General features: G+C 38.5%; 8 protein-coding genes across 11 annotated transcripts; 3 read left to right on the top strand and 5 right to left on the bottom strand.

Annotated features, from left to right (window-relative positions):
- Positions 1–15,622: 15,622 nt before the first annotated feature.
- Positions 15,623–19,571, bottom strand: LOC131435238 (uncharacterized protein C05D11.1-like). Of its 3 annotated transcripts, none has more exons than XM_058602910.1 (9): positions 19,303–19,571; positions 19,070–19,241; positions 17,891–19,017; positions 17,734–17,829; positions 17,350–17,682; positions 16,875–17,292; positions 16,567–16,816; positions 16,138–16,471; positions 15,623–16,077 (listed from the first exon to the last, which is right to left on the bottom strand). In XM_058602910.1, exons 2-9 carry the CDS (start codon positions 19,173–19,175, stop codon positions 15,712–15,714), a joined length of 3,030 nt encoding a protein of 1,009 aa, XP_058458893.1. In that variant the 5' UTR covers positions 19,176–19,241; positions 19,303–19,571; the 3' UTR covers positions 15,623–15,711. The 3 variants fall into 3 exon arrangements, with proteins under 3 accessions (XP_058458893.1, XP_058458894.1, XP_058458892.1); XM_058602911.1 differs by having other exon boundaries at positions 19,070–19,220; XM_058602909.1 differs by having other exon boundaries at positions 19,070–19,571.
- A 6,976-nt stretch (positions 19,572–26,547) lies between these two features.
- LOC131433878 (uncharacterized) lies at positions 26,548–31,005 on the top strand. Its single transcript, XM_058600486.1, has 2 exons — positions 26,548–28,419; positions 28,486–31,005. Exons 1-2 carry the CDS (start codon positions 26,548–26,550, stop codon positions 31,003–31,005), a joined length of 4,392 nt encoding a protein of 1,463 aa, XP_058456469.1.
- Positions 31,006–40,441: 9,436 nt separating this feature from the next.
- On the bottom strand, positions 40,442–42,267 carry LOC131438542 (uncharacterized). The gene is made up of 4 exons (XM_058608643.1): positions 42,129–42,267; positions 41,811–42,060; positions 41,042–41,753; positions 40,442–40,983 (listed from the first exon to the last, which is right to left on the bottom strand). Exons 2-4 carry the CDS (start codon positions 41,920–41,922, stop codon positions 40,848–40,850), a joined length of 960 nt encoding a protein of 319 aa, XP_058464626.1. The 5' UTR covers positions 41,923–42,060; positions 42,129–42,267; the 3' UTR covers positions 40,442–40,847.
- A 2,690-nt stretch (positions 42,268–44,957) lies between these two features.
- LOC131436828 (succinate dehydrogenase cytochrome b556 subunit-like) lies at positions 44,958–46,608 on the top strand. Of its 2 annotated transcripts, XM_058605756.1 has the most exons (3): positions 44,971–45,117; positions 45,190–45,742; positions 45,997–46,608. In XM_058605756.1, exons 2-3 carry the CDS (start codon positions 45,594–45,596, stop codon positions 46,490–46,492), a joined length of 645 nt encoding a protein of 214 aa, XP_058461739.1. In that variant the 5' UTR covers positions 44,971–45,117; positions 45,190–45,593; the 3' UTR covers positions 46,493–46,608. The 2 variants fall into 2 exon arrangements, with proteins under 2 accessions (XP_058461741.1, XP_058461739.1); XM_058605758.1 differs by lacking the exon at positions 45,190–45,742 and having other exon boundaries at positions 44,958–45,117.
- A 13-nt stretch (positions 46,609–46,621) lies between these two features.
- LOC131436829 (oligoribonuclease) lies at positions 46,622–47,941 on the bottom strand. The gene is made up of 2 exons (XM_058605759.1): positions 47,817–47,941; positions 46,622–47,507 (listed from the first exon to the last, which is right to left on the bottom strand). The coding sequence occupies exons 1-2, from the start codon at positions 47,863–47,865 to the stop codon at positions 46,918–46,920; spliced, it is 639 nt and encodes a 212-aa protein (XP_058461742.1). The 5' UTR covers positions 47,866–47,941; the 3' UTR covers positions 46,622–46,917.
- A 12,761-nt stretch (positions 47,942–60,702) lies between these two features.
- LOC131437949 (dnaJ homolog subfamily C member 11) lies at positions 60,703–63,268 on the top strand. The gene is made up of 8 exons (XM_058607642.1): positions 60,703–60,865; positions 60,968–61,649; positions 61,703–61,910; positions 61,967–62,083; positions 62,148–62,339; positions 62,543–62,807; positions 62,870–62,999; positions 63,057–63,268. Exons 1-8 carry the CDS (start codon positions 60,797–60,799, stop codon positions 63,074–63,076), a joined length of 1,683 nt encoding a protein of 560 aa, XP_058463625.1. The 5' UTR covers positions 60,703–60,796; the 3' UTR covers positions 63,077–63,268.
- Positions 63,269–66,282: 3,014 nt separating this feature from the next.
- On the bottom strand, positions 66,283–67,891 carry LOC131436777 (GPI mannosyltransferase 1). Its single transcript, XM_058605685.1, has 2 exons — positions 67,752–67,891; positions 66,283–67,685 (listed from the first exon to the last, which is right to left on the bottom strand). Exon 2 carries the CDS (start codon positions 67,659–67,661, stop codon positions 66,324–66,326), a length of 1,338 nt encoding a protein of 445 aa, XP_058461668.1. The 5' UTR covers positions 67,662–67,685; positions 67,752–67,891; the 3' UTR covers positions 66,283–66,323.
- Positions 67,748–68,221, bottom strand: LOC131436779 (uncharacterized). The gene has a single exon (XM_058605686.1). The coding sequence runs from the start codon at positions 68,079–68,081 to the stop codon at positions 67,884–67,886; it is 198 nt and encodes a 65-aa protein (XP_058461669.1). The 5' UTR covers positions 68,082–68,221; the 3' UTR covers positions 67,748–67,883.
- Between the last annotated feature and the right edge of the window lie 2,760 nt (positions 68,222–70,981).

Here is a 70,981-nt window from a genome sequence, read left to right as displayed (position 1 = left end):
AGGTTGTGCAATGCTCCGAAAGGCGCTCATAATTCCGGTCAACCGGGAAATGAAGTTACATTTTTTCTAGACATTTTTTATATTTTTTCGTGGATATATAGTGCACCGTAGTCACGACTGTTTCGAATTTTTTTACTCGTTTCTAAGAAAAATATCCAAATCCGAAAAACCTTATCATAAGTTTAAAGTTTAGTTTTATGAAATCCGAAAAATCATTCAAATTTAGAATTTTAACGAAAAGTAAACAAACACAAAAAATTACCGAGCAATCAGTTAGATCCATTTGGTTTACAGTTTACGGTAGTTATTTGACAATTCAGCAATAACCGAACGATCGGTATTCAATTCAATTACCGAACTGATTACCGAACGTTCAGCTGTTGAAAATTCGGTAAAAAATTACCGAATTCTGCAAAATTTTCTAAGTGTGTAAGAAGCAGAAACAACCAAAACGTAGTCCGAAACAAGAAGCACAGATCAGGCTGAGGGTTCGAAAGCTGTACAATACGATTCTTGCTGGAAATTTGAACTGCATAATCATGGACGACGAAACCTACGTGAAACTCGATTACAAATCCTTGCCGGGACCACAATATTATACGGTGCGAGAAGGGCAAGTGTTAAACCAAACCGAGACATCGATTGTAGTCGAAAAATTTGGTAAGAAAGCATGGTCTGCAAGCAATTTGTAGCTGCGGTAAAATTTCGAAACCCTTCATGACCACTGCTTCAATGAACTACGAAATATACATCAAGGAATGTTTACAAAAACAACTTCTACCCATGATTCGAAGCCACAAGGATCCTGTTGTCTTCTGGCCAGATCTTGTTTCTTGCCACTACTCGAAATCAACGGTAGAATGGTATACTACCAAAAATGTCACTTTCGTCCCAAAAGACATGAATCCACCAAATTGCCCACAGCTTCGACCAATTGAGGAATTTTAAGCATTAACGAAGACACATCTTAGAAAACATGTCTCGGCAGCCGAAACCATTCAACAGTTCGAAAAAGATTGGAAAAAAGTGTCAAAAGTTGTCGCCAAGAAGTCTGTACGGAATTTAATGAGGAACGTTCGCAAGAAGGTGCGCTAGCTAGTCTACAATTGCTAAGTAGCAAATGTTGAGAATAATATTGTTGTTATTGTTGTAGTCTAATATTATCAGTATATCGAAGAAAATTTAAATATCTAACACTTGTGAATTATTTACAGTGAAATCAAAATGAACTGTAATGTGTCATATTTCTGCCTTTCTCATATAGAAAGGCTATGCAATCACTGTAAAAATCGACTTTTTAACCTAGACCCAGATGACCGAGTGTCATATACCATTCGACTCAGCTCGACGAACTGAGCAAATGTCTGTGTGTGTGTGTATGTGTGTATGTATGCACTAACTTTTCTCAGTGGTGGCTGAACCCATTTTCACAAACTAAGATTTAAATGAAAGATCTCATGGTCCCATAGCCTGCTATTGAATTTCATCCCAATCCGACTTCCGGTTCCGGAGATATAGGATTATATGTACCTAAAAAGGGAAAAATATGCACTCACTTTTTTCAGAGATGGCTGAACCGATTTTGACAAACTAAGATTAAAAAAAAAGTATTATGGTTCCAAAGTTTACTATTGAATTTCATTTGGATCCGACTTCCGGTTCCGGAGTTATATGGTAATACGTAAAAATTTGAGAAAAAGTTTGCACTCAATTATCTCTGGAACAACTCAACCGATTTTCGCAAAATAAGATTCAAATGAAAGGCCTTAGTTTTCTAAAAATTTTATCTGGATCCGACTTCCGGTTCCGGAGCTAAAGCGTGATAAGTAAAAAATTACCAATTTTATTAGTATTTTTTCACGAACGATAGTCAAAAACAGGTACAAATCCCATAAAACTGTCCTATAAATTCTTCTAGTTTGCATAGTTTGTTGGTTTATGGCCATACAAACTTAATTCGGGACTACTGGAACCCCTTTTCCAGGAAGAAAAAAAAGAAAACGAACAATGCCTGCTTTGTTCTATTTTGTACACACTATAAAGAAAACGAAACGGTTACGGATGTCTCCTACTAGTGTGTGATATTGGTAAAAGACGATGCTGCGGTTGATAATTTGGTTTCAACTTCGGCTATCCCGATCAACTGAATCCGATTTCGAAAGAATTTGAAATGGTGATTGAAATCTGCAAATCATCAAACATCAAGATGGCCAAATCGATTTTCACAAACTTATATGTTCAAAGGAAAAATCTTACAGTTTCATACGGAATTCCTATATTTGTTGTGAATACTATTTCCGGAACTACAGGGTAAACAGAATTTGTAGAGTTTTTGAGATTAATTCCGAACAAATTTTCCATTTTCTATTCAATGAACAGTTGCCCAAGTAACACACGTTATCACAATTCAATGACAGTAACTTATATGACACAAATTCATGGAACAAGTTGAAGACTTTACAGCGTGCATTATAACTGCTATGTAACCTGAAAAGCGTAAGAGGCAGAGCTTGGGCGACTTACCAAGGGTTGCCAAGCAACTTCTCAGTGAATAATATTTGATTTGATTCAGCGCACACATCAGTCACAATGAAACAGAAAATATAAGTTTTGTCAAGTTATTTGTTGATGTTTTTCCCGATCAACATTTACGACCAAAAAATGGCTTCCGATAATCAGAGCTAAAATATAGAATTCAATCTTCTCTAAACTCACTATATCTACTCAAAATCTAAGGGCATACTCAGTAGTGTTCTAGTTCTAGATGCACAAGTTATGTCAGTTACAAAACTTAAATCTGGTTTTTATAACAAGAAAAACTGGCAGCCCCAGCAGTGTTTTACTCGTGTTTCAAATATAGAAAAAATAGAACGGTATCGTAGACCAGTTTTAAATTTGACAGAAGAACTGGTCGAATAAATAAACTAGAACGACTTGTTGGGGATACGTTTGTTTCAGTTTCTGTTCTATTATAGATCTTCCATATATAACTTCTAGCTGCTGAATTTGCTCTAAGAGATATTCGATATATATGGTGAAGTTTATCATTGTACTTATTGGAAACGTGCGCGCCCTCGATATTTTGGGTTTCAAAACATCGACATACAAAATAATATTCATATATTTATTCCCGTCATATTATATATACAGCTAAAATTTCGAAATGTGTTCAAATAGAATTTTTTGCCATTAATATTAGTTTTTCATATATTAAAACAGTTGACCAATCGCAATGATTAAATATTGCATTTTATTCAAATTTAATGAATATTTTATTCCTTGATCATAATGGTAGCCAATTGCATAAAATTTTCATGCATACACTGCCATGACAAAGTGTAGAAATATTCTCTCTTGTAGTGTGAATGTACTTCCCGAAACGGAACAAGTTTGCTTCGCAGTGCAGATTTAACTATAGCCAATTTTTTTAAATTGAAGCCATTTTCTACTTATTCTACTTATTGATTTAATATTATTGTCCGGGATAATGTACGAAGCTTTCAACCGACACTGTAATTGTATTGCATTACAACGAATACGATAACTGATATGAAATCATAACTTAACTTTGTCTTGTACTGTGTCACTTTTCCATTCTCACATTTTGTTACGGTGACCAGTTTGCGACTAAAAACAGTCAATACGAGCACTTCATGAGTTAGATTACCGAAATGTTACGTTGGAATTTATTGTAACTTAGTATGATGAGATGTCAATTCGTAACATAATACGACTTACTTCATCGTGTCTGTCATGCGACCATTATGCAGCATCTGTTCTATTTTATTTTTTATGAACAAGTTACATGTGCTACTTGGGTTGTTCTTGCGAATTTCACGGTAATATTTATAATGAAATGACTAGGTGTATTAAAACAAGTTTTTTGGCATTAAAAATGCTTACTTTTCGCTATGCGGGGCCGGGTGTCAATAAAACGTTCAAAAAATAGCCGCGTAACCTTTTTCTGTCATAATTTTGAACGTTAATAACCTAGTCATTTGTTTACGGATTGATATAATTTAACAACCAATCGATTCGGAAACTTTTAACTTAAATATGTATGGCAACGTCGGTTCAGTATTTCATTAGCATACTATTGAGAAAATTGTTAGAATCGACCTATGTTTTCATCCACCAATCCCAGTTGTACAAATTGACGTCATTTTCTTGTTCGGTATAGGAGGCTTTGCGTCATGCATAAAAAAAACCGCATCCATCTGCGTAGTATTATGAGGAATCTATAGTCATTTTTCATTGATTCCACTCGCTCGGTGCCAGTTTTTTGCCCTGACAGCCGATCAATGAAACGGTTTTGTAAAGTTTGGTTTGCACGCATGCTACTCAGAAAAGAATGAGGCTGGGTGTTAATTTAACATAACGTAACATTTTTCTGTCATAATTTTGAACGCTTATAACTCAGTCATTTGTTGATGGATTTATATAATTTAACAACCAATCGATTCGAAAACATTTAACTTAAGCTTATGACTGAAGCTAGGCGTATCGGACTGGCCATAAATGCGTCGAAAACCAAATACATGAGAGGAAGAGGCACTATAGAAGAAACACTATGCCTCCCACCACGAATATTGATAGACGATGACGATATCGAGGTGGTTGACGAGCCCGTGTATTTGGGCTCACTGGTGACCGCCGATAATGACACCAGCAGAGAAATTCATAGACGTATTTTTGCAGGGAATCGTGCGTACTTTGAACTCAGAAACACCCTCCGATCGAGAAAAGTACGCCACCGCATGAAATTGACCATCTACAAAACGCTCATCAAACCGGTTGTTCTCTATGGCCACGAGACCTGGACTATGTTGGCAGAGGACCAACGCACCCTCAGTGTTTTCGAAAGAAAGGTACTGAGGACCATCTATGGTGGAGCGCAGATGGAAGACGGAACGTGGAGACGGCGTATGAATCACGAATTGCAACAGCTCCTAGGAGAACCACCTATCGTACGGACAGCTAAAATTGGACGTCTACGGTGGGCTGGGCATGTCATAAGGATTTCGGACGACAGCCCAGTGAAAATGGTTCTTGAATCTAATCCGACTGGTACAAGAAGAAGAGGAGCGCAGCGAGCAAGGTGGATCGATCAAGTGGAGGGTGATCTCAGAAGCATCCGTGCCTTGAGTGGCTGGCGACGAGCAACCATGGACCGAGTTATTTGGAGATGTACACAGATAAAAATATTTTGTGAATTTACTTCTATTTTCATGCACATATTTAGAGCAGGTAATTAAACATAAAGTTACTTTAAAATTCTGTAGGTTTCAATAGAATTTAATTGCAAACTAAGCGTTAATTAGATACAGTTGTTTTCATTGAAAATTCAATGCAATCCAATTTAGTTTAGTTTTCCCTATTGATTTACATGTCGAGTAAATTTCATTATTTCTTTCTGTGTATGCTTGATACAGCAAAGGACACCCCAGGCCTATAGCTGTTAGGTAAGGTAAGGTAAGGTAAGTTATGACATAACTTTAACTTAAGCTTATGGTAACGTCATTTCAATATTTCAATTGCATACCATTGAAAAATTTGTTTTAATTGACCTATGTTTTCACGAGCCAATAACAGTAGCAGCGCGTGAATGATGTCATCCTCTCGTCCGATTTCGAAGCATGAACTATAGTACAAAAGGAAATCCATAAATATATGCCCGAATACATTTCTGCTTTAGTTAACCCCATGCTGTGAGCAAGCATGCCTCTTAGGCCGGTGAAGGTGTTTGAATAGTGAGTGGATAAAAGTCACATCTATTAGTTCGCTAAATAGTCACTTTTGTATGTGTGCGGTGTGTTATATTTTTCGGATATTATTTGCAGCGCTTGTTCCTCGATGATTTGTTGATGGATTTTCCTAGTAATATTGCACGCCTAAAATGTTTTAATTTGTCAACGGATCGGTTGCATACTAAAATCTCCATTCCCATATGAACAAAATACCCTAATTTTTTTACACCGATTAACACCACGACGAAGTAAACTTGCAACATGACAATTCTTACCCACTTTTTGCATAGTCTGTAAAAAAAATACTTAGAAAACCCTCAAATGAGAAGTCTTACCACACCCGCCGTATGGCCCACACATTACAGCTTCCGATTACTATGATTTTAAAGGGCGTTTATTTTTACCCGGTTTTAACCTTGATGGGTCCTTCGCCGAGCGGAATAATTGTGCAATAGATAACGCCTCTGACTGCGATTATAATTGTACTTCAATTTCAATTCTGATGAAGTCAAAGTATTGATGGACTCGTGAATTGCGGTCAAACCGGTCGAATTTTTCAAAAAACGAATGCGTGAATTTCTAGTGATGACAATACTTTGAACATTGAATCTCTGATCAATTCATTACGATACTTACGTTACCCAAAGACATCTATTTAACAAAATATTCAGCTCTCATTTAATAAACAAACAAAGCAATATAATTTTTGCGAACATGGCGCCACGTGTGTATTGTGTAGGGTAGAGAAATGTTAAATTCGTGCACGCTGAAAAAGCAGTAAGGGATGGTAGGGCAAGTGTGCCATGCTAAGAATTTTCGTATTTCTACAATAAATTAATACTTGATATTGATAATTGATACGTCTATGAAGTACTTTCATGAGTACCCTCGATAGCCCTGCCCTTTATGTGCCCTCTATGTGGGGCAGAACCGCCACCCTAACAATAATTACATTTTCTCCGTAATTTAATTAGATTTCCTCTACTGTACAGCTTTCCTTTATACAATCATAAAGATTCACGTTTATTTCAGATATTACATGTTTTAAAATTATCATAATTATTTACTTCTTTAAAGTTTCCCGCGGCATGTCGAATTCTTTAGCCTCGTTTCGAATTGTTGAGCCACTACCGTGCACTGACTGGATTGCAGCAAGCATGCTTGTGTTTGACCACTTGTTACGCGAAGAATCCCTTATGTATGTCCGTACCATCGTTCAGAATCTGCTTTTAGTTGTTTGTTTACCTTGAATGTTTCAACACTGATCGACTTTGAGGTTAGGTTTGTTCATCATCTGTTATGGCACACCTGCCGCATAGCAATATGGCGAACTTGCCCCGTTATGAACCGATTGCAAAAACATGGTACTATGTTACTAATAAATCAATTATCGATATATCGATATATTATAACAAATATTCAACTTAAAGCGTATACCAATGATCTGACATTAAGGGCTGAGACCAAGGTCGCGTATAACCACGTGGCTCGCTCTGCGTATTACGTTTCCCTCAATGCTCTCTCGCAAATGTGCAAAATAACTCTCGATGTGGCCGAGTGGCCAAGAAAGTTTTTATATTTTCGGTTACAAATTTGACTACATCACATAAAATCCAATAAAGCTACCGCTTGTTTGGCAGCCTTGCTGAGCCGATTTTGTTTCTCTCTCATGTTTCGTCATGATACCAGGATACACCTTAAAATGCACTGGCCTTAGCCCTTAAAATGAAATCCTAGCAAATGGAGAATAATTGAAAAACTCTTATTTTGTAAGATTTCGTTCTTATATTTTCTGTGTGCTAATTACAGGGTCCGGCACTCGAAGTGTAACCAATTAAAAAGGCCATAAATTCAGTTTGGAAAATTACTTTTACTTAATTCAAAGTACAAAATGTGTAAAAATAATACAAAATTCAGAATCAATTCACTTTTGCTCGATATGACCACCTTCTACCTTGACTTGATGACTTGAAAGAGCGAAGGAGTTGCTTCGTTTGGCCGAAAGCGGTCAATTTCCGAACATTGTATTTTCTGACGAGAAAATTTTTCCAATTGAGCAATTCGTAAACTCTCAAAACGATAGGGTTTACTTGACCGACCGTTCATACGAGAATTTGAGTCATCGATTGGCCACCAGGAGGTAGCACCCGCAACAGATAATGGTTTGGGCCGCTGTAACCGCAGATGGGCGCTCTCCAATCGTTTTCATCGAGCCTGGCGTCAAGGTAAATGCGAGATATTATGGGGAAAGTATTCTGGAGGTTGCTTTGAAGCCGTGGGCAGACAAACATCTCGGTGGCAGACCGTGGACGTTTCAGCAGGACTCGGCACCGTCTCACAAAGCTCGAGTGAACCAAGAATGGCTGAAAAACAACGTTCCGAACTTCATCACGTCCACACAATGGCTCTCGAATTCACCAGATGCGAATCCAATGGATTATTCTCTTTGGGCCATTTTGGAAAGCAAAGTCCGAACTAAAAGATACACCAGTCTCGAGGCGCTGAAAAAAGTTATTGTCCGCGAGTGGGCCAAAATACCTGCAAGTCACATTCGGCCAAACGAAGCAACTCCTTCGCTCTCTCAAGTCATCAAGTCAAGGCAAAAGGTGGTCATATCGAGCAAAAGTGAATTGATTCTGAATTTTGTATTATTTTTACACATTTTGTACTTTGAATTAAGTAAAAGTAATTTTCCAAACTGAATTTATGGCCTTTTTAATTGGTTACACTTCGAGTGCCGGACCCTGTACAAGATCTGGTTTCTTTGGATTTCACGACCAAATGAATTAATGAGAAAAATAGAAGCAATATGAAATTGTATTGTGGACATGCAATGAACAAACCAAAATGTGTATATTTATGATAAATGCTCATTCTATGTGAAAATGGTAGGCAGTCTTGCCCCACCTTCCCATACTGCGCACCCATACAATTGACATGATGTGTTCAATGTGATTATTTAAAAGATATTTTTATTCAGGCCTATTTGCGTACAAGTCTTACGTGGCCGATTGAGCCGACTTTTTAAATAATTTTTTATTTAGTTGTATCTCGTTGTCACCTTTTTTCTAGGGGGAGAGGAGCTTCCATTTCTCTCGTGCGAGGATTGAGGGGCACTTCGTTCGTGGTTCGTCTCGTCATCCATTGCCGCATCGATGGTATTGTTGTCGATTTCCGTCTTCTTTTCGTTGCTAGTTGCTGTAGATGCACCTTGTTGTACATTGATGGCAGTTGCTGGTTGGTTGGAGGGTAAGTTGTTAACTGCAGCTGGTGTACTTTGTTCTATAGGGGATGATGATGGATTCGTTGAAGGGGATGCTTCATTGTTGTTGGTGGCTGTCACAGGTGTACTGGGGTTGCTTGTGGTTGGTGTGAAGGTAGCACCGTTGTCCTTTGGTGTAGTTGTCTCCTTGTCCAGTTTATCACATGGCTTACCGTAGTGAACAGCTTTTTGGCAATATTGACATGTGGCCATCTGATTGTCATAGGTAACAAGTGATTTGCACGGAATTCTTGTATCTTGACCGAAAATCACATAAGAAGGTATAGCCTTCTTCAAGTGTATGCGTAATTAACGTACGCCATTTAGAATACCGGGAAAAAAATTCTTCCACTTTTCTTTTTCGATAGAGAGAATCTCTCCGTATTGGGACATAGTTTTGCGAATATATGAATCGGTGACGCTTGAGGGAAGATCATGCACACGCACTTCTATAGCACTATCATCCATATATACTGGAATATTGTACTTAATGTTCTCGTGCTCCACATAGTGCACATTGTTATTGTCTTTTGCGAATTGAATTGCATCCAACTCTTTATAAAACTGGATGTAAATAACATTATTTGTCTTATTGCATTGAAGTAATTGCACACGTTTAATGTCAAGATGCATTTGCTCCTTAAGCAAACCTTCAAGTTCTCGTATCTAAGGTTGAATTTTGCACTGCCACAAGTCAACAACAATTGTATTCTTTCGTGTCGGCGGTAGCTTTTGTTCGTTTGGTACACTCATTTCGAGGTCGTTCTATTGTTCACTACACAATACTGTACTTGGTTTCTTCTGTCCCGAACGTAAGCGGTTTTGTTTTATCGACTGACTTGGATGAGATGTGAAAGCGAACTGTGTTCAATGTGATGCCTTGCGATGGCGTAGCTTAACTGCAGACTGATTTCCCTCTAAGTTGGCAGGGTCTGCCTTACCTCACCTAGCAACTATAGTCCTGAGGTGCCCTTTGCTATGTCAAACCTTATGATCAAAGAAGAACCGGAACTTTCATTTTAAAATTCCCGCGCTTGTCCAATCGGTAAACTTTTATTTTCTCAACGTTGGCAACACTTTTATACACATTCTGTCAAATTTTGACGCATATCGTACGATTAGTTTTTGTTCGGCGTCTATACAAAGAAGTTGAAAAATTTTCGTGTGGCGATTTTTATAATGGATGGTTTCGGCTCGCCTTCGAAACGCCATTCGGTCGATTGTTGTGCGGTTATGATGCATTCGATGAATGTGGGGTCACTATCTGCGTTGGAAATCATCTCTTTGGCCACATCAACACGACGCTGTTTTTAAATGAAATTCAGTTTTTTTTTTGGAACCAGCCGAGAAGCGACACGTTTCAAACCCAAAAGATCAGTTAAAATGTGTTCGGCTGATCCATAAGAGATGCCCAACAACACAGCAATCTCTCTAATCGGTACAGAACGATTTTGCAACACAATATGCTTCGTCGATTCAATGTTTTCTTCAGTAACAGATGTTGTTGGGCGGCCAGGGATCTCATCATGATCCAAGCTTGTACGACCACCTTCGATGCGTTTATACCACTCGTATGCCTGTGTTTTTCCTAGACACGATTCACCAAAGGCCTTTTCTAACATTTTCAACGTTTCGGATCACTTAAATCCATTTGGAACACCAAATTTGATGCACGCACGTTGTTCTAAATTTTCATCCATTATAAAAATCGCCACACGAAAAATTTTCAACTTCTTTGTATAGACGCCAAACAAAAACTAATCGTACAATATGCGTCAAAATTTGACAGAATATGTATAAAAGTGTTGCCAACGTTGAGAGAATAAAAGTGAATTTTAAAATGAAAATTCCGGTTCTCCGCTCCTCTTTTTCTTGTCTCAACCGGTTAAAGAATTAGATCAGATTAAAGAACCATTTTCACTGGACTGTTGTCCGGCATCCTAATGACACGCCTTGGATGGTAGTCTGGGTTGGCGGTTCTATGCATATGGCGCAGTTCTTGCAAACCAGTCATCGTATGTTCGAGCCCGACTTGGAAGGTTTCTTGGTGTAGGATCATATAGTACTATAGCCATTCAATGTACGCTAAGAATCGGCTATGATATCCAATGGCTTTTCTGAGTCCAAAGTATGCCGATTTCTTGCAAAAATATTCTGAATATCTGAATATCTCTGCTCGATATCGCCACAGTCTTTAAATATTCGCAATGGGAGGCATACTATTTCTTCTTAAAAGCAGTTGGTTTCGCAGCTAACAAAAGATGGTTTAGAGTGCAGCGAAGATGTCACGGTCATCCCGCTGGTGAAAAGAGATGTCGACGTAAATACTCTGAACTTTGTCTCCTTCAAAGTTGGGATACTGCCCAAATTTCGGGAAGCGGCTCTTAATCCCGACACCTGGCCACAAGGTGTTTTGTTTCGCGAGTTCGAAGACAACAAAAAGCAAAACATCTGGTATCCTCCAATCGATATTTCTCCACCGATTCCCGACGAAAATGGATGCAGCACCGTTATGAATGTAGACGAAGTAACACCCAGCCCGCTCCGTTTGATGAGAACACCGCCCCGGCAAACGTTATGAGAGTACAATGGAACCACACCGGGACGCACTGAAGTTGATATTTTGGAAGCTCTCGAACCCCCCGCCACAGTCGTGCCACAGCAGCCAGCGTTCTCCAGTCGTCCTGGTCCTGTGCGTGGGTGTGGTGAAAGAGTCTTCCAAATGTCTCATCTCGGCAAGTATTTGCATATTCCGTCCTTTCCAAGTGCTGATCTCTCTCGCACTTATAGATGTCCTCCTCTCGCTTTGAATCGGATACCGGGATGCACAGATGTTCGCACCATGGAAGCCCCTGATACGTTCCCCACAGTCGAGCTATTGCAGCCAGCGGTCATCAGTCGTCCCGGCCCTGTGAGTGGGAACGCGGAAGGGGTCTTCCAAACCATCTCAGACGGCAAGTACAATTCAGTCTCAAACGATTCAGGCGTTGATTCACTTCCCGTCGTTTGCAGTTATCCATCGCACGATCAATCTAGTCAACCGCTGCACTTGTACTACCAGAACGTTGGAGGCATGAACATGCACATCACCGACTATTTGCTGGCTTGTTCGGATGATTGCTTCGACATCATCGCTCTTTCGGAGACCTGGCTCAGTGATTGTACGCTCTCCGTTCAAGGTTTTGGATCCAACTACGAAGTCTTCCGTACCGATCGCAGCCCCTTAAATAACTCAAAAACTATTGGAGGCGGGGTGCTTATCGCAGTGCATCGTCGTTTGAAGGCGCAACTGATCGAAACCGCATCTGGTAAATGCGTGGAGCAGGTTTGGGTGCGTTTGAAACTGGTCAATTTTTCCCTCTACCTTTGTGTGATATATCTTCCTCCGGACCGATGCCGCGATCTACCGCTAATCGATGCACACATACAGTCGTTGCAAGAAATTACTTCCACTCATGTACTACCCGTAGATGAAATCTTGATTGTGGGAGACTTCAACTTTTCCAGCATAAAATGGCAAACAAGTTCCGGTGGTTTCTTCTTTCCTGATCCGGCGCTCTCCACTTTCCACATTGGCATTACAACCATGCTCGACGGCTACAACCTCAACCTTCTTCGACAGTCGAATCCTGTCGTTAATGAAAATAACCGGATGTTGGATCTTTGCTTTTCAAGTAGAGAAGATGTTGCACCAAAGATTAGTGCTTCACCGTTCCCTCTGGTCAATTCCGTTCGTCATCATCCTCCACTACATATTGTGCTCGATTCAAATCGCTTACAGAACGCCTGCATTCCAACGGACATCATCTGCTATAATTTTAGTAGAACCGACTACACCAATATGACCGACTTCTTGACGCAAATCGACTGGGATGAAGTTCTCGACAACGATGATGTCAATGCTGCTGTGCAGACGTTTTCTAATGTTATGAGCTACGCAATCGACTACTATGTACCGAAACGATCGAGACGGCAGACCCGGCATCCACCATGGCTGACTGCGGAAGCGAGACATCTGAAAACGACCAAAAGAGCCGCTCTAAAGAGGTATTCTAAACATGGAGGATTTTCCCTGCGTAATCACTACGTGCAGATAAATCAGTTGTACAAGAAAACCGTTAAGCGCTGCCATGCCAACTACTTGAACAACGTACAACGAAAACTGAAATCAAATCCAAGGTATTTCTGGAAACATGTGAATGAGCAAAGGAAAGAATTTGGGTTGCCCTCGTCAATGAGCTTTGGAGATCGTACTGGTTCGTGCACACAGGAAATCTGCCAGATGTTTGCGGAAAAGTTTTCTAGGGTTTTTTCAAATGAAATCCTGACTCAGCAGCAAATTGCTGCCGCAGCACTTAACGTTCCCCTGTCTAATAACTCATTGAACTGCATCAATATTGACGAAGACTCAATACGGACGGCAATTGTAGGAATGAAAGCCTCAAATTCTCCAGGCCCCGATGGAATACCGGCAGTTATTCTTAAAAAGTGCTCGCGTGGAGTAATCGCTCCCCTCTGCAAACTGTTTCGAATGTCTCTCGCTACAGAAGTTTTCCCCAATTTATGGAAAGCTTCCTTTATGTTCCCAGTCCACAAGAAAGGCGATAAAAAGGATATAAACAACTACCGCGGTATCACTTCCCTTAGCGCTATACCAAAGCTGTTCGAAAAGGTTATACTGACACCAATTTTCAATCACTGCAAGCAATATATCGTCGATACTCAACACGGTTTCATGCCTAACCGCTCAACAACCACAAACTTACTATCGTTTTTGTCTTATGTGTTTGATGCAATGTCTAACGGTTTACAAACGGACGTTATCTACACAGATCTTTCCTCCGCTTTCGATATAATCAACCACGACATCACGGTTGCTAAGTTGGACAGACTTGGATTCAGTTCGAACATTCTTCGTTGGTTGCAGTCGTATCTTAGGAATCGTCGTTTAGCAGTTAAAATTGACGATCATACTTCCGGAGAGTTCCTCGCATCATCCGGAATACCACAGGGTAGTCATCTAGGACCGTTAATATTTTTACTGTACTTCAATGATGTCAATTTTGCCTTGGAAGGTCCTCGCTTATCGTTTGCTGATGATGTCAAGATCTATCACATCATCCGCAACTTAGAAGACGTAGCCTTTCTCCAGCGGCAATTGGTAATCTTCGCAGATTGGTGTAAAGTTAACCGTATGATTGTAAATCCAGACAAATGCTCGGCCATTACGTTCACGAGGAGAAAAATGCCATTGCATGTCGAATACTTTCTGGATGGATCCTCGATTGGAAGATCTACTAGCGTTAAGGATCTTGGCGTCCATCTCGATGAGCAACTTACATTCAAGCATCACATCAGTTACATTGTAGCTAAAGCTTCCCGTAGCTTAGGATTCTTAATGAGAATAACTAAGCACTTCACAGACATACACTGTCTAAAATCGCTTTACTGCTCGCTTGTTCGTTCAACTCTCGAATATTGCTCGGCAGTTTGGAACCCATGCTACCTGAACGGTGCTCATAGAATTGAGGGAATACAGCGTAGATTCGTTCGCTTCGCTCTTCGTCTATTGCCGTGGACCGATCCTCATCAACTACCTAGTTATGAAAGTCGCGGGTTATTAATGGGTCTCGACACATTACAAGTGCGACGAGAATTATCACGCGCTTTGATAATAGCAGATATATTCAACGGTAGGATCGACTGTCCCGTTTTGCTCAACGAAATTAATATTAATGTGCGACCCAGAGCTCTCCGCAACAGTGCTTTTCTTCGACTTCCTATACGACGTACCAACTATGGCGCAAACGGTTCTATTATTGGTTTACAGAGATCGTTCAACCGCGTTTCATCTGGGTATGATTTTAATGTGTCACGAAGCAGAATACGTACAAATTTTCTGAATATTATTAGGAATTATCATTAGGACCAAATTGTGTCTGTTGATTGTAAATAAATAAATAAATAAATAAATAAAAGCATCTTCCCCCAATGTATTTTATTTTCAACGTATTTATAGCCATCCCGATATACCTAGCTTCGGCTTTCAGCCCGATGTATATTTCCCTCATCTTCTCAAGGTTACTTGTCACAACATCAAAATCGTCAGCGAAGCCGAAAAACTCTGCAGGCTTTCGAAAGATCGTACCACTTGTGTTGAACCTCGCTCTTCGAATTACAGGCCTGCACCAACCTCCTATCTCGCCGGAGGGCCATCTTGTGTCTCCCTGTTTAGATTTCTATGCTAACACAAAGACGACAATCAGTCATTCCTAACATGGAGAACAAATGCTGTTTTGAGCTGCCCCTAACATGGAGGATACACGCTCGGGTAGGCTCGCTTTAAGAAAAGAGGAGACAATATACGACCAAAATCCCACCGAGGTTGGCTACCCGATCTTTCCCATGATTACTTGTACCCCAGCCGGAACAACTTTTCAGAAAACTTTAATTTTGAGATAATTGTGATTATCTCATACTTTTGATCATTTCATCTTAAATTGCTGAGCATGTTTTCGGGATGTTACAGCGGGAAGTACTACAGAAGATATTCACGATTACCTCTTGTACAGAGTAAATTTTGAGATGGTGCCCCATAGTAAAGTAAGCCGTATTCAAGTCCAAATAAGTTTAATTGTAAATGATGAATCAAGCCATAGCCAGTTCAATTTGCAAGGCCATTTGCCCTAAAATTCAAGTAACTCAAGCTAAAATGCTGTCGTCTAAGCTGCATTCTATTTTAAGGTTGTGACCAAGTTGATTGAAGGCCGCAGCGATATCGGCCGCTTTATCCGGATGGCACACGATCGCCGTTCTTGCTTCCGATGAGAACAGCTGCTTGATGTATTTACTTCCTACTCGCACCAAGTCATCCTCGGTCACTTTTCCAATCTGTTGTACCAAGGCTTGATTATAACCTGCCGATACTTGCTTGAAACTAGACAGGAATGATTGGATCACAACATTACCGATGCTTTTTTCTCTTGCGATGATTTCGAAAATCAACGAACTACGAGCAGATTCCAACAGGGTTGAATCCCACTCGGCGTCGTTATGTAACTGTTTTTCCTGGAAACGTGCAAAAAATTAGTTTGGTTTCAGTTTCGAATGGAATGAAGAAGCACTCACAGTAATGGATTTTGCTTCTTTGTAAGCAGCTATCACATTAGTTGCACGATACAACGTAAAATAGAGTAATCCTTCGTTGGGTCGTGGAACAATGTTGTACCCATAGGAAAATCCTTGGCCACGGATTTGCCGCCACAACGGTCCTTCTAATTGAGTCAGGTATTGCAGAAACAACATTAATGGGGCCAAGTCGGAGTCGTTGAAATCATTGATTGCATTTGAACTTTGATAAAGGAAAGCGCTTTCAACGCTTCCCAGACCAATTACGACACCAGTAAAATCTTTCAACTTATCGTTGGGCTTCATCAGTTCCCAATCAGGAATGGCAGTTAATCTGGTAAGTAAATTTCAGAAAAGAAGTATTGAATGAACGACACGTATATAACCTTGGGTCAAGAGTTGCAGGTCTGAGAAAAAAAAACGGATTACCTGGTTTTGGGCATGCCCTCCGTTGTCGCTAGCCCCATCCATGGTCCTTCCAAATCAATGTTTAGGTTACTCATTTCGTGCCAATTAGCAGCCAAATGTAAACCCAGATTGTCAGGTTGAGTAATAACCCCACGAGCTTTATTCAAATTATCGATAACAGTCTTCGCTCCATCTTCACTTTCTAACTGTTTGATTAATACGTGCAAGAATTTCTGCTGCTTCAACAGCGAACTTAAACGCACATTGCTGTCTGTAGGAAAATGAGAGGTTTGAATGTTTGAGTGTAAAATAAATATCTCATTGCCCACCTTCTCCGTAATACATCGCCTTTAGCATATCTCGAACAATCGAGTTTCCTTCTCTCTTTGCCTGTGCGACATCATTGATCATTTTGGAGGCACACACTTTTACACGATCAACCGTGAACTCCGTCTTGTGCAGCAAGTCAACGATCCAATTGACGCCGATTTCATACTTACTGCGTACAACCTGCATGCAAAGAGTGGCAGTGGTACCGAACGGGCCCAAACTAAAACGACTTTTGGTCTCGATGCCAAGTCGGGCCTCCGTTTCAATTGTGTCCGACTCCAAGGCAGTTACGACAGCTTCGTATGGAATCAATTCATTGCCGCGTCGAATAGGGGACTCAGTCAACAGCTCCATCAGCAACAACAAATACGGGCGCAACTCCGCTTCTACCGGTTCCGTATTCATCGTGACCATTAGCTAATACGAAATCCGATTTTTGATAAGAAATTTGGAGTGAAAATGAAATAAACTTACGTAGCAAAAATTGGTATGCAAATGATAGGCTTCCGCATATACAGGTAATTTCCGCAGGTTCAATCCAGGAGGCTTCTTATTATCGGCAGATTTAAAGATTTGCACTGGGTGAAATTTAATACCATCGGTAGTTGGAACAGGAATCGATGTCAACATTTCGTCAGGTGGAAGGATCTCATTGATAGCCATCGCATCCGTGAGTTGTTTGCCTTTTTTAGCCAAACCTTCTTCTCCCAAATCGGCACGCTGTCGCTGTACTCTATCCTGCTCCTCTTTGGCAGATCTTTTCTGCTCCTCGATGCTAGGAACAGCACTTATCACGACGTTTTTGGACTGAAAAAAAACATGATTACTGATCTTCAAGGCTTAAATGTTATAACTCACATTAACAAGATACTTGTTCAACAAAGATACCCAAAAACTCTCGTTCTTGCTTTTAAGTTCTTGAAGACATCTATTGGCATTTAAACGGTTATCAAACTGAAACAATACGTTTTCAATATGATTAGCAAGTTTGAAAAAAATATATGACTATGCCTACATCTTGCTCTACTTCCCCATACAACACATCGCCGATTACGTGAAACGCGACATCATCATGCGGATTACTTTCCAAGTTACTGAGCGATTCTAAAATGTACCTTTCTAGAACACTTGACATCCGTTTCATATCTATTCTTTCGCCGCCATTACCGAGCTTTTCCAATATCTGCTGTAACATGGGAAAAATCGCATCCACCTTTTCTAAGGGAACATTTTCAAATGAAATGTACAACAGAGATTCCGAGTTTTCAGCAATATTATAACCAACACGACTTGCGTATGGATCCTTTGTTTCCACAAATTCGCGTTGAAGAGGACTTACGGACGTATCGGACAAATATCGCAACAGCACTGAACAGGCAGTAAGTTCTGTATACTCGCTAGTGGCTTTCGGACCCCGCCAGGCTACGTTCACCAAACCGCAGTCCTCTTCGTCAGCTGGGTACAAAATTTTCAGTATCTTCGATTCTGGTAAAGGTTCAACTGGCGTCTGCCATGGTCTGACGAAACTTGTAAGCGTTCCTTTAGATAGTATTTTCTGCTCGACAGGTTCTAATGCTTTAAAAATATCCTCTGGAGCAATTTGACCTGTTATGATAACATGCAAATTGTCCGGACGATAGAATGCTGCGTGATATGATCGAACTTTTGCGTTGTTAGTGCTTGTACGCAAGTTGTTCATGATGCCACCAGTCTCAGAACTATATCCGCAGTTTGGATATATAGCTCGCAACATTTCCAAGTGGATTCGTGACTCGCCAGTATTCTCGCGTCCTTGCATTTCACAGTAAACAACACCACCGTCTTCTCCCTCTTCCGAAACATGATGAACTTCGATCATGAACGCCGAGTCCGTCAAGGTGGGATAAAGAATGTGATCCAGATAAATGGGAAGCAACGAAAGAAACCCCCCACTACCAGCTGTGGTCATAGTATAGCAAGTATGATCAGTGTCTGTCCATGCATTTGTACCAGAAGCCAAGCATCGATTAGCAACTAAATCCAAAATTCCTTTATATGGATACTTTTCTGAGCCAAGAAAAATCAAGTGTTCTAGAGTGTGTGGCAACCCATCATCGTCGTGAGCTTCGGTTGCAAGTGCAAAATATCCGTTCACAAGCGGACCTGGAATGAACATCAGTCAAAAATAACCTGATTAATCTATTCTCTACATTACCTTCAACTTCCCCTACAATCACGGTTAAGCCAGTTCGTTCGGAACGATATTTATGAACCGGAATAACTCCATTAGCCTTGACAGTGCTGATCAGTTTGAATGCCATATTTCTACCAGGAATGCTACAGTCTGGATACACAAACTGAAGCCGCTGTCCGACAAAATAAACGTGCTGTAGAACGTAGATGGAAACTAAGCAAAACAGAGTATAGTGTGCCAAGGCGATGTCGTACCTCACTATTTAAAATGAAAAAATAGTCCACAAGAATATAGCTCTAACAGAAAAACAATGAAAGTTTCAGAGAAAAGCGAGATAAACTCAAACTGCACTGCACAGTCCACAGATTGACAAGCTCCAAGACGAACAGAAAAATTTACAGCTCACTGTTTGCTAAGGTTGGTCATCCAATATTCTGTTCAACTTTGGTCTATTTCTGCGTTAACCAACAGGAAATCTGACCAATGTCAATCCAATCTTTTTTGCCATAGAATTTATTGACATAGGGCACCGGTGTTCAGAGTTACCATATTCACAGATTTTTCTAAAAAACCACAGATTTTTTTGGCTATTTTGCCACACAGATTTTGAACACAGAACACAGATTTTATCAAAATACACAGATTTCCAAGATTTTTATAAATAATTCATAAAAATAGCACATTCTCAAAATGTTTTCCCAAATTTTATAGATCATGATCGAAAATATGCAACACAGATGGTACACAGATATTTCAAGTTGAAACATAGATTTGAAAATGGCAACTCTGCCGGTGTTATATGAATCAGGGTTGCTGTTTTCAAATAAACCATGAGTTTTGAGTTTTGAGGTAAAACCAGTGAAACTAGAGTGACTATAATAGTTATAGGCACTCTAAGTGAAACATACTAAATCCGAGAAAATACTTTTCTTTACAAATTTATTCAAAATATAATAATCAATTCGAACCAATTCTCGATGAACATTGAAAACAAGTCTCAAGTTCAAATGACAGATTCTCTTTGTTTACTCACTCTTTCAATTATTACGGCATATCCCTGTATTTTTCAACAATTTCTTAACCACAGATCGAAAGTCGATGGGTTTAGTCATTATTCTATGCAAAGAATTAGAGAGAGGGTTTATCGATAGAACGGTAATAATCGAAAAAGAAAGTAAACAAAGAGAAACCCTCATTTTCACTTAGGACCTTTTCTCGTGTTTGTTTTCAATCGTTACTCTTTAAAATCATAGTTGCATCGAATAACCTTTTCTTTTTCACCATACGTATACAAGAAAATGGCATCCCTCCACACTGATAAAAATTTTCACGTTGACATTGTGTGGGTGCAAACGAGCTTATAATAACTAATGTATAGTATGCCATGACAAATTGCGGTAGACATCATTGCACCAGGTCAAGCGAGCTGTAACAGAATTGCTTTGCACATTTCACCACGAACAACCTTACAGGTAAGAAGTGTACCGCTCTGGGTGATTCCGTTTTCAATTAATAGTTATAAAATTCACAATGGCGATCCTGCCAGGAGTCATAATTTTAATAGCAGTTTTTCAGAAACATCTCGCATGAAAACGGAATCACCCAAAGCAATTCAAAATATATACAAATATTCGGCTACAATCGTACTATCTGGTACGCAGATTTTCTTGTTCAATTGAGAAAAGAAAATGGCCGAAGAGAAAATGCGTAATGTTGAAAATGAATGAAAAAGCGGATCACTATGGTCGCGCATTATAAGCGGACCAGGAAGGTCGCGCAATTTTAATAAAAATGGCGGATTCTCGAAATCGCGCATCACAGAGCGGACCAGGAAGGTCGCGCAAATATTTAAATGTAAATAAGCGGACCGGAAACGTCGCGCACAAAAGGAAGCAGACAACGTGGCCGTGCAAATAAAAAAAGTGGATTTGAATAATCGTGCATTGCAAAGCGGATTTTGAGATCGCGCACATTTGCTTCGTAAGTAATCTTACGCGCATATTTTTGCGTGCAATTCCAGACCACAAAAAAAGTGTTAAAAGCAAGATATATGGAGAATAACGGAAAATATGTCCGATGGGTCAGCGGTACGAGCAATGCAGAGAATCAGACGACATTTGACGCATCTGTTGATCAGACTGACGAGGTAGAGATGGTCGGGTATAGAAATTCTTATACCCGAACCCGACCCGTACCCGAGTGATCAGCAAAAAAATTTACCCGTACCCGACCCGTACCCGATTAAAAATTGAAAAAATTACCCGTACCCGACCCGTACCCGATCAATAATAAAAAAAAATTACCCGTACCCGACCCGTACCCGAAAAAAAATAAAAAATTTTACCCGTACCCGACCCGTACCCGATTAAAAATTACCCGTACCCGTACCCGACCCGAATGAGTAGTAAAAATTTTACCAAAATTCAGTATGGGAAAAATAAAGTGTTTTAGATATCGAGCCGTATCAGGCTCTAGTTGGTAAGAAAAATACATTATAATGCTTGTTTACTTTTAAACATATAAATACACTGTGAAGCATGAATAATGTAATGTAACTTTTTTTAAACATGCAAAAAAAAAAAAAACAAACGGTTCATCCGAATTCAAAATTTATTTTTTCATATTAAAGTACAATCCTTCCGGGTAAATGTGGAATATAATTTCATTCAAATGGTTGCCTCGGCTGGCCTTGCAGTACGCCATACGGTCGGTCCAGCTTTTTAATACATTTTCGATTGTATGCAGCTTTATTTCAGCTATGGATGTACGAATGTTATCCTTCAAGGCTTGAATTGTCTCTGGCTTGTCCACATAACACTTATCTTTGACAGCCGCTCAAAGATAATAGTCTAACGGTGTCAAATCACAGCTCCGTGGCGGCCAAACGACATCCGAATTTCGACTGATAATTCGATCTTCAAAGACTGTGCACAGATGATCGATCGTAGCGTTGGCTGTGTGGCACGGAGCGCCGTCTTGTTGGAACCAAAAGGTGTCCAAGTCTTCCTCTTCAAGTAACGGGAAGAACCAATCGCTAATGATGACGCGGTACCGCTCGCCATTGACCGTGGTGGCGGCTCCTGCCTCATTTTCTAAGAAAAATGGCCCAATGATGCCGCCAGACAAAAATCCGCAGCAAACCGTCACTCTCTGAGATCGGCTTCTCCATGATGACGTGCGGATTTTCCGTCCCCAGATGCGACAATTTTGCTTATTAACATACCCGCCGAGATGAAAATGTGCCTCTTTCGAGAAGATGATTTTTTTGCACACATTCCGCAACATTACCATGATTTTGAAAGTAAAACTGCACTATTTTCACGCGATCCTCAAGCGTATACACAACCATTTTCGTTCAGCGGAAGGATACAACTAAATTTCTGTCAAATCAGAAGTGACATTGAGGTTACCAATGTCGAAATAACCGCTAGTTCAAAAATAAATGTTAGATGGCGGACCCTGTAGATTTTCAATGTCTTTGGTACTTTATACTTATTTACAAATGTCAACAAAAGGGAGTAATATCAACTCAAATTTTTCTAGAAGCATATTTACCCAAAATGTCGTAATACCCGTTGTATTCAATTTTGGGTAGGTATGGTTTTTACGAAACAGTGCGACTTTTGATCCAATTCTTTAGAACCACAAGTAAGCGTGCTCATTATCTTGACACACAAATAAAAATTCACATTCGAATCACTTGAAAAATCACGTAAAATAGTTCCAAATGTCAAATTGAATATTATACGTGGCGAAAATGAATATTATGCGAACATCCCCTAAAATGAATAGTGTGTTATCAGTTCGTTTAAGTGAATTGACCAAAGAATCAAACAATGTACGTGTATTCCCGGTGTGAAAAATTCAATTTTGAACATGGTGAACAGTGAGTCCTTCAAGTGTAAGTAGTTTGACCATTCGTAGGAAATTTTTTTGGTTACAATTTTTTACTACAAAGCAAATTGATTTTGATTTAAATTAATCTGTCAACTATGCCCGTTTTGTAAGCCTCACAAACCCACACCCACGATGTTATCGGTAGCTGGTGGTTTTTACAGCCATTGAACCGGTGGAACCCTTAACGAGTGAACACGGTGAAAATTTGAGTATTTCGCGAGAAAAGATTTTCATCCTTACTTTTGCGACTCCACGTTGTCACGCATCGAGATTTTCACTTGTAGTTCAGTGAAAAGAAACGAAAATTAACTAGCAATATAGCCCAACTTGCTGCGCCATCAATCGGTGTCATTTCAAGTGAGGTGACACCACCCAGAAGTGCAGAATAAGAAGAACTTCTATGCAGATTTTCTGAAATAAATGTTCATGTTTTTATGGTAAGAATCATAATGATTTTTATGAAACTTTTGAAAATCTCCAACCAATATTTAAAATAACAGTTTTCTGGTATCTGAATGTGATATGAGTACTACACTACATTTTATATACTGCCCATACTTGCATATCAGTCCCATATGGGAAATCGGCATGTTGAGAAAAAGACGATCAAAAGTTTATTTCCGAATTTTTTTATTTATAGTGCTCCCTAATGCTGGTCCCGGGTTGGCGGTTCAAAGCATAGGACGCTGGTCTTACAAGCCAGCTGTCGTATGTTCGAGCCTCGACCTGGAAGGATTCTTAGTGTCAGTAGGATTCATAGTACTAGCCATGCAATGATTCTGTACGCTAAGAATCGGCTGCGAAGTCTGTTGAAACAGAAAGGCCAAATTCCACGAAAGGAATGTAATGCCAAGACTTTGCTTTGCTCTCTAATGCTAAATCTTGGTATTAATACATGAAATATCCGTAATACACCTTTGCTGTTCCAATATTGCAACAAATGAAATTATTGAAATTTTGCACTGAATGGGACTGATATGCGGGTACTTTAGCATATGGGACACAGAAATGAGTTGATATTTTTTTATATTTTACTGAACAAACCCTCAACTTTCATTGCAATTTCTGATAGTATATTGAGGAAAGACTCCATTCCTCAAGCTAACTCAAAATTGGCGAAAATCGATATGAGACTGATATGCGAGTATGGGCAGTATATGAATCAAATAATTTTTACTGGATTGTGCATTAAACAGCTTTAAAATGGTAGTCCATTAAAACCTACGTGAAAAGTAGATTCCGACCGCAACATCATAGAGCTAAGGCAGTGTGTCTTATTAAATATGTTATAAACAAAGTAGGGCGGAAAATATTCACATTACTTTTCACGTAACTATGATCTTTTTTTTAAATGAAGAAAAAAATGTTTTTTTTTCTGGAAAAATATGCCAGTTGACAGGTCTGGTCCTAGGCGCGAATGTCAAAACCCCTTGATTCAAATTGATTATTTTTCGGAAGAACTGTTTTGCAATGAAAAAATCTCGTCAACGTGTAAACATATTTCTGTGAAGTACAAATGGTCGGGTAATCGATCCGAAAAAAAAATTTACCCGTACCCGACCCGTACCCGAGTGAGCGGTAAATTTTTTTACCCGTACCCGACCCGTACCCGAGTGAGCAGTAAAATTTTTTACCCGTACCCGACCCGTACCCGATTGAAAATAAAAATTTTCACCCGTACCCGACCAAAAACCCGTCGGGTACGGGTACGGGTCGGGTTTCGGGTAAAATACCCGATACCCGACCATCTCTAACGAGGAGTCAACGATTTCAGTAACGCCGTGCAATTTGAGTATGTTATACTTCAGGTAGTGAAATCGAACTCGAAAACATGTTGACAATGATTTAGAAAATGTACAAACAAATAATGTAGAAGTTTCGCTTCGCCATCATGATACACACAAAAAAATTGAATTTTACAGGTGTACTCATAAAGACCTGGGAAATTTCATTTTTTTTCCATAAGTACGTTTATTTAATAGGCAATATGCTTACGTTTTTCTTCGCCGTGGCATCCACAATACATAGTACTTTAAACGTAATACATTTCGAATATCATATTAGTATGTTTTTATCAAGCGATTTACTATTACTGGGACATTATATAGTCTACCTTGGGTACGCAAGAAATTTATTAGTTGAGATCTGACATCACGATACTCCACGCATGTCCAAACGACATGATCTATATCGCGATAACCTTCGCCATAAGCACAATGATTAGTCTAGGAAAGTCCAATTCGAAGGAGATGTGTAGTGATTGGACATGAGTCTGGATATCACACGAATGAAGTCCCTACTCACATTCAGTCCCCTGAACCATGCCTTTGTCGATATTTTAGGAATAATTGAGTGCATCCACAGATCCCAGAACTTGCTGGCAAGTGTTCTTTGGCGGGACGCGCTATAGAATTCGTTGAAAGCAATTGGTCTCTCATGAGTTTCACCCTCAAAAGCACCACGTTTGGACAAACTCTTTCATTGCCTAGAATGGAACAATGAACCGGGAGTCAGACTAAAGTGATTTGATAATTATTATTCAATATGTCGTTCAGACACTGTTTTATTTTGCCCAAGAAAAATGATTCATTTTTGCCAGCAGCGTTTGAGCGAATGGCTTCAATTGCACTCAGACTATCTGTGAAAAGAAAATAATGGTTTGGAGATAATGTGACGATTACACTCAAACTATAATGAACTGCTGCTAACTCTGCTATATAAACAGATGCAGGTTAGGTTCTTGAACCCTAAATGAGGCCGAAACATTATTGTTGAACATACCAAACCCTGTCGCTTCTTCAATTCGCGATCCGTCCGTGTAAAACATTTTCTCAGAGTCAATAGGACTGAACTTACTTGAAAATATTTTTGGGATTTCCATCGAGCGTAGGTGTTCCGGAATTCCACGCACTTCGCGCTGCATGGATGTGTCGAAAAAAATTAAGTTGAGTCAGGGACATTTAGGAGGCTGTGTTGCGAAAACGACGCCCGCGACAAATAACACTGGGTAGACGTTAGCTGCGGAGATCCCCTCGGCTAAGTCGTAAGAGAACTGTCAGTCGACAGATGCGAAGAGAACTGTCAGTCAAGAAAATTAGTTAGATTTTATTTCAATTCATACATTGGCAAGTTATATTGGATACAGGAGAGCTTTCGGAGCACACCTTTTTTACGTGGCACAAGATTTGTGTTACTATTCGTTGAAATCCTTGAAGGTTAGTTTAAACTATTGAAATGTATTAAATGAATTATTCTGATTGTTATTTACATATAAAATCTTAGTTGGAATAGTACTTTGTCACAGATAATAGTGACATCGACTCGCTGCTTTCCTCAGGAAACACGTGAGAAGATAGGAGAAACAAAATATGTAAGCATATTGGCATAAAATGAAGAATATATTTCAAATAAACAATTTTTACAGCTTTAAGCTGCCGCTAATGAAAATAGGGCTGCTATAAGGATTGTTTTGTCCGAAAATCCGAACAAAACTTAAAGATATTTTTTCGGATCTAACCTCAAATATGGCTGAGGGAACAGCATCAACCGCAGCAGGATGACGAAATTGTATTAACTGTGACGACATTGATTCTATAGACGATATGGTCCAATGTGACTGCTGCGATTTATGGGTCCATTTCCATTGTGCTGGAGTAACGGAAGCTGTTAAAAATGTTCCCTGGAATTGCTCGAAGTGCAGCAATCAGTTGCAAGTGCCACCTCGATCTGACAAGAAGGCGCCCAGCAAGAAGGGGTCTTCGAAGAAGACGGGCTCAAAGAGCGATGCAGGATCGGAAACTAGCAGAGCTGCTAGTCTGGAGCTATCTATCCAACAATTGGAATTGGATCAGGAAAATTTAGAGAAGGAGCTAGAGGAGCAAAAGCTCGTCCATCAGAAGCGACTCGATATGGAGCGTAAAATTTCGGAAAAACGAAGGGCTCAGCAAAAAGAAATGTTGGCCAAGGAAAAGGAACTAATGCAACAACGATTAAACGACGAGCTCGAATTTTTGGAACAACAAAAGGTGTTACGTGTAAATTTCCAACGATACCATGACAAGCTTTATCGTCAATTCGAAGGCAGTCACGTAAACGACGCCAGCAAACGTGAAAACACCTTTGACAAAGTGAATACGTGGATGAATTCTGTGCAGCAGGATCCTCGAGGGGCCTACCCGAAAGGTTGTGTCTGGTCCAAAGGCACATCGGATACACCTGTGCCCAATCTATTCCATCAGAACTTGTTAAATTCTAAAGCAGGTAATCCTGGAACAGATGCGGTTGCAAGCAAGCAACAGATGCGGTTGCAAGACGAATCGGGGGGGAACCCGGTTGTCCCACCAAGTAAATTCATCCGTGATACGATAAGACCTGCATGGCAGCAGTCGTTGCATGAGAACGACGACGAAATTGAGAAAGAACGGGAGGAAGTGGAAGAAGATTCGGAACAGCTGCCGGATCTGACCGAACAAGAAAAGGAAATTATTCGAAACATTGTAAACCGTCGAAGGTCGCAGAGAACTGAGTTTCAACAACCATTCTCGACCAGAGGACCTACCTCCGAACAGCTTGCCGCACGACATGCGGTATCGAAACATTTGCCTATTTTTAAGGGAGAGCCAGAAGTGTGGCCACTTTTTATAAGCAGTTATGAATACACTACAGATGCATGTGGGTTCACCAACACAGATAATTTAAAGCGACTGCAAGATAGTCTTCAAGGATTGGCAAAGGAAGCCGTTCAAAGTCGATTATTGTTACCGGAATCGGTTCCCGAAGTTATAGAAGACCTTCGCCAACTGTTTGGCAGTCCGGAGAAATTATTGAAATCACTTGTAGCTAAAGTTCGAAAAGCGCCGGGGCCGCGCATTGATAAACTCGAAAGTTTTCTTTATTTCGGAATAACCGTTAAACAACTTTGCGATCATCTCGAAGCTGCTAAGCTACACGACCACTTGAACAATCCGATGCTCGTCCAGGAGCTAGTCAGTAAGCTGCCACCTGAGTATAAGCTGGATTGGGTGCGCTTCAAGCGCGGTAAAGCTGGAACTCCGCTCAGGGTGTTCACCGATTTCACTAACGGGATCGTCTCGGAAGTTTCCGAGGTGGCCGAATTCAGCGGTCTTGAAGTCACTCGCCAGTGGGATGTAAAAGGAGCTAAAAGTAAAAAGAAGGAGTTTGTATACGCTCATGCCGCACATAATAGTCCGTCGAACACGACCAATTTGGCTGGTACCAAGGAAAAAAAGGTTTGCCCGGCGTGTAAGAGAAAGGATCACAAGTTGCGATTCTGCGATGATTTCGAAAAAATGGGACTACAAGATCGTCTAAGGTTGGTAGAGAAGTTCAAGCTTTGCGTACTATGTTTAAGCGAACACGGTCATTCGCGCTGCACGTTCAATGTTCAATGCAAGATAGATCACTGTAAGGGCAAGCATCATCCCTTGCTTCATCGTACTGAAGAACTCGTCCAGGTGGCTGACGTTGAAAGCAACACACACCTTCGCTTAAATCGTTCTGTGCTTTTTCGCATAATACAGGTAACATTGCATTATGGTGAGTCGTCTGTAAATTTGAATGCCTTCATAGATGAAGGCGCATCCGCCACGTTGCTGAATAACACAATTGCGGTTAAATTATCAGCTGATGGGGTATCCGAGCCATTGGTAGTTCATTGGACTTCTAACGTAAAGCGCCACGAGGATCAATCTAAAAGGTTGGACCTTTTTGTATCTGCGAGAGGGTCCGATACCATGCACAAATTAAAGGGTGTTCGTACCGTGAAAGAATTGATGCTGCCTAAACAGGGTATCAATCTTCAGGATCTTACAGATCGTTTTGAGCACCTGCGGGGGTTCCCGGTAAATGAATACGATACAGTGGCACCGCAATTACTAATTGGACTGGATAACCTGCATTTATTCGCGCCATTGGAATCTCGAGTAGGTGGATCTGGAGAGCCAATAGCAGTACGTTCATTGTTAGGTTGGACCATATATGGTCCCGATAAGTCGGCGTCTTCAACGAAAACAGTTATTAATCATCACTCCATTCTGACTGTAACCAATCAACAATTACACGAGATGCTCGGAAAACAATACGCCATCGAAGATTTGTCTACGTCGTCAATCGATTTTCCTGAGTCCGAAGAAGATAAACTGGCTCGCGACATTTTGGAGAAAACGACTATTCGAGTGGGAGGTCGTTTTGAGACGGGACTACTTTGGAAAAATGGTGTTCCCGACTTCCCAGACAGCTACCCAATGGCGGAACGTCGGTTAAAAGCTTTGGAAAAGCGGCTCTCCAAGAATCCGGAGCTTCAGCAAAATGTATTTCAACAAATCGTGGAGTACCAAAGGAAAGGGTATTGTCACAAAGCAACGCAAGCAGAGTTAGACGACACTGAGGATTTCAAAAAATGGTATTTACCACTGAACGTCGTCCAACATCCTAAGAAGCCGGGTAAAGTCCGTTTAGTGTGGGACGCAGCCGCAACCGTAAATGGAGTATCGCTGAACAGTAACTTGCTGAAAGGTCCTGACTTACTCACCGCCTTACCATCAGTGATCTGCAAATTCAGAGAAAAACCGGTGGCCTTCGGTGGTGATGTGCGCGAAATGTATCACCAATTGCGCATCAGAGAAGCAGACAAACAAACTCAACGTTTTTTATTCCGTTTTGATCCCAGAAGCCCGCCCGAAATCTATGTTATGGACGTAGCAACATTTGGGTCTGCAAGTTCACCGTGCTCTGCACAATTTGTGAAAAATTTGAATGCCAAGGAATATGCCACCCAGTTTCCCGAAGCAGCGAAAGCGATCGTCGAACGACATTACGTCGACGACTACTACGACAGTGTCGACTCGGAGGAAGTTGCAGTACGGCGAGCCAAGGAAGTACGCTTCATTCACTTGAAGGCCGGATTTGAAATTAGAAACTGGGCCTCAAATTCTGAAAATGTCTTGCGAGAATTAGGTGAGTCAAAACATGAAACAACAATCCATTTTCAGCAGGACAAGATAACTGAAAAGGAACGCGTATTAGGTCTCATTTGGGATACGAAACTCGATGTGTTTTCGTTCTGTATTCCGACTAAAGAAGACGTATTTGCTTTCGATAATCGTCCTACAAAACGTCAAGTTCTCAGTACCGTAATGTCTCTCTTTGACCCGTTGGGTCTGCTGGCTCCACTCACCGTATTGGGCAAGATGTTAATCCAGGATTTATGGAGAACCGGATGTGATTGGGATGAACTAATTTGCGAGGACACATTCTCTGAATGGAAGCGTTGGATTGAATTACTGCGCGATGTGGAACTGGTCAAAATTCCCAGACCGTACTTTGGTAGCACCCTCTCGACTGAGTATCACGGGGTTCAACTTCACGTCTTCTGCGATGCTGGTGAAAAGGCATTCGGTTGTGCAGGCTATTTTCGAATTGTCGTTGGCGGGCGAGCTATATGTTCTTTAGTTATGGCTCGTACGAAAGTTTCCCCTTTGAAGCAGCTTACAATCCCGCGCTTGGAACTGCAAGCAGCGGTACTAGCGGCCAAACTAGCTAAAGCAATCCGGCAATATCACTCTTTGAAAGTAGAAAAGGTTTTCTTTTGGACCGATTCTCAAACCGTTCTCTCGTGGATCAGATCCGACCAAAGAAAATACAAGCAGTTCGTGGGATTTCGCATCGGTTCCATATTAAGTTTAACGAACGTGACGGATTGGCGTTGGACACCGTCGAAATTGAACGTTGCCGACCACCTAACGAAGTGGGACAACATGCCGAGCATGCTGCCTGATGGTCAGTGGTTTCGAGGACTAGACTTTTTATATGAAGCAGAGCAACAGTGGCCAAAACAGGTACAACCACAACCAAACACGACGACAGAAATGCGGGCGATCTTTCTTCTGCACGACATAGTACTGATTGAACCCTTCATAGATGCCAACCGAATTTCAAAATGGAACGTGCTAGTTCGGACGGTGGCTTGTCTATACCGTTTCATCTCGAATTGCCGACGGAAACATCGTGGCCAACCTATCGAGGCCTTTACGTGTACGTAAAATCAACGGGAACTGATTTGCTCGTTTATACCAGCAATCAAAGTTGGATTGCGGAAAGATGAATACCGGTCTGCCGAAGAAGGGTTGTTTCGAATGGCACAGTGCGAAGCGTTTGGAGACGAAATAAAAATCCTTCGAAGAAATCGACAAGTTCCGCGAGACAAATGGATGTCCTTAGAGAAGTCCAGTCCTCTTTACAAAATGACTCCTTTATTGGACTCGTCGGACGTTCTTCGACTCGAAGGCCGCAGCGCTGGAGCAGAGATGTTACCATTCGATTTGCGTTTTCCTATCGTGTTGCCTAAAGACAATATTATTACCACCAGACTAGTGCAATATTATCACGCTCGGTTCGGCAACACTTTCAGGGAGACCGTCAAATGCGAAATCAAACAGCGTTTTGTTATACTTAATTTAAGTTCCGTAATTGCAAATATAGAAAGACAGTGCGCCTGGTGTAAAGTTAACAAAAACCGTCCGAGCATTCCCCGAATGGCTGCACTACCTGTTCAAAGGTTAACACCGTATCGACGACCATTTACTTTCGTTGGGGTTGACTATTTAGGACCAGTAATTGTAACGATCGGTAGGCGATCGGAAAAAAGATGGATAGTCGTTTTCACCTGTTTGGTAGTCCGTGCCATTCACCTCGAAGTGGCGAATAGTCTTAACGCTCAATCATGTTTGATGGCTATCAGGCGCTTTATCTGTCGCCGGGGACCGGCTGCTGAATACTTTTCGGACAACGGGACTAATTTCCGAGCTGCAAGCAAAGAAATTACACAGCAAATACGTGAGGTCCAGAAAGAGTGCGCAGAGGAAATGACAGATGCTAGGACACAATGGCACTTCAACCCACCTGCCGCTCCCCACATGGGAGGAGTGTGGGAGAGAATGGTCAGAACAGTTAAAGCGACGATGGCCTCTCTGGACGACGGGAGGAAACTAACCGACGAAATTCTTCACACAACGTTATGTGAAGCCGAAGATATGATCAACAGTAGACCGTTACTTTTTGCTTCATTGGAGTCTCCCCTGCCTGTACTTACGCCAAATGATTTTCTGCGTGGATCGTGCCCTAATGAGCCTCAGGAGGTCGTACCACCTACAAATGTAGCGCTAGCGTTGCGTGACTCGTATAAGCGATCTCAGCAGCTATCAGATGAGCTTTGGAAACGGTGGATTAGAGAATATGTTCCCAGCATAAACCTCCGAACGAAATGGTTTTCCGAGACACGATCATTAAGCAAAGGTGATCTGGTCTATGTGGTAGACGGTGATCGACGTAAGGCGTGGATTCGAGGAGTGATTGAAGAACCAATCGTTTCCAGTGACGGAAGGGTCAGACAGGCTGTTGTTCGAACGAACAGTGGTACCTACAAACGCGCGGTTGCAAAACTAGCCGTCTTAGATATTGAAGGTGGTAACGCTGCTCCGATACAAGGAAGCGGATCAGGATTACGGGTCGGGGATTGTTGCGAAAACGACGCCCGCGACAAATAACACTGGGTAGACGTTAGCTGCGGAGATCCCCTCGGCTAAGTCGTAAGAGAACTGTCAGTCGACAGATGCGAAGAGAACTGTCAGTCAAGAAAATTAGTTAGATTTTATTTCAATTCATACATTGGCAAGTTATATTGGATACAGGAGAGCTTTCGGAGCACACCTTTTTTACGTGGCACAAGATTTGTGTTACTATTCGTTGAAATCCTTGAAGGTTAGTTTAAACTATTGAAATGTATTAAATGAATTATTCTGATTGTTATTTACATATAAAATCTTAGTTGGAATAGTACTTTGTCACAGATAATAGTGACATCGACTCGCTGCTTTCCTCAGGAAACACGTGAGAAGATAGGAGAAACAAAATATGTAAGCATATTGGCATAAAATGAAGAATATATTTCAAATAAACAATTTTTACAGCTTTAAGCTGCCGCTAATGAAAATAGGGCTGCTATAAGGATTGTTTTGTCCGAAAATCCGAACAGGCTGTGACGGAGAGGAATATATCTTGAAGAGTCGATTTCCTGTGACATATGGATAAAATATACTGTCATGAATCTTGTTTGAGATTGAAGCTCAACTAGCCTTTCGATGTTATTAATAACCAAGGGATTCAGTACCTCACATGCTATTAGCAGTCGCGATGAAAGCTCCTAAAAACGATCTTTCAATGGAAGAACTCCCGCCAGAACTTCAAGACTCATTGTATGTGTCGAATGCATCCAGTCTAAGGCAATTCGCAAACAACGGTACTGAATTCGCTCAAGTTTGATAATATGAGAGTTTGCAGCGGAACGAACACAAACGCATCCATATTCCATCACTGAAAGTATCGTTGTTTGATACAATTTTATTAGATCTTGCGGATGAGCACCCCACCAAAATCCTGTTTTTGTTCGAAGAAAATTTACTTTTTGTTGGTATTTGGTTATCAGATACCTAATGTGTCCTCCCCACGTGCATTTGGAATCAAACCACACTGAGAGGTATTTGAAAGTCAAAATGTGTTGGATAATTCTTCCCATCATATGAAGCTGAAGCTGCGCAGGATCATGCTTTCTTGAAAAGACGACCAACTCCGTTTTTTCCGCAGAGAATTCGATACCCAGATGAACAGCCCAAACGGACAAGTGATCTAAGGTATCTTGCAATGGTTTTTGCAGTTGTCTTAGTGTACATGGGGTTAGCTGTCAATGTCATTTACGTAACAATTATAAAGGAGCGGACAGAAGCAAAAATCAAATATCCATCTGTTCGAGTATTCCTCACTCTCATGTCCTACGTAACGATTCCTCATTCGACTGGTCGTATTGACAAACCTTCGACAAAATGTCTCCAATAGCTGCATTTCTTGGCTCGAAGTATGTTCTTGTACTTGGTTTCTAAAACAAGAATTTTTCAAAATTCTGAGGAGTTCCTCATCCTTGTTTCAAAAACGTCTTGAAAGCATTTTTTTTCGCGTGTTTAGCCCCTGAGCACTCTTTGTCCCACCAAGGGCTTGGAGGCCTTCTGTTAGACGATGGACCAAGAAATCGTTTGGTTTGGGCTTGTTCTGCGGCCTCCAAATAATGGCTTAATGTTGAATTAGCATGAATTTTACTAGTTTGATTGTAGTGTGCATTCGGCTAGCGGGTTAGACTGTATGAATACAGATGTGTGCTTCTGTTGCTCAGTCGATCAATGGACGTACTTTGTAATCCGATTATTCTCAGTTCAAGTCACAGCGGTCGCAATCATAACCTTCTTTTTATTTCAATGAATTTCATGTCATGGAATTTTAGGTATAATATTGAATGTTCTTGCACGTAAAATTGCTCCATTTATGTGCATTTGATAAAATATAAAATCACAGGATTTTTTCGAAGTGTGCAGTGTTAATTCTACATCGTGGATCCGAGCGATATACCACTAAGGGATATACTCGATACACCCAGGGATGCCAAGGATTAAAAAAAATCTGTGCATTGCGAAAAATCTGAAAACTTGAGTGAAACTGTATGATTACACTGAAACGTTATTCCTTCTCTGACATAAGTTCTCGTATATCGATCTATAAGATTATTTTATTTGTTTTTATTTTGATTTCTTAGAAGTAAAGCTAAGAGAACTAGCATTTCATTTTTTTTTGAGAAGAGGGTGGATGTGTGGGTGCAAACGAGTTTATAATAACTAATGTATAGTATGCCATGACAAATTGCGGTAGACATCATTGCACCAGGTCAAGCGAGCTGTAACAGAATTGCTTTGCACATTTCACCACGAACAACCTTACAGGTAAGAAGTGTACCGCTCTGGGTGATTCCGTTTTCAATTAATAGTTATAAAATTCACAGACATCATGTGCAAACACGCAGAATAGAATATAAACATAAATTTTTGGTAAAATAAATAAATAAATAACGCATTTTTTGTGGATATGGAGATGCTGGTTTTGGCTGGATTTAACCCAATTTTTTAACAACCATACCGTCGATCAGAATCCCCACATTATCAGATCCGAATGAATTCCGAATTGATTCCATGTGCAAATTTATAATGAATTCCGAATAAATTCTAACTCCAGTGCAACGATAAATTTCGAATGAATTTTGTTTCCAGCCGGTTGGTTCGGAAATCTATCGGAATTGAATGAGAAGATGCGGAATGAATTGTCAATTCGTTTTTTCTTATTCTTACGCAATTTTTGTTTTTTCTTATTCTTACCCAATTTTGTTTTCGTGCTGATTTTCAGTTTGTTTTGAAATAAAAACATTATACCTTATTATAAAAAAAAAGAACCGGAATTTTCATTTTAAAATTCCCGCGCTTGTCCAATCGGTAAACTTTTATTCTCTCAACGTTGGCAACACTTTTATACACATTCTGTCAAATTTTGACGCATATCGTACGATTAGTTTTTGTTTAGCCCAGGGATGTCAGGTTCACAGATTAATCAGTGTTTCACAGATTTTGAATTTTCTGCACAGATTTCTGATAATGATCACAGATTTTCACAGATTTTTGAACAAATCACAGATTTTCGAAATCGAGCACAGTTTAGCACCAAAAAGTACGGAGCGGTTGAGGAAAAAGGCACAAAGCGTGTTGGTGGACAGGTTTTAGGTTTGATCAAAGATTTTAGAAAATATGACCTGGCATCCCTGGTTTGGCCTCTGCATTGACATAAAAGTAGTATCTGTATTTGTCAAGATGCATCGTTTATCGTAGAATAAATTTTATATTGAACTCCCCTTTTATTAATGAACTTACTACAGCTCTCCTCCATGATAACCCTTATGACCACCTCTTAGTAGTGTACGAAGTATCTGTGCTCTTCAAAAAGTATCGATTATTTCATTAAAATTTACAATAGCAGTACTACTTAATTCAAATTAACGATAGCAATACTATCTAGCACAATCTTGACATTCTTGCCCCTCTCTTATTTTATAAAAAAATCAAGATGAAAATTGATTTTCAAGATCCCTCTTCTCCTGGTCTGAATCCGCCCCCCTATCTTGTTTGACGACGAATAAGAAAATGTTACAATAAACCTTTGTCATGAATATCTAAGCTCCTCGTGACTCTGTACTCAGCAAGAAGTATCGTTTTATGGAAAATTCTATAAACTTCACATTAAACTTCCTTTGTTAGAGGCACTCAATATAGCAAGAAGTATCTGTGCCAAGTTTGGTGGCAATCCGTTCAATAGTTTCGGAATTGTGCCGTTTCAAACATTACACCCCCCTTTTTAAAGCCACTTGCTACATCAACCTCCCGTAAAGTCATATCTAATGTATGCAAAATGTTTCTATTGTCTTCAAAACGTATCGATTGTCGTCAAGTTATATGATTTCTTTCATGACCCCCTCCTGTTTATTACACTTGCTACGCTCCCTCCCCTATAGAAATGCTCCCTAAACCATCTCTGAAATGCGAGTAGTACCTGTGTCAACTTACATCCATTTATATATATATATATATATATATATATATATATATATATATATATATATATATATATATATATATATATATATATATATATATATATATATATATATATATATATATATATATATATATATATATATATATATATATATATATATATATATATATATAGATTAAATGCACGATTTTACCAATGTAATAAATATGGAGACTATCGAAAACATGACAAAATTGCAAGAAAAATGCAACATATTTTTCGCCGATACTACTGATCGGACTGCTATTTTAAAAGCTTTTTTTTACTTTGCATGAAGTTTAATTTGAAAATTTCATTTACCGATTTACTGACATGAATGAAATTGGTCCTGAGTACGATATTTATTTCTTATGTAGCATTCGTCACTTCCTTGATGCTTGGAATCTTCCTTAAAAAACTACCTGCGCTGCCGATCCTTCTTTCGCAAAGGAATCGCATTCGTACACGTTCGAGTGAAAACAAGAATGGCTTGTTCGCATTCGTTCGAAAGCATGCGTTCGTCGAATAATCGATACGGACGTAAGCAAGCATGTTGATACAAAATCAGTGAAAAAACAAGTCAAATAACAAATGATATCAAAGATTTTCAATTACAACTCAAATCTGTCACAGAACTGATAGTTTAAAGTTGGATGGGCGTTGTTTTTATGCATGTACGATGTTTAAAAAAGTGATTGATTCGAACGTAAACGGGAATACGAATTTGATATACTTTCGAACGAATCGCATACGGCCGTAAACAAGAATGAGGGTGAATACGATTTGTTGTTACAAACCTTCCACAATTTTGCTTTGACCATTGAAAAATATTTTAATATATTGTTATACACTATTCAATTAATTGTGAACATGCTTTTTACAATAGAATGTTTGGGTTGTTGAGTACCGTAACCATTCAAATCATAAAATTTTCTCATACATGTTTTCTTGGAAAACAATCAAATGTACATTTTGCATATTGTTCGAAACACCACGTGTACAATAAATTCAATTGTGAATCGCCCTTACACGAGTAATTAAAAATGTCATTACTAAAAAATATCATTTTAATGAACGTGTATGGTGCAGTAATGACGAGTTTTCTATAGTGGCCCTTACACGAGCATTAAAAGTGTCACTACTAAAAAGTAATGTCATTTTTAATGAACGTGTAAGGGCAATAATGATGAATCCTCCATACAAAATTGCAATGTCATTACTTTAGTAATCATTAAAAATGTCATTACTAAAATATAATATCATTTTAATGAACGTGTAATGATGCAGTAATGACGAGATTTCTATCAAATTTGAAATACATCATTACTTAGTCATCTTTAAAAATGATAAAAAGAATTCTCGTGTAAGGGCCGCTATTGGTTTTTCGATCGAATATGGTTTTTGATGGACCTTACACGATCATTAAAAGTGTCATTACTAAAAAATAATATCATTTTAATGAACGTGTATGGTGCAGTAATGACGAGTTTTCTATGCAAATTTGAAATATCATTACTAGCGGCCCTTACACGAGTCATTAAAAATGTCATTACTAAAAAATAATATCATTTTAATGAACGTGTGATGGTGCAGTAATGACGAAATTTCTTTAAAATTTGAAATACATCATTACTTAGTCATCATTAAAAATGACAAAAATAATGCTCGTGTAAAGGCCGCTAATAAGCCATTGTTCGGACCTTGAGTCGATTTTCCTTCAATATTTTTTTTACAAATATCGGATTGCAATGCGGTCCTTGAAGGGGTTCTTCCTCGTTAAATTTCCGACGAAAATAACACAGGCACTGATTTCTAGAATCTATGTGGTGGTCTCCATCCGATTCTTTTGTAAAAAGTATTTTTTCCTAAACTAAATACCATACAAACTTTAAACCTTGGGCCCGAAAATATAGTTTTACCGATCGAGTTAAAATTTTGCATAGTTTTTTATGAGACCCAAAAGGAACATAAAAAGTTTGGTGGAGCTAAAATCAAAATTTTGTCCAACCCTAATATATGGCCTCTAATAGCAACAAGTGTTAAAAAACTAACGAATTTTCTATACATTTCTCGCTAATCGCGAGCAAATACGGTATAGTAACCAGAGAATGTCGCTCAAGCCCTGGTTCCACCGAATACCTTCGATCAAAAAAAAATTGTATAAACATCGATTCCCTTCTGTCGACAATAACAGTTCCTTTTGTTCCTTCCAATATTGCTCAAAAGTACATTTGACCTCTCATGCCTAGTCCAAGTGCAATAATCAAGTAAATGATTATCATCGGATCATCGTCTGTACTCTTACTTTTTATATTTGTTCCAAAAAATGGTCATAAAAACACTTCCATTCTGTTATACAATCTTCATAACTATCAGCGGCCCTTACACGAGCATTAAAAATGTCATTTTTAAAGATGACTAAGTAATGATGTATTTCAAATTTGTTAGAAATCTCGTCATTAGTGCACCATTACACGTTCATTAAAATGATATTATTTTTTAGTAATGACATTTTTAATGACTCGTGTAAGGGTCGCTATCTATGGCGCAAAATGAGAAAATAAGAGGGAATTCTAATTGGGAAATAATTCAAACGGTCGCATGTTGAAGTTTTGAGCAGTGCTGTAAAACTTCATTCAATTCAATTGAAACTGAATGTGGAACACATTGACGATCTCTCTAATGCAGTAAACTTCACTCTCTGACACACACAATGTTTGCTGACGGCCCGAACGGGCAGCATTCATTCATCACTCGTTTCTCTTCAATCGAAGCTTAGTTCAACCACTGTCAGTTGATCTCTTGAAGTAACGAAATATCTCTTTCAATAGTGTGAGAGCGGCCTTCAAATGAGGTTCATGTAAACATTCGAATTGGTTCAAGATAATAGATGAAAGACTAATCAGATAGCTGAAATATCAATCCCAGAATACACATTAATTAATTGTTTCCTCCTTAAGTTTTCATTTTTAACACTTTACTCCATTTATAATTCTATTCGATCGAAATTGCTTACTACCAAGAGCGAAGACTATGAAGCAGCTAGACTACTTGGCACTTGAAACTGAGCAAGCAAAACTTCGAATGACTAGGTACGATTATTCAACTGACGATGAATGCTGGGAGCTTCACTTGGATTTGGCAGCATAAGTCAAATGAATTAGTAGGGATATGCTGACGGTCAGTGGTCATAAATTTCATTTTCATCTTATATTATTCGATTGAAAATGAAATTTTACCGCACTGGTTTTGAGTACTGACCATCAGAGATTGCATTTCACCAGAGTGATACACGCTGGAGTCAGATTCTTGTCCACACCGAGGATGCAAAAAACGAAGCACCGCACAAAGCGGAAAGCGCACTTCTTCTCAGTGTCGAATAGACAGCATTTGAGTGTGTGCTTGTGGTTAAATCAGCTGGCGCGAGTGAAACGCTCGTCGTCGCTCTCGTCTAAATACACCCAAGTGACCACTGGCGCGTGATGGTGAGCGAACACTTCTGTGAACTTCAATTAATAGAGAGTAGATCTGGCCTTGCTATGAAAAATTTGCAAGGAAAACCGAAAATTTTACGATAAATTGTTTTATTTTGCTGATTTTGCGTGTTCACGCTTCTTCAACGCAAACCATACAGCAGAGTGCTCACCGGCGTATACACCTCTGTGAAAGTATCTGCATCCACCTCAGAGAATTTATTAGCTAATGCTCTAGCACTTTGGTGCGATTCAGTGGAAGAAGTAAAAGGAAATAAACAAACGCACTCATGATGCGTGCACACTTTATAGAACAGTGGTGTATAAATGTGAAAGAGAAGAGCTCTCGTTGAAGTTGTCAGTGCGAGGGGAGAAATTTTGCTTGCTTTTCGTCACACAGAGGAGATAGACATCTCTGCTGACCATATACGTATTTCAGATGTCAGTAGTCTGGAAGTAGAACAAGAAGCAAATGTGCGATCCTTTTTTATTTCGAATTTACTTCCGATTTATCATATTCATGATTTGAATTTTTTATTGATTCGTCAGATTTTACATAATAAAAATCAATTGAATGTATGGCAAATAGACGCTGAGAACACTAAACATATTCTGAAGCTATACTTAGTCTAACTTCAAATCTATCGGCACATTTATTTGGGGAATAAAAACCTGAGAGTGAACGAAACAATTATTAACGGCTATTCACTACAACTAATATGGATCATTTTAATGAATAAAACTACTGAAGGAAGTTTTTTTATGTCGCAGTAAAAATCACTAAGTTGGAGATCAAATTCCTTTTGATCACTTACAGATTAGTAGAGCACGCAGCAAATCTCTCGAACCTTTGAACACTTTTCAACAATCGATATGTACATAATACATGTCGTATGCAGGGACGGCATTTCTCTCTAATGTTGATTGAAAAGGTTACCTTTAGTCGAAGGTGGACCGTTCGAGAACCCTGCACCGATTCGATTATTTTGGACATTAGATGATGAAGCGGAATTGCTTCCACTAGTAGTGGCTGCATTCGGGCTCGTAGGACTGAAAATAGAAGCATGCAACTAATTGTTGGAAGATTTTCGTGATAGTAATTACTTACACTAACTGAACGTGCGCAACATTCTTCAAGTGAGCATTTACTGCTAGTGCCACAGAGTCATTAACTGAGAGTTGCAAATTTTCTTCTATTTTGCGCATCTTTTTATTCAAGTACACCTTCAGCACTTCGTAGTGATACTTGCAACTACCATGACGCTTTCTTTTAGATGTTGCTGATGCTCGTTCCAATTCTTCCACCGCTTTCTGTAGTGCTGATTGATCATCCAACGACGAATTCAACTGCATTTGGGATTTTATCGTTCCGAATTCTTCATTTGTGACAAATGGAATTTCCAAAGATTCCATGAAACTACTCATTTCGTCATAATCTTTTCCCATTTGTACAGTGCCTTTAACCAGACGATTCATTAACTTATTGTGATGTATGTAATTCTCTGATGAACGAGTAATGATTGCTGAGCATTTACTGCATTTCATCGCGAACGTAGAATAACAACCGCTTACGTACTCTTGGTAGGGCTTTAGTAATCCTCCTGGACAATGCTTTGAGTGCATAAACTGAGAATACGCAGCCCACTGAAGGAAATGATCGATTTCGATTATACGATATCCTTTGAATTTGGGGATATCTTCTGCATCCATGCCATTTTGTGTAATTCCATGATGTTGTTGATTGTTCTGCACCATTCCGGGCGCTGCTTCCGATGTTCTTCTTTGATTGATTCGCGTATTTTTCTTCACTTGTGAAGATTCTACAATACCAATAAAAATGATTGATATTCGTTCGAAAAAACTTGCATCAAACTTACTTATACCAGGTGTTTTTCTGTCTTCAGTAGAATTCACTTGCAAAGCGTCTTCTTTTTTCTGATGTTGTTGAATAGCTTGCAAATCGTGCACGGACTTTCTTCTGGTCATCATTTTTCAGCTTCAACTTCTCAGATCATTCGATATATTATCCTTAATTATTTCTACTACTTATGTACGCTTATCCTCTGGCTGACAAGAAAACACAATCTGCACAAATACTGTATGAATATAGGTTCCGGTATTTTATTGCTGTTAAATTTAATACAAAAACAAATAGGTGAATAGAAATAGACAGCAATAAAGTAGTGTTCTCCTACTCTATTCAACGAATAACTTCTGCAGAGAAGCATTTAATTTAATCCCAAGCGTGCAATGCGAACGAGCTGCTCATAGCGATGAAAAAAAACATGAAATGTAAATAAAAATGGATGGCAAGAAAAGAAACGGAATGCAAAGCAAATAAAAAATGACATTTCTTTGAGGGATAGAACACTCAGATTTCTAACCCACTCCATACACAGAAAAAAGAGAAATATTCCACTAAAAATGAATGCGACCGTCCCACGACAAGAGGGCCTAACTGCAAATGACAGTTTCTCTTTGTTTACTTTTTCTTTCACGATTTACCGAACTGATTTTATATTTGACACTTTACTCTTCGCAAAACTTTCAATCTAAAGCTACAAGCTTTCGATTTATATTAGAAACTTTAGAGAATTTGCAATAATGGCTCCGTAACCCACTTGTACGCGGCGGGCAGATTCCCCCCCAGACGGCTGGCTATGCCTGCCAGCCATTTTTGCCGGAATTCTGCCAGAATTCCGGCAAAAGTCTGGCAATAATGCAATAAGCGTTTCCGGCAAAGAATTCCGTCTAGCGGTTATTAACGGTTCTTTTCTGTCGGATTCTTGCCATACAATATTGGCAGAACTGTTTTGAATCGGTTCTACATTTTAAGCGTCTAGGTTATATTTTTTCAATAAAAGATACATATGAAAGGCAATAAGTTATTGCCCATTTATATATACTAATCATGGAAAATGTTATTACCAATAACATTGCTTTCTCACTACCAAACATACCCATATTTCAAACTCATTTACCTCGTCTCAAAATTCGTTTTTTGTGCGTACATGCGGGATTGACGATTGACGAATATCGAATTAAAAAAAAGAAAAAAAGAAAGAGGAGGAAAATAAACAAGACACGTACGGCAAGATAATGATGCAATTTCGCCTGGACAATTTTGGCAGCAGTCGGAATGCAGCCAGCATTCTGACGGTTGCCAGAATTCCTCACAAGCGGGAATAATTAAAAGAGAAAATAAACAAAGAGAGGCTTTCATTTGCAGTTAGGCCCTTTTGTCGTGGACCATCGAATTGTTCGTTGAGCGCCTGTTGAGCTGAACACTAAAGTGGCCCATCCACGATCATGAAAAGTGTCATTACTAAATGTAATGTCATATTCAATTAACGTGTAAGGGCTGTTATAATGAATTGTCCTTGCAAATTTGGAATGCCACTGAATACTAAGTGGTATTCATTAAAAATGACAATAATATTTCTCGTGTAAGGGCCGCTTAAGCAATACTAATCAAACATCAGTTAATTCAGTTTTTTGTTGTTGTTTTTTCAGCAAATACTCGAAGTACAAGAAAATACAAACAAACAAACGACCTCTAGTAACAACAAGTGTTGGACTAACATCCCTTCCCATTCCTTAGACGATCGACGTTCGGGCCTGGCCGGCGCCGGTACCGATCAATGAATTCTGGGGTTACCAGAAGATGCACATTGAAGGATGATTTACCAGTCCCAGGTTGGATCATCTAGAAATTCCCTGTACAATTTCAGCTAATCCCGATCAGTTACGGAGTAGCAACCAGGGGTGGTCACTCAAGCTCAAGCTTATATGCACTTGCATGACAATTCGACTGTAAGCGTCAAGCGAATTGAGTACTAAAAGTCATATAAGGTATGAGGTAGAAAAACCTGATTTAATCACTCCTACGAAGACTTTTGTAGTCATTTTGTTCAAAAATTTTTAATTATATGCTTGACACTTAGTATTGTAGCAATTTTCAGGTAATATAAGGATGAATGACAGGACATATATACATCAATACAGTGAAACTTTAAGCTGATATGATATGACATTAATCTATGTCTGTATGAATTCCATATGCAAAGTATTCGATATCAACATGTCAGCACTTAAGATTAAAATGTGATGATATTCGATTGAGCCATATGACGACACATTTTATTTTTATGCGTTAAAATTTGGAGCACAAATGAAGCGTACTTGAATTATTAGTGAGTCTAAAACTTGAAATGTATTTGAAGAAACACATTTTAAAAAAGTGTCGATTTGTTGCAGTTACAGAACAAATCAAATATGCTATTGAAATATAAATATCTTAAATGAAAAGTTTTAAACTTTCGCTGAGCTCGAGCAATATTTAACGGATACTTAATATTTTACTAGGGATAGTGAGAAAGTTTAGAGAGAATTGTGCGGGATTAATGAGTTTAGGAAGGTTTAGGACAAATTGTGCGGGAATAACGGATTAAAGAATGTTAAGAGGAATCGATGCAAGATCAAGCGAAAATATTTGAGATTAGATCAATTTATTTGTCTCAATTAGTTCTTAGTTTAGGTTGACTAGCCTCTTTCAAATACCTAATAAATAATGATTGAATTGATCCTTAAGAGCGCCTTTGAAAGCCCGTTTCTGAGTGCAGTGAAACAAGATACATATGTTTGCTCCTTTCAACTTGTATTCCCACAAAAACGAATACCATAAACTGACTAATACTTCTAGTGCACGATTACATTTTATCATCTTTGGGTGTACGATTTTTTAGAGGGTCAAAATAAATTTGGTTAGAATTTGTCGGACCTTGTTCAGAAAAAATCTCGTTGACAGAGATGCCATTTTTGCAGTTAAAAGCTGATAATTAAAATTTTGGTTTGTACTTCGAGCAATACATGTGAAATAAATTCTCGTTTAATACAAGTATGTCGCAAAATTCCCAGGTATTTTATTTTGTGATTTTTCTTCTTAGTTCTTTCAACAGGATGTAAAACGTAAATTAATGGAAATGTTTCGAGTTTTGCAACTTGTTTATAAAAATCTAGTTGGCATTTCTGCTTGGTAGTTATGGTAGCTGTTGCTGTCAATTTTTCCAATTGGGAAGGTTCATATTCATACCTCCGAAGTGAAAAACTTTGAAAAATATTTCTTCGCGGCAAACAAATTAAATCAATTTGGAAACTTACTATCGCTATGGCCTTAATGTTGAGGTGAGCGTACGATTAAGTTTGTTTTCTTTTGATATATTTTATCTTCCATTTGAATTATGTAATTTTTAATAGCTTCGGATACTATAAGCGTTCATACTTATTAATAGAAGCAATAATATATCCATGGAAATTTTCAAGTTGAAGTCACCTTTCCGTGCAGTTAGAGGACGCTTTTATATGTCCATTCTAATTTCCGGCTTCACCGGCAAGTAACAGTAACGAATACAAGTAAATATGCCCAAAACCAACTTAGAAGGCGATACTTAACCGGAAACGTGAAAATCGCTCTTGCACAACCCTTGTCATTGTCACGGTTTGGTATTGGACCGAAATTGATGGTGCTTTTTTTACAAACCGGTTATTGCATCTTCGAACCACAGCCAAAAAGGATTGTTAACATCAGGATCATACCACTAATCATGCAATAGTTCTGTATGTTAAGAATCTAATCAGAATCGTCAAATTTCACAAATGGAATGTGCGAATTTGCGACGTGTCATATATCCGGCATCGACATATGTTTTCAAAAAGTTAAATCTCAATCTTTTTCGTATCGAATTCATTGCCGGTATTACGCCGTCTTTGTAGGCCAACATGCATTGAATTTTGGAGCACTTTTTCTCAGGTATTCTGTACAGCACATATGTAACGTGTGAGTATATGCGTATAATTAGTATGAAAGTATATTAGTGCCGAGCTCTTCACCGTATGTTTAAACGATCCTTTGCCCAAAAAACTGCGCTAATGTTCCTGATTCCGGTCATGTAGCAGTGAGATAATCAAATACTGTAGTAATAAATTCACGTTCATTTTCTTAGTGATGAAACGTCCTGTAGTATACCGATTAGATTATCTAACCTTTATATTACAACTTTCCAGAAACGCTTGCCGACGTAATTTTCTGCAGGGCCAAAACACGGCCACACACTGGTTAGCTGTTCGAACCGTTGTTTTAAAGCCAGTGCAGTCCGTTGTTCCAGAAGGTGAATCGCACGATGAACGGAACGCTCGTCTCAAGCGCCCGCAATCGCCACATTTGACAATTTATGCTCCCCAGCTAACCAGTATGCTGTCTATTACGCATCGTATGACCGGTTTAGCATTGGCCGGCTATGCTACGATTCTAGGATTGGGAGCACTTGCCTTGCCTCACGACGCAAATCATTACTTGACCATGCTGGAGGGACTCAACGCACCAACTCTGTTCGCCTTGAAGTTCACATTATCTTATCCTTTAGCGTTCCATGCAACTAATGGAGTTCGCCACCTATTTTGGGATATTGGCAAATTTTTAAGCATCAAAGAAGTCTACAATACAGGATACGTGATGATATTGGTTTCCGGAGCGATTGCGACTGGACTCACCTTCTTGTAAACTGACTAAAGCGCAGTTCACAACATAAATTGACTAAGCGTCACCCAAGAGTATTTGAGAATTCAAAAGCATATTTATTTAAAATTGCGTTCAATAAACCGTTTGATGGATTCTAATTTTACGCTGATATTTATTTAATTTTTATTTCAACAACTCGATGAGAACATTTCACGAACAAATAAGAGTTTCTCTAGTTTATTTTCTCTTCTGTTAAGAACCCATTATTTTCACGGTATAATTATTCGAGTAGAATACTTTTTTTTTAATTTCTTATTAGTAATGAAAAGTAAGGCAAAAACAATCGAAAGAGAAAATAAACGAGAATCTGTCATTGGCCCTTTTGAAATGTTTACGTTGAACCTATTTTTTGTTATTTACAAATGTTTATTTACGTAATCTCAAAAAATCTAACTAGCTAATATTTTCTAAGAATAATTCCCTCGAAACATATGTTGTTTATAGTACTTTAACTCTTCGATACTTTCCTGTATGTCTTCTAGAGCACGATGACTTAACTGTTTCGAAGGAACACGACTAAATATGGCTCCATTCCAACGTTTACACAATTCCTTTATCGAACTAACGTCAACAACGCGATAATGTAAAAACTCGTTCAGGCGGGGCATATACCGATTGAGGAACATTCTGTCCATATACACCGAGTTTCCTGCCAGTGGACATGCCTTTTCTGGACAGTGTTTTCGCACTAATTCTAGAACAGTCTGCTCTGCTTCAGCCAAACTAATTTTAGAGTCTCGCACAGCCTGTGTGAGGCCCGTTTTTCCGTGGTTCTGTTTACACCAATCATTCATCGACTGCAATATTGCTTCGGGTTGGTGGATGACAAAGTTTAGTCCGGGCTCTAAACATTCCAAATTTTTGTTTGTTATTGTGCAAGCAATCTCAAGGATTCGGTCATTCTCTACGTCCAATCCGCTCATTTCCATATCTATCCAGACTAGATTGTGCTGTGATGGAACCTTTGGGAGGTTTACTGAAGTATGCATCCTGAGAACTGGAAGATTATGATAGATATGCCTTTTAAATATTTTATTTTATAAAAATAATACATTTCGTGTAGTAATTTATGGAACTTTGTTCTGCAATAATTTAGTTTGATATTAAAAAATCGAACGATTTTTAACGCGCCTGTAGGATCCGTTTAACCGAAACCGCCTAAAGATGGCCCGTTTCATTTCAACGCGAAAGCTATATAGAAAGCCTTATAGTCGAACAATGCGAAATTATTCCATTTCCACGAAATATAGCGACAAATTGCTACACGTTTACCTGAGATAGATTCATAATATGATGAACTACTTACAGTCTCGGTAGTAAATATGCTGGTAAACTTTCAAACAATATCTTAACATTATGGTTATAGTCACTCTACATTTTAGTAATACAACTCTAAGACAAGACCTGACAACTGGCTTCTTATTCTTCCTTCCGAATCATCCTTCACGTCATTTTCGCCCTGTGGAATAAATACCAACGTATCGGCTACAGTGTAGCCATATTTACAGATGTTTTTAATAACTATGCTAGGAAAATAATATTACATTTAAATTTTTAGACTTTAGGTTTTTGATTTGAAATAAACATAAATCATGTTTTGGTGAATGCATTTCTTTATTATATATTAATGCTTAAAACAATTAATTGAGCTTTGATGACAAAACACGAAATATCTTATGTTGAAAAATTAGAGGGTTGTATTCAAGACACGACCGAGCACAATAACATTAAAAATGGAACGTTTCTAAGGTCTTCATAATATATACAAAAATAAAGAGATGATGATACACTAAACTAAAAACTTTTTCAATTGACTAATTACAAACTTGCTCTAGTTTAAGCGCTTAGATTGTTGGCGAATGATAAAATTGACAATTAGATTTTTTCTTGATAATTAATTATATTCAATTTTGATCCCTTTCCACAATTTTTTACATTGTTAAGATTTTGAATAACGTCCTTTAACTAGAATTCAAAGTTACTTGAAAGCTCAATTTTAGATACAAACAACCTAAAGATTTAATCCTGAACAAATTAAACTGTTTTATTTTATGACAATAATCTTCGAGAAACATACAAACTTATTAATTTTATAAACAGTTAATCGATCCAAGAGAAGATTTTATTTATTTTAACGAAAAATGTTGTACCAGTAAGCTCAGTAATAGTGTAATTTTATTAATCCTTCTTCAAAATCGTCGATAATCTTCGGAAAGTGTCGGTAAATAATATGGCAACAATACGAGGAAGAAAAATGTGAAACAGTCCGCATAAAATATTTAGTTACTTACATTGATTTTCGCTTTGGCATATTAGGAATATACGAAATGGATACGCAACAAAATTCAGAAATTTTGTTCATATTGTAACTTGATGTTATTAACACATGAATGAACATTGTCATAGTTACAACGCGTGTTTTGAAGCAAATAATAATTGAACTGAAACTGGCGGTTAACCAAACTCTACGAGGGTTGCTATTCAAACGATACATGTAAAATCGCAAGTAAACTTACCTTTAGTTTATCTTGGATACTATATGATATTGTATCTAATTGTACTGTATATGTGAGCCTGTGGAACTCATTTATACTACCAAACCGAGGAGGCCGCTTTTAGATAAGTTTCAGAATTTAATTTTGAATCTTTTGAAGCGTTTAATACCTGGTGGGACAACAACTTGTTCAGTCACATATAATGAAGAAGAAGTTTCTATGATTATCATAATAACACAACTTTATACTGAATCCATTTTCGCGCCACCGTTTTGTTCGTATGGGAATGGAGATTTAAGTATGCAAACCGATCCGTTGACAAATTAAAACATTTTTAAGCTTACAATATTGAAGCTTTGGAATCATTTAAATGAGGAAATTCCATTAACAAATCATCGAGGAACAAGCGCTGTAAATTAGATCCGAATTAGATCTATTGCCGATAATACTAAATTAGCCTGATAGTTACCAGAGAACCAAAATAAAATACTCAATTCAAATAAATTTTTCAATGGAATGCAATTGAAATATTCAAATGACGTTTTCTCATAAGTTTAAGTTAAATGTTTCCGAATCGATTGGTTGTTGAATTATATAAATCCATCAACAAATAACTGAGGTATGAGCGTTCAAAATTATGGCAGAAAAATGTTACGCGATTAGTTTTGCATGTTTTAATTTGACACCCAGTCTCGGGAAGCGAAGTGTAAGGCATTTTAATGGCAAAATCGACCAACAATTTGCTAAATACATGGGATGTTTCAAAAGAACCGATAACCATGCTGATTCGGTTCTTCAATAGCTAGATGATATATAAGATATTCAAGCGAACACGAAGCGGTGTTGTGCAGACAGCAGGAAGTTTCACCAACACATAATGCAAAAGCGACAATCCAGCAAGTGAACGCATATACAATCCAGTCATCAGCTCACTGGACGAGCTACTTGTTTCATTCGCAGTCAAACATCAACTAGGCAAAGAAATATTGTGCAGCCTATATTTATAGATTTCTCTTCATACTACGCAGAACGATGTGGTGTTTTTTATGCATGACGCAAAGCCTCCTATGCCGAACAATAAGTTGACGTCATTTTGTAAAGCAGGGATTGGTGGATGAAAACATAGGTCGATTCCAACCATTTTTTCAATAGTATGCTATTGAAATACTGAAACGACGTCGTCATACATGTTTAAGTTAAAAGTTTCCGAATCGATTGGTTGTTAAATTATAACAATCCATCAACAAATGACCGAGTTATTAACGTTCAAAATTATGACACAAAAAGGTTACGCGGCTATTTTTGAAACTTTTAATTGACACCCGGCCCCGTATAGTGAAGAGTAAGGCATTTTTAATGCCAAAAAATTGAATCCATTGTTGACGTATTACCGGATCTTTTGCAAACCGGAAAAAATTAGGTTTGGATAGAAATGCTTAATGCGACCACAGTGTGGAACACAACAGTTCATTCTTCTCGTAAAACTAAACGCACTTTCGAGTTTACACTAATTTAACAAATCTTTTTTGGTTACACTTTAATTCACTAAACAGAAAAACGGCTTGATGTCTATTTTAAATACACAGTCTTGCCACTATAAACATTTATTACCAATGAGATTTAAAAAAAGTGAAACATTTTCCGAAAATTCTCATTTTCATTGGTGAGCTAAAATTATACATTTTAATAAATTTGTTTTCTGATTTTCTTTATACTTGGCATCATTGCTCGCGTACCCTGCAAAAGTTTTTTCTTTTCACAATGAGCAGGTGGCAACATCAAAATCAGCCAATCAGAAACTGGTCCATTTTGGAACGAAAGCAGCCCCCCCAGATGTCAGGTCTTGTCTTAGATACAACTTGGCTCGATGATGATGGGTAAAAACCAAACTATCTAAAAGTTCTCACTTGATGAAAATAAGTGTGTGATCATATTTTTCTATCCGTCATCGGCAGCGTTGCCAGGTCATTTTTCAAACAATCTTTCTCTCACTAAAAAATTTGTCTGGATTTGTCTGGGTGTTAGTCACCCCCCTGCTATGGAAGCTGGTTCCTGAAACCGACGCATTTTGTTTTGGTGGCGTTGTTGTCAACAATATTTAAGCTACGTTCACACCATACAATCAAACCACACTGGTGTCAAAAGTTAATTTCTTCAAACCCAATATAAATATAACTCTTGTCTAGTATTCTCTGCAAAACAAGTAATTTGACCTCTTTTTGAAAAAGAAAAAAAAGTGGTTTGTTATAGTTTGATTATATTCCATCGAAATCATTTCCTTCTGTTGGTGCAACCGCATGAAGAAAGATGTGAACACTGCTTAAACACATCATTTGACAGCGACCTAGAACCAAAAGAACCAAAAATTTCGGCTTCAAGCCAATTGTATGCAGATGACAATCGCACCACCGGGGTGGTGTTAGTACATACAAGGAAATTTTGACCGGGCTTCATTTCCAGTGAGCAAAAAATAAGGTCTATCGTATAGAGGTCAAAAGCGTGAAGATCTGACGAAATCCAATGTTGCTCGAATATCAAAAATACAACGAATGTCAATGATCATCGTTCGCTTCCCTTCGCCTTTGTTCGATAATCGTTCTGGTATTCAGACTTGTCCGTATATTCGGGCGCGAACGAAGCCGACGCTGCTTCGTTACTAGCACGAATATCTGTTCCTTGCAGTTGTTATTCGCATTGGACATACCACCGAATGACTTAACCCGAATATAGAACGAATGATGATTGTTCGTGCTGTCTTTGAAACAAGCAAATTAAGATGTTTCCCCCCCAGTCGGTGTTGAACAGTCGTTCGCACCGCACGCGTATAGCTCTTGGCTCCTGGAATTTTTTTTCTGGCTACCTAGAGTTTCATTGATTCAAGGCTTCAGTCTTTTTCAAGGCTACCTGAATCACTAACTAAGTGACTAAGTGATACAAAGAGTGATATTAGAGTGACTAAGTGATACAAAGAGTGATATTAGAGTGACTAAGAAATTAATCAGCCTTTTTTAAGGCTAGCTAGGAGTCTAATCGAAGACTAATTTAGCCTAGTTAATTTAATTTAAAATTTCATATATTTCAAAAATGCCTGCGTCCAACCGGAAAGGCAACAAGCCTAAGGCTAAAAATAATTCAATACGGAATAAATCACAATCCGTTATTCAACATTTTTCTAATAACATTCATGATCTTATAGAATCTGAATGTAAAAATAAAAGACAACGGACGGATTTCCCTTCCGTTGATCCTATGCCGTCTAACAATATTTACGAGATTCTTCCTGAATCCGATTGTAGCGACATAGAAGAAAATTCTTCAAAAATTCCCAAAATGGACGCTTGTCGTTCTGGGAAGAAACATCAATCTATGCCACCAGTGACGGTGATGATTTCCGACTTCAAAGCATTCCGTACTGAGCTTTCTACTTTTCTCCCGGAAGTAAAAGTCTCATTTCAAATCGGACGAAGAGGAGAATGTCGAGTCTTGGTGGATGGATTGGAAGATTACGAAAGTCTTATTCGATATTTGTCCGAAAAACTTCATAAATTTTATTCATATGATATAAAATCAGACAGACCTTTCAAGGCTGTCTTGAAAGGATTATCAAATGATCAAAGTATTGATGAAATTAAAAATGAACTAAAAGAATTGCTTGGTTTTGCCCCTTCCCAAGTAATACTTATGAAAAAAAGAGCGAATGGTACTTCTAAACCACGCTCTGGAATTTCCCATGAACTTTACCTAATACACTTCAATCGAAGTGATGTAAACAATTTGAAAACTTTAGAAAAAGTACGTTTCATTTCCCACATTAAAATTCATTGGGAACATTATAAACGGCATAATCGTATTGCAAACTTAACGCAATGTCGTCGTTGCCAAGGCTTCGGTCATGGAACCAAAAATTGTCATATGGATATACGGTGTTTGAATTGTGGTAAATCGCATTCGAAAGACGCTTGTCCAATGAATGAAACCACTGATAAATTTTCATGTTCAAATTGCAATGGAAATCATAAATCCAATTATTTGAAATGTCCTGTCAGGGAAAAAATTTTAAACGCTCGTTCGCTTAGACAACAAGTCAAATCAACGACCTTAAATTTACAGAACATACCTGAAAATTCTTCTAAGGCACCTGCCAATTCGTCTTCTAACGAAAACAATTTATTGACAGGTAGATCGACCTCGTCATCATCTTCTTCTAATGTCAGTTATGCTGGTATATTAGGTAGAAATCTATCTCCTATTTCTTCTAATGTAAATAATCAAAACACAGGACCGCCTTGCAGTTCTTCTTCTAACGAAAACAATTTATTAATAGGTAGACCGGCCAAATCATCTTCTTCTAATGGCAGTCTACCTACAAATATTCCTTCAATGCCATTCGCTTCTTTAAATGAAGTCGATTTAGGCGATATAACTGAAAATAAAATGATCTACCTACAAGATCAACTTTTTCAAATGATCATCCAAATGAATTCGACTTCATCACTTTTTGAAGCATTTCAAATCGGATGGAAATTTGCAAATAATATTATAATGAATTTAAAATTTAACAGTGATGTTAAATAATTATTTGAATATTTTAAATTGGAATGCTCGATCTTTGAAATCGAGTGAAGATGAATTTTATAATTTTCTCAAAGTTCACAAAATTCATATTGCCATTGTGACAGAAACTTTTCTTAAACCAAATGTAAAATTGAAAAGTAATCCACATTATGTGGTTCATCGATTTGACAGGTTTACTGGAATTGGTGGTGGAGTTGCCATTTTTGTCCAACGGCAAATTAAACATCGAATTTTACCTTCTTTCAATACTAAAGTTATTGAAAGCTTGGGAATCGAAGTTGAAACCATTCATGGAATTTATTTCATCGCTGGAGCATATTTGCCATTCCAATGCACCGGCGAACAATTAAATTTCTTTAAAGGCGATTTGCAAAAACTTACAAGATATCGATCGAAATTTTTCGTAATAGGGGACTTAAATGCTAAGCATGTCCAGTGGAATTGTAGGCAAAATAACAGTAATGGTAAAATACTTCATAATCAACTCTCAGCTGGTTACTTTACAGTTCTTCATCCCAGTAATCCTACTTGTTTCTCTTCCGTGAAAAACCCGTCTACAATTGATCTGGTTCTAACAGATCAAAGTCACATTTGTAGTGAACCGATTACTCATGCTGATTTTGACTCAGATCATCTTCCTGTAACATTCAGACTTTCCAACGAAGCTATAATTAATCCAATTAGTTCTATTTTCAACTATCATAGAGCAAATTGGTTGGATTACAGATCTCACATTGAAAATCATGTGGATCATGAAACTATTTTAGAAAATTCTGCGGATATCGACACAGCAATTGATAATTTGAATCATTATATTATCGAAGCTAGAAATCTTTCAGTTCCCAAAGCTCAAACTAAATTAAATTCTCCTATCATCGATGACAATCTTCAACTGCTCATTCGGTTGAAAAATGTTCGTCGACGACAATATCAACGTTCTCGTGATCCTGCTATGAAAAACATAGTTAAGGATTTACAAAAAGAAATTAAACATAGATTTACTCTTTTGCGAAATGAAAATTTCGCTAAAGAAGTTGAACAAATTAAACCATATTCTAAACCTTTCTGGAAACTTTCTAAGGTTCTTAAGAAACCTCAGAAACCTATTCCTGCTCTCAAGGAAGGAAATCAAATACTTCTTACAAATGGCGAAAAAGCTCAAAAACTTGCTCAGCAGTTCGAGAGTGTCCACAATTTTAATTTGAACGTTGTGAGTCCTATTGAAAATGAAGTCTCACTGAAATATGATCATATTTCAACCCAAGTGTTATCACACGATGACATTATTGAGACGAATTTTGATGAAATTAAATCAATTATTAGAAAACTTAAAAACATGAAGGCTCCTGGTAATGATGGAATTTTTAATATTCTTATTAAAAATCTTCCCGATGTTGCCTTGAGACTCCTGGTTAAAATTTTCAACAAGTGTTTTTCATTAGCTTACTTCCCAAAAAGATGGAAAAACGCTAAAGTAATTCCTATCCTAAAACCTGATAAAAACCCAGCAGAAACATCAAGTTATCGCCCAATTAGCTTACTTTCTTCTATCAGTAAACTTTTTGAAAAAATTATCTTGTTAAGAATAATGACTCATATAAATGAGAATTCAATTTTTTTACCAGAGCAGTTTGGATTTCGTCATGAACATTCAACTACTCATCAACTTGTCAGAGTAACGAACATGATAAAATCAAATAAATCTTCTGGGTTATCCACTGGAGTTGCTCTTCTAGACATAGAAAAAGCATTCGACAGTGTTTGGCACAAAGGTTTAATAGCAAAAATGTCTGATTTCCAGTTTCCTATTTATTTGATCAAAATGATTCAAAATTATTTAACTGATCGTACTCTTCAGGTTAGCTATCAGAATTGTAAATCTGAATTGCTACCCGTACGAGCCGGTGTTCCGCAGGGTTCGAGTGTAGCTCCAATCTTGTATAATATTTTCACTTCTGATCTTCCAAATCTACCCGTTGGTTGTCAGAAATCGCTATTCTGTGACGACACAAGTCTGTTAGCCACAGGTAGAAATCTAAGAGTGATCTGCAGTCGCCTACAAAGAAGTTTAAATATTTTCAGTGATTATCTGTCAAAATGGAAAATTAAACCAAATGCAGCAAAAACGCAATTAATTATCTTTCCTCACAAGCCAAGAGCTTCTTTTCTTAAACCAAACAATAATCACATTCTCAAATTGAATGGCTTGGAATTGACATGGTCTGATCAAGCTAAATACTTAGGTTTAACGTATGACAAAAAACTCACTTTCAAGGATCACATTGAAGGAATCCAGGCAAAGTGTAATAAATATATTAAATGTTTATATCCTCTTATAAACAGAAATTCTAAGCTCTGTCTAAAAAACAAATTGTTAATTTATAAACAAATTTTCAGACCAGCCATGCTTTATGCGGTACCAATTTGGTCAAGCTGTTGTTCCACCAGGAAGAAAACGCTTCAAAGGATTCAGAATAAAATTCTGAAAATGATTCTGAAGCGTCCTCCCTGGTTTAGTACAAATGAGTTACACAGACTCACAAATATAGAACCATTAGATGTAATGTCACATAATATTATAAGCAAATTCCGACAAAAATCGATGCAATCTTCAATTGAATCGATTCGCTCTCTGTATTAGTTAGTAAGTTAGTATATAAGTTCCTTTTCCCCATTACACAATACAAGTAGGTTTAGAATTTTCCCTACACAAAAATCTCAGAATTGCGGAAGCAAATGATGTCTTCATGGTAATAACCAAATCATATATATATATATATATATATATATATATATATATATATATATATATATATATATATATATATATATATATATATATATATATATATATATATATATATATATATATATATATATATATATATATATATATATATATATATATATATATATATATATATATATATAACAGGGCTGAAAAGTCACCACTTGTGGCTGAACACCCAATTTAAATCTTAATAATTTAATTTTAACTCATATTCCAATAAATAGTTATTTGAAAAAAAAAAAGAAGATGTTTCCCCCCGCACTATTACCATAGTCTTATACCATGTTCACATTAGCTCTGATATCACTTGATATACCGAGATGATATGCATATCATGTCGAAGTATTCACATATGATCGAAATGCTATCGTTTGACAATCAAGTTGTCATATAGAATGTTCCCATTAGAAGTAAGATAAATAAGATTGCTTTTCTCTCCTAAAATTCAATCGATAATTGAAGTCTCGCATTTATCGGTCTCCGAATGCCAATATTCGTTGATAAAATCAAAATTATAATGATTCTTTACTGTCACTCTCAAAGTGACGTTCATAAATGAGTGCGTTCAATGCCATTATCCGTGTTGCTAGTTGCGATTTTTGACCCCTTGATATGATATCGTACATGATATCCCGGATATCATGCTAAAATGGCGATACGCGTTGACATCAAATTGTATGGGATATCAAGTGATATCGCACATGATATCATCGGATATCAAGTATATCCCAATATCACTTGATATCAGCGCTAATGTGAACATACTATTATGTGTATGTGATGAACTAGAGTTCCTTAAACCAGAGTGACGACGGCTGTTTGTTTGGAATGACAGCTTTGTTCCAAACGAGCAAACGACCTGTCAAATACAATACAAAGCTAACGAAGCTGTCAACATTTCGGATTAAACATTTTGAGTTATTGCCAGCATTACGGATGAGATGTCGTCACTCTTGTTATAGGTACTCTATGATGAACCATATTCCAGCACTCTCCCATTGCTGCTACCCAACGAAATATGATGAATTTATTAAATGAAGAATGCTTCGCGAAGAATGGAAACCAACGATCTTCGCCGTGACGCTATTCGAACCAAGAATAAAATAAATGAACGAATGTATAAAACAAACATGCACGATGTATACCAGCAGCGCAGAATGTATTAGTATATTCGGGTTCTCTACGATTATTGCTTATTCATTTTCACCTTTCTCTCTTTCTTGCAGTGAATAGCGGCCCTTACACGAGCATTAAAATGTCATTTTAAATGATGACTAAGTAATGATGTATTTCAAATTTGTTAAAAATCTCGTCATTAGTGCACCATTACACGTTTATTAAAATGATATTATTTTTTAGTAATGACATTTTTAATGACTCGTGTAGAGGCCGCTAATAGTTTAACCGACGACACGACCTGCCACTCGTCTATCAAAACTGTATCGTAAATTTAACTACCCCTCAGTAATGAGTATGAGTTATGTCTTTTATAAAGCCAAGTTCAAAATTCAGGTCTAGGGACATTGGGATGCATAACTCACTGCTGACTTGAAACCGTTGTGTGATAACAGCTCAGCGCAAACCAACGAGGAAGACATGGAAATGACCCACAACGAGCTGAGCGAGGCTTGTGCTCTGCGGTAAAATTATTTCTCTGTGGAATTCCACTAGTAATCCTCGAATAGTGGTCAACAAGGTGAAATACTGTTTCCACTGCTGCGCAATCAATCGACACAAAACAATTTTGACACCGGCATATTACACCGAACCCTACTGCCCAGAAAAGCTAGCAGTTGAAGTGTACGGATGAATCGCTGGAAGCAGATCATTGTCCTCGTTCGTTGGTTTCATCCATAGTTTCGATTAAATTCCGAAAATCGAGTTCATTTAAATGCATTTCTGCCTAATTTGGACAAAGTTTAACACTAATAGAACTATTCCACCGCTTTCAAAACATGTTTATTTGTTTTGGGGTTCCTTGGTAACTAGTCCATAGCAACTTAAACAGTGTTGCTCGAGAAGATTATTTTTATCATTTACAAGGGGTCGCTAGATTTGTGGTAACTGGCGGTGAATCGTTAGCGAACAGCTTTATTGCTGATTTTTCTTCGGAGTGCCTGGTCGTGTCGTCGGTTTAACGTTGTTCGAGACTGGCATATTCGAAGGCAGTATAATCACAGCGAGGATGCGCGAATGAATTAGTTACACGAAGAATATTTGCAACATTGACGAAATCTGGGAAAATTAGTAAAATCTGATGAAATTGGTAAAATCTGGCAAAAGATCTGGTTAGCTAGGCCAAAGGTAGAGTGGACGCGAGAAGCTGTGCCGAGCTGGTGACGCTTTGCGTCGCGTGTCGATTTCTCTCTGGCTTCACCAGCCCGGTGGCAAGTATAGGGTGCTCCAGCAAGTGCTATCGTAGCTAACCGGCCTCCTGTCACGACGCCATCTTGATGCGATCAAAATTGGAACATCAAAATCAGCTGATTGCAACGTAAACAAACAATTAGTTAATTTTGGGTCGACTCTCTCACAAAAACTTATCGGTTTAGCTAAAATACAGCAGACAGTGTTTTGGGACATCAAAAGCAGGTAATTTTCACCATTTGGGAGTCGCGATGAGTATCAACGTAATCGATGTACTTTCAAATGGCTGGTGCTCACATACCGGCGTCAGGTGACTGTAGCTAACATCTGGGACATTTGGTGGGCAATCAGAGCGCTCAGAGTATGATAAACAAACATTCGAGCATTTCAAATTGAGTAAAATCTTAATTTCCTTATCGTAGTGATGATATTCTGATCGATAATTTGCGGGAAAGTGCGGTAAAGGGCACTGAATAAACAATTTGTTTGTAATATCCAATTTTTCGTTAGTCTTTCGTTAGTTAGTCTTGATGTTTTGGTTTTTGCAGAATGATACTGGCTAATGTGAACGGGAGTTATCAGGCCGGGTTCATCAACGGCAGATCAACAAACGACCAAATCTTCACTATACGGCAAATCCTCCAAAAATGCCGTGAATACCGGGTCCCGACGCATCATCTGTTCATCGACTTCAAAGCCGCATACGACACGGTAGACCGTGTAGAGCTATGGAAAATTATGGACGAGAACGGCTTCCCTGGGAAGCTGACAAGACTGACTAAGGCTACGATGGATGGTGTACAGTGTTGTGTCAAGATTGCGGGCGGTTTTTCGGAACCGTTCGAATCACGTAGGGGATTAAGACAAGGTGATGGGTTGTCCTGCCTGCTGTTCAACATCGCACTTGAAGGAGTTATGCGAAGAGCGCGGCTCAACATGCGGGGCACGATTTTCACGAAGTCCGGACAATTCGTGTGCTTCGCTGATGACGTGGATATAATCGGTAGAAACAAGGAGACGGTAGCAGATCTGTATACCCGACTAAAGCGCGAAGCGGCACGAGTAGGACTGAGGATAAATGTGTCTAAGACAAAGTACATGCTGGCTGGCGGAACTGAAAGCGATAGGCAACGTCTGGGCAGCAGTATTACGATCGACGGCGACGAGTTCGAGGTGGTTGACGAGTTCATCTATCTTGGCTCACTGGTGACTGCGGACAACGACACCAGCCGGGAGATCAGGAGGCGCATTATATCCGGAAGTCGTGCCTACTATGGACTCCACAAAACATTGAGATCCAGGAAACTTCACCCCCGCACGAAGTGCACCATGTACAAATCACTGATAAGTAGCCCAGGCTGGAAGGGTACGGTGGGCGGGACATATCGTGAGAATGCCGGACAACAGCCCCACCAAGTTGGTGTTCACCTCTAATCCGGCAGGTACAAGACAAAGAGGAGTGCAGCGTGCACGGTGGCTGGACCAAGTGGAGCGAAACCTGGATAGTATCGGGCGCCGACGTGGTTGGAGGCAAGCAGCCATGGATCGAGTTACATGGAGAAGAATTGTTGATCAGATAAAATCTTAAAAGATGTAATATCAGAAATATATATTCATGACGTCATAGTAGAGAGACTGGGCTTCACCCTTATGTCGTTTTCGCTTGATGCCAAACCTATCCCAGTTTCCACCCTAACTTCTGTCAAACCGTTTGATTGAAGTTAGTTTCGAACCTACTTTCAACGTTGTTGAACTGAAAATCGAGTCAGTTTCGAACCTACTTTTTATATCAGGTTTGCTCAAACCCCAGTTGCTAAGTGCGAACCCAACACAGTTTCGTGTAAAGTGTTTGTTTGATAAAACTATCCTGGGTCAGTTTCAGTTTTCTCAAGCGAAAACGACATTAGAGTGTCTGTCTCAGCGAGAAAAATCTGTCATTTGCCAGATAAATTTGGCAATCTGGCAACTCTGGTCATCGACGAGCGGGTTGTTAGAAAGTAGCCTAAAAGCAATAAGTTGTTTTCGAAATCTTAATTTTACGGGAAAGTAATCCCCGGTATGGACGATAATGACGAATTGGAATATGTAGAGGAGGATTACTATGCATTTCTGAATGTTCCACGTAATGTAAGCGATGTATTTATTGAATTCAGCGCAATAAAACAATTGTCTAAAGTCGTTTCGTAACACAGCCTTTCGATTACATCAATGTAATTTCTGGTGTTTTAGGCCTCTTCTGAGGAAATATGTACTGCCTATAGAAATCTAAGTCGAATTTACCATCCAGACAAACATGTTGACGTACGTAACAAGCAAAAGGCAGAAATGATGTTTAACCGGACCAAAAAAGCGTATGAAGTACTTTCGGATTCACATCAACGTGCTATTTACGACTCATTGGGAAACAAGGGTCTTCAAACGGAAGGATGGGAATTGATTCACCGAACCAGAACACCGGCGGAAATCCGGGAAGAGTACGAACGACTGGCTCGAGAACGAGAAGAGCGCCGGTTGCATCAGAAAACTAATCCTCGAGGGAACATTACAGTTCAAATCAATGCGACTGATATCTTCAGTAAATATGAGGATGATTACGACGATGGAGGATTATTTCCGGTGATCGAGGTATCGGGAATGAGCATGTCACAATCGATCGAGGCTCCACTTTCGAGAACGGACACGGCCACCCTCTCTGGTAATTTGCATTTGCAAAATGGGGTGGGCAGTGGAAATTTTCTACTCTCTGGACGTAGACTTATAAATAAAGGGTGGTTCGAAGTGGATTGTGGAGCGGGAAGTGGTCCGGTATTAGGTGTTAAAGGTTCGAGAAATCTGACAAATCGATTGTTTTTAAACGGAGGCACTACAGTTAATTTTCGACAGAATGCTATCATTCCGGGGATTGCTGGCAGTAAGTATCATGTTGGTTAGAATTTGCGGATAATGTGAAAATTGTCTTTTCAGCATTAGCTATTCAACTGGACAAGCACACGGTTGGATACTTGACTTACAACGCTGGTCTGCAAAGTTCAATGTCTACAACAATCGAGCATAACACCGATAAGTACCATTATAATTTGAGTGCCACTCTTGGCATCCCACATTGTTACCTTACTGCCAGTTATACAAGAAAGTTTGTCGAACAGGAGCTAAAACTAAGAGTTGCCTTAAAGTATTTATCATATTATAGAGAGAGTTTTGAGGTAAACAGCAGTGTTTACATTGCAGGGGAGGAACATTCGGTTTTCTAGCTGAATATGGAGCGGAAAAGAAGGTATCCAAGTACAGTTCAGTGGTGGCAACGGTTAGTGTAGGAGTTCCCACCGGAGTTACCCTGAAAGTTAAGTAAGGAGTGGAAACGAATTTTTTAACACAATTTCATTTTTCACCGTTCGATAACAATCCGCAGAATTGTTCGCTCAACACAGACGTACCTTTTCCCTATTCATCTAAGCGAAGAAGTTATTCCAGCGGCGATATTTTACGCCACGATCACTCCGCTGGTGACGTATTTCGTGCTGAAAAAGGCCATCATTGATCCAATGAATCTTGCCGCCAAACAACGGAACATTGAAAAGGTTAAAGAAACCAATCGAACGCGGTGAGTCTGGATATGCAGTTTTTTATTAACTCTTAAATGCACAAGGTAGATTTTTTAATTGATATAACTATTTTAATCGTGCAAATAAGAAGTTTGCGGCCTTTCTGGTAGGTTCCTTTTGAAAATACTTCGCATTGGAGAGTTAATTTGAATAATTTTTTTTCAAACCTAAATTTTGAAAAAAACTTCTATTAATCCAACAGAATGGCAGAGAAGCGACGCGAAGCGGAATCTGCTATCGCACTGATGGGCGCTATGTATGAACGTATTCGAAACGATGAGCAGAAGCGTAAAGGTCTCATCATCGTGTCGGCATTTTATGGTAAATTCGGTCGGGATGAAAATGTGTCGATCGAACAGCGTGATGAAATTGGATTCATTCAGCACAAGCCGGATGTTATAGATGTCAAAATTCCCGTGCAGTGTTTGGTAAAAGATTCACGTTTGAATCTGTACGGATCGACGAAGGTGAGTTAAATTGGTAGAATTGTTCAACTGTGTCATCTGTCATTTGTGCTGTTTATATTTAGAGCGAGCTTCCCGGATTCTACGATCCTTGTTTCGGAGAGGACAAGTTATTGCGAATTGATTACGAGTACCAGAATCGCACGTTTAGTGTTAGTGTGGCTGATGGTGAAGATGTTAGGATACCGGAAAATGGTAAAATTTGTTTTCACAAACTCGAAAGAAATTCTGTAATCACGCCCTATTTTACAGCTAACAATAGTCATGATTAGGTCAAGATTGCTTCCAAATCATAGTGGATGAACACCTCACGGGCAGGTGAAATTCTGTGTTATTTTACTGCACAGAATGCGTAATTGCATAGGAACAGTAGTGATTCAATTTGATTTAGTCAAACGAAAAATTTGGCTAAAAGACCGATTGTTATGTCTGCAAAGTTTTATAAATAGCTTGAGAAACATCTAGTAGAATAGCATGTTTTATTCCTTTTATTTTGAAACTCCTTGGAATGGTCAAGACCTAAAACATTGGCTTATGTTCTGCAAAGTAAGATTTTAAATGAGTGCAATGCTGTAGGTCGGTTTCCCGCTTTTTGCATGGTATTGTCAGTCGTCAGCTCCATGCACTCACTCCGTCTGTGGCCTGCACCATGAAGTCGATAAGCTTTGTTCCGTTTGAGTGAAATACAAAACAACGCACTTAAATTGGATTACCGATCTCAGCTATTCCAACATCGGTAGCTGATTTTTGCCTTTCTCATATAGAAAGGTTATGCAATCACTGTGAAAACCGACTTTTGAGCCCAGGGCCGGAGGGCCGAGTGTCATATACCATTCGACTCAGTTCGTCGAGTACGTAAAATGTCTGTGTGTGTGTGCGTATGTGTGTATGTAACGTTTCTTTGCACTGACTTTTCTCGAAAATGGCTCAACCGATTTTCACAAACTTAGATTCAGATGAAAGGAACTTTTCTCATAGATGGCGCGACCGATTTAGGTTCATATGAAAGGTCCTGTGGTCCCATACGTAATTCCTGAATTTCATCCGGATCCGGAAATATAGGGTAAAGTTTGTTAAAAATTTTATACCATCACTGAAAAGGGCGAAAACCCGTAAAAAGTTTTCTTAATTGTCCTCAAATCTTTTCCAATTGATATTTTTTATCAGTACACGGTCAAACAAACCGATTTCGTCTATTCTCTTAGGAATCTTCCTATTTCATCTCATTTGTAAGAACGTCGCCTCAAACCCCCGATTTAGCTACTAAATCACTAAAACTGTTTCATATTACTGCTTCATTCACCTTGCTCCACGTTGAGAATTGATTCACATTTCTTGAAGATTAAACTTATATTCATGAAACAGCTAAAAACACTCATGATGTGTTCACTACTCTGCTCCTAATTTCATCTCAATGGATTTTTTTCCATCCTATCGTTGGTTCTTCATTCATCCTGTAAATTAGTAATGGCGACAGCAATCAAAACAAAATATTCCACTATTACACTCTCAGGTTCAAAATGACAGAATTCTTCTTAAAAACGGCCTAATGCCAACTATGAGACAACACACTTTATTTTTTTAGAACCAGTTTTAAATCATTTCAACGTTTGAAAAATGTTCAATCGTTTCCGTTACCTTTCGCTTTAAATTTAAAATCTAATTGCAAAGTTAATTTGGTGAACTTTAAATAAAACCAAACACGGAATTGTTACTATTTAGGCATCAGCCCTTCTTAAAACAAAATGCAGAGCCAGAGATGCCATTTATACAGATTTATCTGTATTATATAGATTTTTGCGTTCGCATACTGATTTAAATCAATGTACAAATTATATACAGATTTCCTAAATTTAATACAGATTTGTACATGTTCATAGAAAGTGAGAAGTAAAAAATTAGTATCTATTAGTATTTGATTGCAGTGATTCTTTGAAAGTTTATTAATAAACGGACAAATCACATGTTAAAGTGGAAATCTTTTATGCAGATAATTGATTATGATTAACACCATTTTAATAGTGAAAACAGATAAAGCAGATATAGCCTTTCTATCCAAAGAGATACATATTTTCTATGAAAATATCTGGCATCTCTGTGCACAGCCGATGAAACACACACACTTCACAGCGTTATGTAGACGTATAGCGGAATGAAACCAATGCTACTAGATTTGCAACAATGGTTGTTTCAATAGTATTTAATACACTCTTTCTGGTAATATTCGAAGCCGAAACATTTTTATTGAAATATTAATATCAATAATATTATTCAACTAATGTCACGGATAACAAAAACATACTTTTTGATGATAATTTGAAGAAGAAAAAAAATTTTTGTTTTGTAACATTATGAGATAACTTGGCAACTTTGCGAAACCAAATGAGATGAAAACAAAGCGCAACCTAGTGAAATAAGTGAAAAACTTTCATCTTCATTTAACTAAACAAGTGGCAAGTGAACATTACTAATTAAGAAGTCATCCAGCATTCAATGGTAGTGTAATTGTGCGAAATAGTGATCATGTTTTGAGACGAATCGATTAGTACATAATCAGAAACTAAATGGAAAAGTGAGTTTATTTTAAATGAAAAAACGGTCACCGAAGAATTTAAAACCATTTCTTTCAATGGGAAAGTGTGACAATAGCTTTTATAATTATTTTAAAACATTTCACAGTTTGGTTCAGGTAGGTTGTAAAATATTATTCATGTTCAAAGTAATGAGGTGACGGGATGAGATGGAAATAGGAGATCAGATGAAATAGGGAGCCGTTACCCTATGATAGTATGATTGATATGAGAAAGGCATCATTACACCACTAGGTGGATTAAAACAGGTTTTTCAGTACAAATAACATTTCATCAGTCAACAAATGTGCTGATATTTCAGTAGCAGTGCGGTAAGATTTCTTTTTCGAATAAAATTATTTAGATGAAAATGAAATTTCTGTCCTTTCACTGTCAGTGTAATCAAATTCATTCAATTGGCTTTTGTGGTCATAATCAAATGAGATCCACTGGATTAATCGTCAATTGAATTAGGTTTTGTACGATGACCACTCGAATGAACTGCCGATGAATCAAATTAATCTTTTGACATCTATCAGTGGTTTGTTAACTATCACTCATTTAAATTAGAATGAACGCAATGAACACATAAACAAATTACTGATAGCTGCCAAAATGGATTCATTTTGTTCATTTTTGTGAGGTTATGTTATGTTCGTGCAAAACCTTATTGGAACAAATTATTTGGATAAATAGCCCTGAAAAAATACTGAGGCTGTTGTCGTAGTCGTAAAAAGACTTAAAATCGAACTTTAGATAGCCAGAAAAATTCCCTCGAAAAGTGTAATATTCAACAATTCAACATCTACTGCTATATTTCCAGAATGAAGGTCAAGGAACAACAAAAGCTGTGAAGCTTTTCGGAATACGTTCACAACTCATTACCTGTATTCTATAAACACTGTAACTCATCAGGTTTTGTTTTATTTACAAAAGTTTGTATTATCCTCTAATCAATCTTATAGTTATAGCTCACATCGTAGTTTGTTATCAGCATCTGCAGTATCAGTATGTTGGAGAAGAAAAATACCACACTTTGTATCCAGACGAACTCGAACGTATTCCAGCCTTTGAACTCCAGCAGATAGGCAGGCAGCAGCCAGCCACCTTGCGAAATAAGCCACATCACTGGCATGAAAAACGCTTTTCGGATGCCAATGTGTCTGAAATTTTTCACGCTCAACGGTAGCAATGATAGAAACCAGACAAAGTACTGAGATGTTACAACCGGATTGTAGGTAACCATTACAAAAGCTATGGTGAACAGGGAGAAGCCTAGCGTTTGCCGATGCTTGCCGTATCGAATGGTTAGTATTATTATCAAGACCAGCTGCGGCAGGAAGGTAAGAATTTTTTCTAACCAAGTGATGGAAAAATTGGAACTGAGATATTGAAGATAGAAATACAGAGAAAAATTGTGACGAGTATCCTTACGAATTAAATGGAAAAGAATCGATTCGTATAAAAATTGATGACCGTACAACAGCAAAAACAAACTTGTTGATACAATTAGTGAAACAATGGTTCCAGAAACTAGAGCCAATTGTTTTGTGTTTGGCATGAAAATAGCTTGCGAGTAATCTTTGATAGTATCCAGCGGTTTGTCGAGAACCGCAAGGTAGAACGCCAAACAAAACCCTATCGGGTATAGACGAAAATGGATGGACAATCCGAAAAAAATACCTGCCACAAAATACTGTGAAGTGTTTTGTTTGTTTTGCAGCAAAAAATAGAGCGCTAATAGCACTAACGAACACGATATGCAATCTCCATTTCCTCGCGTGGCAATCACCATCGTTAGCGGGTTGTACAACCAGAAGTAAGCACTTAGCTCCGCCATCCGAATATACTTTGGTGGTAGCGTTTCATTGCTGTTGTTTAGAATTTCATTCTTTCTTTTGATGAAATATTTGTTTCTATTGTTTAGTGTCTCCAGCTTCAATAGTTTTTTTTCTATCGATATTTTGTTTTCCCTGTAGGAATTCAGCAAAATCCACTTAATCAGCAATCCAATCAATATATCGAACAAAGAGAAGATAAATTTGCCGAAGGTGTGATGAATCAGTAGATTGGGTAACACCAAGTATGCCAGCATTGGTGTATATCGGTACGTATGTCGCTTGAACGGTGAATTTAAATTCAAAACATGACTAGCTCCGTCTGTTATCACACGGTAATCTACATCGGTGTATTGGACATCAGAGAGGCTATCCTGAACTTCTCCGTAGTATACGAGGAAAAATCGGATCGCGATGCTAATTATCAGATGTTTTTTGAAGGATATCATTGTATCACGACAGGACAATGGTTTCTACAACAGAAAAGGGCTAAATTACGATATAATTGTAAAGTACAAATTAAAAAAAATAATACTTACGTTACCACATACAGTTTATTTTTTCATTTCATGTTAGTGCTATTAAACGCTACACTACGCAGTTTTGTTAGTAACTACAACTAATCTTTAGACACTACTATTTCAGCTAACGCATTCACGTTTTTATCGAGTTCATAGTCTTGTTTTCATATCACTAGCAGCCTTCTGTAAACACTGTTTGAAAAGCTGAAATTCTTGCTCGCATACTTTGTGCGACACATTAAGGTCGGTCGTTACACAGGCAGCATAAGCGGCAGCCGCCACCGAACACTTGCCCAATAGGATGGGATAACTTCGAAGTCTTTGGTTAGCCTTTCTCACAGATTCCATAGTTTTGTAACTAGTTGCTCAGTCGGGACTTATTTTGGACCGATGCGAAATGAATAATACACTTTTTTCTCCACTGGATCGTCAGCGATGAAAGCGTCGTATAGAGGCTTGGAGAAGAAAACCAACAAAGCCGATGATGTACAAACAACAGTAAACAAACGAGGGTACCGTTGAATGAAACTGCGTTTGGGTACGATTAGTCGACGGCGCGGATCCTGATTCATGGCTCGAATTCACGATAATTTACTTTGCTGTAATTTTTTTTCCTGGCGCTCACGTTCAGCAGCTGCTTTTTCTAGTCTATAATCTCGGTCCAGTTTTATTCCTGAACAGCAAAGTGATTTCTGATGCCATTTCAAACAACACTGACGCATATCTTCCAGTACATCGTAGCACTTCGTTTCGTCGTAGCTGTTTTCTGTTGAATTGAAAACAGCATTTAGTGTGCAAGTGTAACCAAAACAGTAATGAAACAGAAGCCGGCATTATCGTTAGATTACGTAAGCGTTTCATGAGGTTAAGTTTCTAGTAGGAAAATACATTGAATGTTATGGAACATACCTTTTAGGCACGTTTGTATTTTACATGCATTTAGTTTGCACGGATCCTTAGTAACGTTCCTTGACATTCAGGAACTAGAAAGTAATATTAGATGTTCTACATAAAACTGCGTTTTTTAAGATACGCATTTTCCAGGAAAATCAAACACTTTACCTTACATAATTTTTGCAATAAGTAACCTTTTATGAAATTCTATAGTATTATTGCAATTTCGCAGACAGCGGCAAGTGAAAAAAATATATTGAACACCTCGGAATAAATATCGCAATAAGAATGATTATCACACATTTCTCGGTTATTTTTCAAAAGGGCGTGTAAGCAAGTGACAGTTTCTCTTTATGCCCCGTTTACACTTCTGCTGGCTGCCAGCATGCTGGTGTCAGTATAATGCCCTCTTAGGAAAAACGTTCAACTGTGGTCCAATGATCCAAAGTATTAGACCAACGAAGGACCACCGTAGAACGTTTTTTTCCTAAGAGGGCATTATACTGACACCAGCATGCTGGCAGCCAGCAGAAGTGTAAAAGGGGCATTAATCACTCTCTCTTTCGATTATTGTGATGTGATTAAAAAGATTTTCTTTGATATCAATATTCTGTTTGAAAGTCGAAAGTTTCGGGTATCATTTCATGCAAAGAGTTGAGTGATAAACGTGGAAACCGCTTGGTAATTAATAGAAAAGAAAGTAAACAAAGAAAAACTGTCACTTGCTTCTACGCCCTTTTGAAAAATTAACCAAGATTTTTGAACAGTCAACAAAATCGGCACGTCCCGCATGGGCATGGCTGCCAGATGGCTGACTAAAAGCTGCCAGCGGGAAAAATATGGCTGGCAGACATTCTGGTTACCGACTGCCTCACCGCTGCCAGACATACAACTCAAACGATACAACCGTATCCACCAGAATTTTTCCACATCGAAATCTTTGACATTTTCAGTGAAGGTGAAAAGATGAAAACGCTCGGCTACCTAAGATACAGGCGACTATGTTTTGCAAAATTGGATTAGACAGCCGTCACTGACACAATTTTGGTAGGCGTCTGGAGGCCATGGCTGCCCAGGTAGCCAAAAGGCCGAGCGGGGTTCATTCAGTTTGAATCAGAAGGGGGTTAAGGACTATTCACATATTTCAGTTCCGCGACGGTTCAGTGAAAGTACCTTCAGTGAGCCGTCAGTGTTATTTTTTTGTCGGAACCCTTCCGTTCTGTTTCCGTTCCGGCACAGCAAATGCAGTGACATACCGACTTCAGTGAAAATAAAAAAAATATCGGTGACGACGATTTTGAGTTTGCCGGAAGGACGCTACATTGACGGCGAGCTGCACTGAAACGGCACGGTGCCGGATAGGTGTGAATGCACGCATAGAACACGAATGAAATAATATCAGTATCCGTGCACGGTGTCGTGCCGGCACTGAACCGGACCGGATATGTGTGAATAGTCCTTTAATCGGAATAACCCAAGTAACCATATGCATTATATCACTGCACATTTACAACTCTATTTTTACATTGTTAATGTATAATTACTCTAATCCTACATACTTTAAAGCAATGTGCATTAAATTTGCATTCAAAACGTAGCTGAGCATTATTTATTATATTACCTTTCGTCGTGCTATATATCGACATTCAAAGCTATATTTTGGAGCAACGAAACTTTAATAATAATTATAAGAGAAATAATCTTATAAGAGTCTAATAATCGCCCTTTCCAGCTTTATAACAGCATTGTAAAAACATTTGTAACTCCGTTGCATTTAATCAAATTTTACGCGAATTTTTAAAGTTGAATTAATGTGAATTTATAATGCGTCGTGGTTACTTAAGAATTTTTCAAAAGTCTCGAGCCTGAAAACTAAATTATGTCATATTATTACTATTGACTTTTCTAAGACTATCCCCACCGGAGCGTGAGTAAAAGTAATTTGGCAATCATCATCATAACAAGATTCCACACCGGCAGTTGCTAAGGCTGTGAACCATTTCGTGGTTAATTTTAACTTTTGGTCGAAATCTGACATTCGAGTGGTTATTTTGATGTTGTCAACAATATCCCTGCTCGAAAGCATGGCTATTTTTTACAGATCGATGGTTATTTTCCGACACTGAAACAAAATTTTGCCAAGAAAATTCTAATATCAATTCATTAGTCAAAACACAGAAAACAGATATACAGGCTCGCATATGAACTGTGTGTAAAATTTGCTCAATCAGCGTGGTGAACACTTGCAGATGTCACCACGATTTAGGTGCAGCTTTTACTGAGCCATAATTTTGGGTTCAACATTCACTTCACGCTAGATTTTTGTTTTGCTATTGATTAAAATGAATGAATTA

Source organism: Malaya genurostris, chromosome 3 (assembly GCF_030247185.1).
Source record: "Malaya genurostris strain Urasoe2022 chromosome 3, Malgen_1.1, whole genome shotgun sequence".
NCBI classification, from domain to species: Eukaryota; Metazoa; Arthropoda; class Insecta; order Diptera; family Culicidae; genus Malaya; species Malaya genurostris.
This window is presented reverse-complemented; position numbering and strand designations above follow the sequence as displayed.

Excerpts from the sequence above, each read along its gene's own strand:
- LOC131435238 (XM_058602909.1), bottom strand. The coding sequence starts at position 19,175 with ATGGCATTCAAACTGATCAGCACTGTCAAGGCTAATGGAGTTATTCCG. Across the intron at positions 17,683-17,733 it reads TGAACAAGTATCTTGTTAAT|TCCAAAAACGTCGTGATAAG; the intron begins GTGAGTTATAAC and ends GTTTTTTTTCAG. Across the intron at positions 16,817-16,874 it reads GGCGATGTATTACGGAGAAG|ACAGCAATGTGCGTTTAAGT; the intron begins GTGGGCAATGAG and ends ATTTTCCTACAG.
- LOC131433878 (XM_058600486.1), top strand. The coding sequence starts at position 26,548 with ATGGTCCAATGTGACTGCTGCGATTTATGGGTCCATTTCCATTGTGCT. Across the intron at positions 28,420-28,485 it reads GTACTGAAGAACTCGTCCAG|GTAACATTGCATTATGGTGA; the intron begins GTGGCTGACGTT and ends CGCATAATACAG.
- LOC131438542 (XM_058608643.1), bottom strand. The coding sequence starts at position 41,922 with ATGATGACCAGAAGAAAGTCCGTGCACGATTTGCAAGCTATTCAACAA. Across the intron at positions 41,754-41,810 it reads CAGAAAAACACCTGGTATAA|AATCTTCACAAGTGAAGAAA; the intron begins GTAAGTTTGATG and ends TTGGTATTGTAG. Across the intron at positions 40,984-41,041 it reads GTTGCGCACGTTCAGTTAGT|TCCTACGAGCCCGAATGCAG; the intron begins GTAAGTAATTAC and ends TTCTATTTTCAG.
- LOC131436828 (XM_058605756.1), top strand. The coding sequence starts at position 45,594 with ATGTGCGAATTTGCGACGTGTCATATATCCGGCATCGACATATGTTTT. Across the intron at positions 45,743-45,996 it reads TTTGGAGCACTTTTTCTCAG|AAACGCTTGCCGACGTAATT; the intron begins GTATTCTGTACA and ends ACAACTTTCCAG.
- LOC131436829 (XM_058605759.1), bottom strand. The coding sequence starts at position 47,865 with ATGTTAAGATATTGTTTGAAAGTTTACCAGCATATTTACTACCGAGAC. Across the intron at positions 47,508-47,816 it reads GCATATTTACTACCGAGACT|TTCTCAGGATGCATACTTCA; the intron begins GTAAGTAGTTCA and ends ATAATCTTCCAG.
- LOC131437949 (XM_058607642.1), top strand. The coding sequence starts at position 60,797 with ATGGACGATAATGACGAATTGGAATATGTAGAGGAGGATTACTATGCA. Across the intron at positions 61,911-61,966 it reads AAACTAAGAGTTGCCTTAAA|GGGAGGAACATTCGGTTTTC; the intron begins GTATTTATCATA and ends TTTACATTGCAG. Across the intron at positions 63,000-63,056 it reads TGTTAGGATACCGGAAAATG|CTAACAATAGTCATGATTAG; the intron begins GTAAAATTTGTT and ends CCTATTTTACAG.
- LOC131436777 (XM_058605685.1), bottom strand. The coding sequence starts at position 67,661 with ATGATATCCTTCAAAAAACATCTGATAATTAGCATCGCGATCCGATTT.
- LOC131436779 (XM_058605686.1), bottom strand. The coding sequence starts at position 68,081 with ATGGAATCTGTGAGAAAGGCTAACCAAAGACTTCGAAGTTATCCCATC.